Here is a 71,172-nt window from a genome sequence, read left to right as displayed (position 1 = left end):
TTAACCATGAAAATCCCTTGTGAAGTCAATGTGCAAAATTGTAAGTGGACTCATTGAGATTTTGCTCCTGTTGTTTACCATTAGACAAATCAGCCTTTGACTAATTGAAGTCCAGGATGTACTGTAGATCACCACTTGTACTTATATTTGAGTATATAAAAATACAGCTCCCTGTAAGTAAACCCCAGCTTGGTCAGAGCATTTAGATCGCCTTTTTTACACTCATTGTTTCCACTCATCTCTCCAAATAAAACAAAATTTTAAAAGTAAAAGCCATATTATCACAGCATAAATTAGAATACTTAACATTTCTAACAGAGAAACATGCAAATAAAACAAACATCATGATAGTTATCTACAGCATTAAACTATGACATCCAAATTTAGGCTTCTAAATAAAATTGCTTGATTATTCACAGGCAGTGCCCAACTGGAAACTCTGACTTCAGCAGAGAATTATGAGTACAGGGTCCACAGCCATGCATAATTAGGAAACTTAATATCAGTTTAGGACTAAATTTTAATCCTAGGTATTTGAAAATTTTAGCCAATGCATGTGAATACACTAGCTGTATGTGTAAGATTTTGCTTCAATATGCCCAGATACAAATCTTTAACAGCTCTACAAAAATGTAAATTTAGCCAAGTTTCCCCAGTGGCTTACCATGTTTCTCTTGTTAATAGTGAACAGTTTTTAGAGTTACCCATATGTTTTTTGTCAGTCTCCAGCTTTCTAGGATTACCTGTGTGCTGTGTCTTGAATGACACAAATCATAATCTCATAATTTTTACATTGTTGAGTCATTATGTATTGTGCCCATGTGAATGAAGCACCTTAAAAACTGATATTTATGTATTAAATCAAAGCAGATCTAGCTTGTGCCTTTCTCCAGCTGCAGGGATCTGAAGGGTGATGGCAGTATTAGTACAGCTGTATGTCAAAACAGCGAGGATGCTGGGCAGAGAAAGTCACAATTGTACCTCCTAGACAGAGCTACTGCCTGGTCACTCTGAGAACACTGGGTCTCTGATCATTCAGAATGGACTTTCCATGCCTGTTTTCTTAGCAACTGCTGGTTCTTAAATTTATGCATTCAGTAAAACAATAAAAGCAGCAGAGATAGTTTTGTGATAAGAATTTTTCTTTTCCTGTTAATTCAGTTGTTGACTTCCAAATGAATAATATGTAGTCATAAATGTGAAATTAATGTGACTTTCAGGACTCATGTAAGCTCACAGCTCCATATTTAAAAGTCACAGGGGTGCTCTCTCTTTCACCCATTATGCTCTGAACTAAATATCTCCATAGTTTCCAAAAGGACCTCAGTTCTCTGATGTACACTGATGGGGAATGTTCAGTATCAAAGAATAGTGGCATTGTTGAGGATATAAAGGTGCTGCAAATGTCATTTTTGCCAGCACAATATTTCTGCAGAGGTATCTAAATTCATACAAAGAGCTGTATGTATGTCCCATTCTGTCGGTATCTGTGGTAAGCTTAGGCCAAAATTTTCAAAAATTACTAATGCTTATGAGTGGTTTTGTACCAACAGAGAGGGCTCGAAATGTGCCTGTTCCTAAATTCATTCAATCAATATTAACTTGGTCACCTCAGATCTTCAAGATCCCAAAACTAGCCCCTTCTTTGCAGTTTTGGGAGAAGTGGCATGGTTGCATCTCTGGCTTTTTGAAGCATTCACTCATGGTACCACAAGCAGCAGTGATAGGAGGTGGGGCACGAGGGATGTGGAGCCCACACAGAGGTTTGCAGTGGGATTAGAGCCCACACTGAGGGTTTGCAGTGGGATTAGAGCCCACACTGAGGGTTTGCAGTGGATGTGGAGCCCACACAGAGGGTTTGCAGTGGGATTGGAGCCCACACAGAGGGTTTGCAGTGGGATTAGAGCCCACACTGAGGGTTTGCAGTGGATGTGGAGCCCACACTGAGGGTTTGCAGTGGTCATCTGCACTGTCAGCTTTCTGTGAGGAGAGTTCTAATTCCAACAGCAGCATCTCTACCCCACCACTGACTGGCTAAAACCTTTCTGAAGGAGAGGAGATCAGTTGATCTCCACTATGATCAGTTGATCATAGTGAGTAATGATATTAAAATTTTTATATGTATTTTCTAAGACCACCAAAACCATTTTTGAAACTTTTGGATTTGACATAAGTCTTACAGACATTTACTGAACCTGTAAATATCAAGACAGAATTATTAAAATCACTCCCCAGTTCTATTAGGCCAGTCCAGCATTTTTGGTGATCAAATTCAGCTTTGTTTTGAAAATCTTTACACTCTATATCATTAAAAATAATTGTTACTCTTCTAAATTGCAGTTGGGATCAAGGTTTCATTGTGCTAAGTGCTAAATATTCAGAAGAGACAGTCCCTGTTCCAAGGAGGCTGCTAGTTTAAGAGACAAAAAAACAGAATCCAGATGGGGAAATGTGATATAGCATACAAGCACAGTGGTTAAGGTGATGATAGCTTCACATCTTAGCCAAGAGCCTGCAAACTGCACAGAACTGGTTAATATCCACACCCATACAGTAACCCATTGATTCCAGTGGGGCTCTGACAGGCAGCCAGAGCTTCCTTGAAAGTGCTAATGCTGAAACAGAGGTGTATTAATTCCTTCTCTAGGGCTTTTTCCCCTTCTATTTTATTAATTCTATTTGTTTGGGGTTTTGGGGTATTTTTACTTTTTGCTACTTTCAGTTTTATCCTCTATGCAGACTTTTAAATCAGCCTAGACTGTCTCTGTTTTCATATGTAATTAGAAGTGTCTAATGTAACATTTACTTTTTTAATTAAAAAAACCAATACCACTGTTTTCAATTTTAATTTTCAAACCTTTCTTTTATTTTTCAATTAATTACATCGCAGCTAGTGATACCTTGTGAAGTCTTCTTCTCTAACTGTTTAATGCCATCCTCCTCAAATCTTGGACATACTTAAAACTTTCAAGTTCTTGTTCCCTCCCCCTTGTCAAATTCTCAGAGAATCAAATTACTTCTACAGTCAGCACAATGTCCTGATTATCATTACATTGTCTAATTTAATCTTTACTAACCCATTCAGCGATATGAATTCCAAAATAATGTACTATATGAAAAATAGTGTGAAAATAAACTATCTAGTAATGATTAGAACTCCTGCTGATTGCCTGGCTTTATGCGAAATGATGGCAATCACATGTTCAAAGCATGCCAACTCAAGTGTGGCTACCATACTTAGCAGTTTAGCTTCTCATGTGACAGAAGTATGAAATACAGCACGGAGCCTTTCTGTGGCTGCACAGTCGTCTGTGGTGCTTAATGAGAAAGCTGTGTCAGAGCTTACAGAGAGGATGGATCTTTCATGTAGTGACAGGTAAGCAGAGAAACCTGAGAGGACAAGGTTTTCTGGAGGAAAGAGAGCAAGGTGTTTGCTTCTATGAGAAAGTTGGTTGTTGAATAAGGACTGGTTAAACTAAGCTGATCCAGGGTTGCCATGTATCAGCCCCAGCCTAGAAGGGTCAGACACCTTTTCATGGATGTATTAACACAATATAAGTTGGAAAAATTAGATTACTTTGTTCTTAAGATGTGCACACATCTGTATCAGTTTCACCACAGATGCCTCAAAGAGAAAAGTTATTATTTTTCTGAGTGTCTATGGCATTATCTTAGGTCCTCTGTACTAATCTTGCTGTACCCATCTTGCACCATTCATGGAGCTTTGCGTGGTGCAGACTGAAAGATGATTCATGGCAGCTCCATAAATTTCCTTCATAAGGAAGGAGCTCTCTGCAGGGTGGGCTTTGGGGTTTCAGGTGTTTGCTTTTCTCTGGGACTAAAATGGCAAATATGCAGTGTCAAGTGCAAACACCAGCAAAGACTGCACAAGAGATGTGGTTTGTTTTTGGAAGATAAGTTTTGATATGTTTCTTACTTCCAGTAGAAACTCAAAGTTGACTTTTTAGTTGCTCTATCTCTGTCAGACAGGAGTGGTAATTTTGGTGAGATTATAAGGTCAAAGAATCCTTTTATCAATTAATGTCCTTTTGCCAGGAGTTTTCCTACTTGGGGAATAGGCAGAAGATGTGCTGACAAAATACACTTTTGCCAATATACAACAAATATACTTGAAGAAGGTCTGCTAAGAAAACACTGTACAGGTAGACAATTTCCTTGAGCTAAGTCTCAAGAAATTTCTGTCTTTGTAAAGAGGAGTTTATTTTGCTTGTAGATGCTCCTGTTGCTCTCAGGAGTTGCTCTAGGTACAGCTTCTCTCCCAGGGATTAAAGTGAGTATAAGTGAACTCTGCAGCTGGACTGGTGACTAAAGATCCTCTGAGAGAACTTTTCTGTAGAACAGTCAGGGCTCAAGAGGCAGAAAAGAAGCCTCATATACATAGGTGATTGCAAGGTGTTTCCATATTGATCATAAAGTACCGTATACTGGGTTAGTACAAAGCACAGTCTATTCCACATGTCTGGTAAGCCTCAGAAGCTGCCATTTTTGTACAGAGAAAGGCCCACTGAAATTCTCCAGGAACAACTTTTCCAGCAATTGACCATGCAATGAACTGCCGAACCACAGCCCACAAGTAACAGGAGAAATGTGTATTTATACAATGTGTTTTATAGCTACTACTAGGTAATTCAGTTTACCTGTTTGTGAAACAGGTATAAATATCATGGTATAGACAGGAAAATAAGAGGCAAGTGTTATATGATACATTTGATATACATCACACTGCAAGATTATTCAGACCTCCTACAATTTGAGTTTATCTTATTGGTGTAGTTATGCATTATTGACCACTGGCTCTACACCATTTTATAGCTTTCATATTAGAGCGCTGCATCTTGCTTATGGACTGAGAAAGACACAATATTTACCTAACCAACTCCAATTTGCAACGTTCTGAGCCAATTCTCTTGAACAATTCTTGGTTCTGCATAGAGATCTTCAAGAGCAGACAAAGCTTTAGCCATGCAACTCGCATTAAAAGCAGCTGGGACAATAAGTCCTCATGTGACTAAAATTCAGGGATAGGAGTTTGCTAGCTATGTGCCTCAGTCTTTGTGACTAATCAGCCTCATCTGGGACAGCACAATACAGGTCACTATGGGGGACACATTCTCATTAAGGTGTAAATCAGTCACCTTTTTGGAAAGTGACACTGTCACATTGGTATAAAATGGTGCAACCTCAGATGCCTCCAAGCAGTCATACTATTCTGCTCAGTGTGTGTGGAGGTAACTCCCTCTCCTCATAGATAACCCTGTCCATCCCAAGGCTCTTCCTACACTCAGAGAATTATTGTAATTATTGGCAATTACAAAAAAATGGCAATTATTGTAAGATATTACTCAAGCCAAAATTCCCTAAAACTTTCCCAAGAACATCCGTCTTTGCATTACTAAGTGAGGTTTAGCCTGAGTCCTTCAGTAAATAGCGCAAATGACCATATTTTAAAGGTATTTGGATTATTTGATTTAATAAGTGAGTTAGGAATCTAAGTATGCTTTAAAATCCTCCTTATATTCTAGTACATCACCATGTGTGGGTTCATTCATTAACTTGAAATGCGCTCACAGCCTGCATTTCTACAGGGCAGGATTTGGGATTTACTACAACAGGGGTTACATGTTTGAATATTCTGAAAGTGGTATCCAGGTTTTCATGTCATAAGTTTTGTTAAGATTACTGTACCTTTATATTTTCTCAAAAGTAATATTCCTACCATTGGACAGTCATATCATTTTCTGTGTCCTCTGTTGGCCCTTTTTCCCAAGGTGTACATTTATAACCTAAGGTTATAAACAATTAGTACAATCTAATTTTCAATACTAAGGAAAAGGATATGCTTGATTTGTCTCTAAAGTAGGTTACAACAAAATGAACATGTGAGCTTTGACTGAACAGAAGGTTGGGATAACCTGTGATATTTTCCAAATGTCAAAAAGAAATTGTTGGCTAGTAAGTGTTGTATAGTGGAGCTTTTAATTTCAGTGGGATTATGCCACAATAGAATCCCCTCAGCAATTTTGAATATGTTTTCACAAAATGATCCTGGCAGCAAAAAGAATGAATCCTATTTTGTCCCTACAAAACCTTTGTCCAAAATTAAATTCTGTGCATAATTTGCTGTACTTATCAAAATTCTGAATTCAATTTACCTATAAATATTCAAACATATACTTCCATTTTCAATTTCTACTGTATTATTGAAAAATGACATAAATTCAAATATTCAGAACCATGACTGATATAATTGGGGAAGTTCTGTCAAGATCAATAGTTATGCTGATTAACCCCAGCTGAGGATCTGGCCCAATAAATAGCTAACTACATAATGCACAAAGTAATTCACTCTGCTATTAATTAGAACAAGAGCTAACGAATACTTACTCCAAATGCTGGCTTTGCAGAGGGCGTTCCAAAGCACGTACACAGTTGTGGGCAATTTGGGAGAGGATCAATGTGTCAAGTTGTGGAGTTCCCACATTTCTCTGTTCTCGGCTGTAAACCCTTTGCATATTTGGGGAGTAAAGGAGGAGTCTACATTTTTTTCAGATGCTGGAAACATGCCAGATCCTCCTATTACAAATATTTCTACATACTGCCAAATGCTCCCATTGGGAATACTCCTTGTATCCCCATAACTACTGGTTTTGCTCAGTCCATTACTCAATAAAACTAGCCCCTGCTCCAGCTGGAATAGTCTGGTCTGAGAAAAAGGGCACCAGAAATTCAAACTCATCTAGCTGGAGAAACTGGGCTGTTAATAGATCCAGCAAGCTGAGATTTGTTACACAATATTTTCATTAAAAGGAAATATAAAGCACTGCCTCACAGGTGCAAATACGTTTTACTAGTGTAAAAAAAATCCTTTACTGAGGATCATGTCATTACATAACTTGAAATTATAATAGTATTTAAAAGTATGATGTGAGAGAAATGGTCTAGTGATAATAGTTTAAAATTTCTTTTAGATCTGTATTTTCATCTATCACTGACTTTAGTGGGGCCAAGAGTTCAGCTCTGATGTCCTATTGATTTGGGAAAAATTGGAAGTATCTCAGCTTTAAATTTTTTTATTTTCTACCTGTAAGCAGTACTTGAGATCAAGGATGTTTTCCCTGGTGAGTCTGAAAGAAAGGGAATGTATTTGCTACCTTCCACTTTCTACATGCAATTTTTCTATTTTCTTATCATTCTGTAACAATGAAAGATGCCACATTAGTGCATAGAGCCTTAATCTTAACCTGTCAGATGCATTCATTCCTTTCACTATAAAAATTGCATTTCACATTTTCTTTCCCTACACCCCAAATTTGCAAACACTTAAGCATGTGCTTAATATTAAGTCTCATTTGGTACAGAACAGGAAAGCAATGAACTGCACTTAAGAGACACCAGTGCTCTACAAAAATATTTTATAGCCGTTTTTCTAGAATATATTTGATTATTTTAATACCAAATTGAACTGTTTCATCTCATCCCCAATATACCAGAGAAATCTTGAAGCTGCTCTTTAGGCTTCTTTTGATCTGATTAATATTTTCTGGTTTTGAGAATTTCTTCGAACAACCCAATGATTTAATGGCAGCTCTTTTTCCTCTAGCCTAGCATCTAAGCCTGTGCCATCCCACATTAAAGGCAATGAAAATAGACTGGGCTGATTTACAACAAAAATATTTATATTCAATATTAGTGTTTCTGTAGTAGGTCACTAAAGGAATAATAAAAATGGTAGGCTGTTGTTACTGCCTTAAAAAACGGGATTTTTATTTAAGCAAATCATGTCAGTGTCTGAAGCCTACTGGATTATCTTCTAACATATGGTAAGTATTGGTTATGTGGTGTGCTGGCTTGCATTTCATTGTTGGAAAAGCATAGAAAACTGATTTTAGTATGCCTTTGCTCTTAGCAGCAGGGTATAATCATTTTTAAAAGAAATTATGGAATCAAGCATTAGCATACTGTGTAAATTTAGGATTTATGGAAGGATGTCATATATCACACACATATATTGCTTTGGGATGCTTAGGAAATCTTCACTACCACATGTCACTGTTTTGTAGTTGTTTAAAATGGTAACTAAGCACATGCAAAAAGATAGCAAGGCTAGGATAGTCTTTAAAAAAATTACATTGTTAAGTATTTAATAAACATACCGAAACATTAATATATTATCCATTTTTACAACCACTGAACTTTAAAGAATTTCTTTCTGTGAATGCGTCAGTTATCATTATCCCTGAGGGTTTTAGCTAAGCCCCACGCATTCAGCCCCTTGCAACCTTGCCATTCTTACAGGATTTGCTTCAGGTGCCTGGAGGTGGGAGGATGTGTGGGTGGAAGTCGGGGCTTTTTGAACCCACTGGAGAGAAAACCAGCACTTCTCATCCCCTCATGTCCCCTGTGTCCCTCCACCGTGGGTTGTCCCTCCACTTTCCTCCATGGGAGGGGAGTGAGAGCTGCACCAGCAGGTGATGCCATGCCCACACACCTCTGATGGTGCAGGATGAACCCACGGGCTTTTACCTGCAAAGCACTGGGAGATGTGCCCTGCTCTGGCACCAGCACCTGCCTGCTGGCTCTCCTGAAGGAACAGCCTGCTCATCCTCACTATAAACAGGAAGCCCAAATTGCAATTGAAAGGTGGGAGAAAAGTACCCATTACACACTTGCCAGCCCATGCTCACTGCTGAGGGTAGGCTTGACTGTACCCTTCACTTTAGATTTCAGCAGCTTAATTAATCTACTAACATCAAAAGGAAAATAATCTGTTCCAAGCAGTCCTCCTAAAGGCTTGGTGCTTTGAACCTTCATTTCAAAATCGATCTCGCCTCTGTCAAAATGAATGTAAAACCCAGAGACGAGAAGATCCCCTTCCTGTGGCCCTCCACCACTGCCACTTTTGTTCCACCAGACCTCTGCCAGGTGCCCATTTGATCACTGCTATTTATTCTGTACTTTTGTCCAAATATGGCCACAAAGCACCAAAGCTGAGGGGGTTGAAGCGTTTGGGCTGTCACAGGCTGCTCTGCCAGATTGTGGCTGTACAGGAGGTGGTTGTGAGGTCACTGTGGTGGCAGGAGCTGGCAGACAAACTATGAAGAGAGGGCAGGAAGTCAGGGTGGCCCCTTTTTATATTTCCCTGTGGCCCATGCTGTGCCAATGACACCAGGCTGCCTGTGCAGGACACTGGGCAGTGACCTGGCCAAAGTCCTCTGAGCTCACCTCTTGGTGGTCAAGTGCCAGGCAGAAGAAGGCCCTGTGGAATAATGAATAATGGAATAATGGAGACAGATTACAGGCACAGAGGAGAAGGGAGGAGAGAGCAGAGGATCTGGGCTGCCTAAGGTTCCTCCATTTAGAGACCACTGGAGCTGCTGTTGATGCAAATGATGGTGAACAGCCATTTAGGAGAGACCATGTGTTCTGTGACAACTGTGCAAAGGTGATTGCCTAAGAATAATCATCCCTGGATTCCTGCTCTCAGCTAGGTACTTGCTTGATGGGAGGCAGAAAGGTAAAGCAAGAAACAAAATGCTGGTACACTGAAGCTCTTAAAATTTAAACTGCTAACTGCTCATGAAAGGAAAGGCAGAGCCAGAACCAGTATCAATTATTTTAAATTACACCATACAATGCCAGAGTCAGCAATCACATCAGCCACTCGTACAAGCTGCTTCAAAGTGCAGCTTGAAGCACAAGGCTCCCATCCCACATGACTAGCTCAGTGCATTGACAAGGACTATAACTCATATTGGCAAATATTCAGCAAACCTAACATAGCCTGTGACCTGTTGCTTAAAAGTGTTCCTGCAAAAACCTTGTTAATCTGTAATAACATAGAGAAATCCCAACTTCTGTGTTGCTCTACAGCCCAGATTCTCCAAGGTCTGCCATGCATAAGATGTTTTGTTTCTTCTTGTTCCCCTGATCTGGCCCCTGGTTCCCCACTGGTGTTTTGCAAAGCCTGGGGACCTTGAAGGGGGAGCTGACTGCCTCTGCCCAGGTGTCCACTAGGGCAGTGCCAGGGAATGGCTCTCTGACCCATTAAATCATTTTGAAAATGCAGTTATATCTAATTAGTGTTTAGCCTTGGCTGTCTTCAGTGTTTGCATTGGTTTATTTCCATGAAGGGAAATTTCTGGGTTATTTATTACTGCTAATATGTTCCTCCATGCTTTGACAGTCACCTTATGTTCTGCCAGTTTGGGGTTTTTTGTGAATTACCCTGATTTCATGTATGCCTCTGACCTTTATCTACAAATACTTCTCACTTCATCCTCTCCAGACAGGAACTTGTCCTTGTTTTCCACATGGATTGTAAGGGCTGGACTGTAGAATAACTGCACAAGAAATAAGGGATTTGTTTACAAACAGCTTGGCAGGGTTAGTTTACCCAAACACACAAGCTATCCAAATTCCACGTAAAAGAGACCTCTTGTACTGAAGGAGAGCAAAGAAAAGCTGAGGCTCATGATCAGGTTTATATTTGCATTTTCCATCAAGGGGTTATTTGATCGCCTCTGCAGGGAGCATTTACTTGAAAGATGGGTCTCAGCCACAAAGTTTAAATTCTATTTCTCTCTCTCTAAAAGTCTGGTGTTATTCAGAATGTCCAAGTTTTGGTCCTCCTCTGTGCCAAACTTAGTGGAACCAGAGCTACCTTCCTCCAGACTTCAGCTATAACACACGCTCTGCTCCTTCACTGTTGATCTTGTCTCAGCCTCTTGCTCACATGTGAATATGTCAGCTCAAGCATGCACAATGAACTCATAATTCAAAATTACTTGGCTCTACAACGCAAGATAATCTTAAGAAAACTGCAAATAAATACTGTAATACAATATTCACATATATGTTATCTGATAATGTACACTGTGGTTTAAATTCTACTACTGTCAAATTCTTTGAGTCATTAAACAAGTGATATTCATTGGGCATTTTATTCATTCTAGACATATTTTGACATTTTGTATCAAAATATTTTTTTTAGTACAATTAGCTAACTGTCTTATAAATTGTTTTCTTGTGTGTAGCATAAGAAAACTTTATCAGCTATGGCAAATTATCCTTTCTAACTCAGAATTACACAAGTATGTGAAATTTGCATATTCAACAATTCTGTAGAATTTCTCTAGAAAATAACAACATTTATGATTCATTAAGAACTTAAAGATGTTGTGTCTTGACATTATGAAGGGCTGGGATATTATGAACACAGATTTCCACCAAAAAAAAATTACATTAGAATTAAGCTTAAAAAAATTTCGATTTGGCTGAAGCCACCGAGGTTGCCAACAAGGCAGTGCTATGAGAGAATTGTGCATCTGTATTACATCAATTAGTTCCAAAAGTGAACATTAATTAAGCTTTTACTAATATTAGTTCATACAATTGCATTCTGTTACAAAAGCAATATTTTAAGGATGAACAGCAACACATTTTCAATTTCCTTGTAGACATGAAGACAGTCAGAACCCGGAGTGCAATGCATTTAATAGTGTAATCAGTTCATTGTTCTTATGTTCCTGAAGCTCTAGTAACAGTTTATTTTTACTTTTTTATATCCTTATCTAATAATGTTTTTTCAACTGCTGTTATATCATCTACAGTGAACAATTCAAAGAGATGAGGGGAGAAGAATAGGAGTGCAAGGAAAAAAGCAGTTATATCACAGTCATGTAGGTAACAACTGTTATCAAATATTATTTACTTTTTCCTTTTTTATTGGAGCTTGCAAATGGTTCAAACGTGCACTCAGCCATAACTGAAGTGTTGATAAGCACCTCCCAACAAAGCTGGTTTTGTGTGAACGTAAACTTTTGGGGTTTATGTTCATACAAAAACTGGGGACCTGAGTCCCAAACTCCATTCTTGCCCACTGTGGAACAGGACCCAGCTCAGTGAGCCGTGCTTTGCTTTCCCTGGAGACAAATGAGAGCTACCCCAGAGACTGCAGGAGCAAGACTGGCTTCTCTGGTACAGCCCAGGAAAGACCTGGGGGTGCTGCATGGAAGGAGCTGATATCTACACTGTGGGGAGAGACAGGGACATGGTGGTTCAGAAAGACAGACCCTGATTTCCACCTTATCCTCCAAAAAGTTTTCCGTCTCAGCTAACCTCCTTCTCTACAGGGACATATTTTTCTACATTATAATACCAAAGCTTTTAATCTTAAATATTCTTTTGCAGAAAAAAAATATAAGTCAACACTGATGATGTTTTCCAGGATCTCATTTTCCCATGTATATTAATATCATGCCTCACATTTCAGTGACTTTTATTCAAACTTACTACAGTTGAGTTGCAAAATGTAGTCTTTGTCCTTAAGACCATGACAGAGAACTTTATCTGCATTCAGAAGCCTACTGGTTTGTGGTATTTCAATAATAAAACAGCAGGATTGAAGGCTCATGATGAGAAATCTGACTAATTACCTGTTAGATGATAGATGGTTGTAACTCGGCAGTGCCAGTCACTGAAAACAAAACACTTCTAGATATCAATCAGCCTCCTGACAAATTCAATTTCCATCACATTCAGTGGACAATAAATGTGAATTTTACCTCAGCAGCTACATAGCTTTGACTTTTAACTTTCCAATATGCATAATGATGTTTTAATAAAGTAGAGATTTCTTTTAAGTAAATTAGTATTTAAATACCTGACATATTTGTATTTCAGGCTCAAAGCTGGTGGAAATAATTAATGTTGCAAATTTGTTTTGTGTTCTACTGCAGACAGGAAAAGCAGTATTTTTTTTTCTCCATATATTCTTGTTTAAGACCAATTATTTCCACTGCTTTTAATGGAGGTATTTACCCTCTTTTTCCAGCGCCTTATCCATCTCTGTATCAGTGAGTTGGGTGCAGATTCTCCATATGACTCAAAAAACAAAATATCCAACTATCGCCATTACATACCAGCATGTGGGCCAAGTTAAAACAAGGAGGGATTGGAGAGTGGAAATTGAATATTGGCTTGGAGAAACACCTCTCTTTCTTTCCACATAGGGACTAATTGCATTGTCAACATCTGGAAGTTGTGGATAAGCTTGTCCACTTCAGAATGAATCTGAGTCCGCTTACTCTGTTATAAATCAGAAGAGGTCAATTACAGCATGTTTAATATCTCTGCTAAAAGTATGATATGAAAATTAGGCTCTAGAGGTCATCAGTCCTTTGGGCACAGTAAACTGAAAGCAAAGAAAGAACATTAGCATTGTCCCAAAGTTATAGGGGATGTGCATCCTGGTATCACCGCAGCTAATCACCCTGCCCTGTGCATGGTTTGTGCACACAGCAGACAAGAGCAGGCTCTCTCTCAAACTTCTGAAATCTTCGTGTCTCATGGGATACAAATTCCAACCAAATTATTTATCTCTGCCTTTTGGCAACTGGCATCCACACAACAAAAAGAAGGGCAGCAAAATTACATTTATACTTGCTTTAGAGCACTGTGCTTGTCCTATTTTATTTCACCTAATAAAGAATGGAAAAAATAAAAATAAGATCAAGCCTTAATGCAATTGTCCTTCTTGGAGGAGCCACGTCAATGTGCTCCGTCAGCTGTCGGGGCAAGCGAAGCTCTGAGGACCCACCACAGGTGTCCAGCCAGCCCTCGGTGCAGGAGCTGCAGGGAGCTTTGTCCTTGGGAAACGGGAACATTATTAAGCAGGTAACATCTGGGACCTGCTTCTCTGAGGCAACATCAGGGAGAGATAACTCTGTTAGTGTAAGTGATGGCCGAGGGCTCCGGGCCGGCCGCTGCTCCGAGCTCACTTTGATTGATTGGCAGCTGCTGGGACGAGCTTTGGCTGCTCCTTTCTCCCCACCAGGAGCAGCCTCTGCCTCCATCAGAGCTCCCCACGGCAGCCCCTGCCCAGCAGGGCCTGTGCAGGAGCAGGGGTGGGCAGGGGGTGACCCTGGGGACCCCCCTGCCCCAGGGCTGGCAGGGACACAGGGAGGGCTGGGTGTGAGCTGGGTGTGGGGAGCTCCGTGCCCAAGCTCTGTGCAGAATGAGAGCTATGAAAAAAACTCAAGAGTGAAAAGGATGAGAGTTTTCCACTGGAGTCAGTTTACCCAGGAAACACCCTAAAGCGCCATTTCTCCTCAACCCGAGTTCCTCTCCCAGGTGCTGCCTCAGCCCCGCAGCAGAGCGCTGGCCGTGGTGTGCAGGCTGCCCAGGGCAGTGCAGGTCACACACATGTGCCTCAGATCTGGCTTTCTGGCATTACATTGGGCTTACATGGTTTTATGCTGGAAGCTGAAGCAAATTTGCCCTCCAAACCACATCCCTCTCTGCAGCCTGGCATTTTGCAAGTAACTGTTATTTTCCAATTTGCAGAAATGCACGCTCTTTTTTCTGAATTTGAAGGACCTATTTCTACTTTGTTTTAAGAAATATTCTTGATAGTACTGCCAGAGTTTGTCTCTGATTTTGTGCAGTCAGGCTATCACTGTAAAAGGTGCCAATATATCTGTGAATAAGAGGTTTAGCGCATCAGTGAAAAATTGCATTCTTAAACACAGGTTATTAAAGATTATGTCACCAATCTGCATGCATGTACATACATATCCGTATATTAAAAAAATCTGCCAGTAATCAATTTAGAATAGCTTGTTTTATTATTTCTTGTGGAAACAATAATGGTTGTATCAACAAATTCTTCTGTTTCTGATTCTGATAATGAATTACCAGGCTCACATTTATACACTACTTTTCATTAGAGATGTACTGAAGACGCTGTAATGGTTTTTTTCTTAATCAAACCACTGTACAGAAGAGATCTACTTATGCTTTTCTTAAAGCAGCCTGACATCAAAAGATTTCAAAAGGACAAAGGCTGCTTTTAAAAGCTAACATACTATTTATGATTTCAAATGGCAGAGGTATGATTTAGCCTGCTTTATTACAGATGTTATAAATGATGTTTCACATAAGAATATTATTTTCTTATTGCTTTCCAGGTAGAGTTTCCACTGGCTTCATTAAAGGCCTGAATGTAAAACAGCTGCAGAACCATGAATTGGGTCCTGGTAAGTGAAATTGTCCCTTTTTTTTTTTTTTTTTATCATTTGACATGGCAACATGGCAGCTATTTAATTACACTCATGCAAGAACAATAAATAAAAGTCCTATGACCTTTTGTTTCAATAAAATAAAATCTACTTATTCTTTTTAACTAAAATGTCATTTCCCATTTATTTTCCCCCAATGTGGTTGCCAGTGTCCAATTTTTAGGCTCAGTGCACAACAGTGATAAGGTCAAAACCTGAGACAGGGTGATGTGATTAGCCCTGTCCTGGGCTACCTCATAAAAATGTCTGCCACACAGCACATGCTCTGTCATGCAAGAAAAATTGTTTACAAGAGGGTTCACCCAAACAGAGTTGTATGAACATGCAAAGGACTTTTTACAGTCTTCTCTCAACTGATTTTTACAAGTGAGATCAGTGAGAGGGGGAGGGGAATTTAAAAATGGGTAAATAGAAGATAAAAGTGGATGATGTGGAAAATCAAAAGCTGAGGTGGGTGGTCTGGCAGCTCGAATAACTGTTGCAGATGACCTTGTGAAGCCAAGGTGTGATTCGTCAATCCCAGAAGATTTGCAATATGTGATATTTTCCCTGCTTCAGAATAGGCAGTAACCCAAACAAAACCTGACCTGATGAGGTTTGGTTCACAGAGGTCTCATCTCTCCATGAGAATAAGTGGAATTACAAGCACAAGTACCAAACACTAATATGGCACCATAGCCAGGGACTTTATTTATCATGCAGAGAGTGAAAACAAAGCTTTCTACTAGATTTATTGGTAAAAGGGAACAGAAGAATCTGGTATGGACAAACTGCATGTTCCCCACATCTCAACTGCCAGGACTTCCTGCCCTCAGGCATAGATATATTTATCTGGTTATAATTCAGTAAAGTTGTGTGATTTCAAGCCATTCAAAACAAACAAAATATCTAGGATAACATTCAAGGATGTCCTGACAATGCAATATTTCCCCTTTCAAATTAAAATAAAAAATAGAGATGCTAATTAAATGCTCTCACAAAGAGGAGTTCTTCTTCTCAGAAATTGTTTTTATTAATTTTATTTTTTAAACAGCTTAAGGACTGTAAAAATTAAAATGATGACAGTTTTATCTGGATGAAATTATTATAACATGTACATCACTGGGGGAGAGAGAAAAGCATATGGAATATATATATATATATTCAGAGCTTGATTGTGCTGTTTCTTTGTATTCAAAGGCCTCTTTGACTTCACTGGAAATTTTACATATGTGACAGTCACAGAAATGAGTCCTCAAATTGTACAGAAATCAAATTTCCATGTTAAAGAGACCCTGTTTCTAATTTCACTTGGAAAAATCACAGTTTTTCATATGAACCCCATCTCGTTATTTTTCCAGCCTTTCTAAACATTGGTGCTGTTTATAAGTGAGGGTCACTGGGGAGAAAAAAAAGAGATAGAAAAGAAAAGAAGACTTTATGTGTACCGGGGATAAATATGTTACTGGAACAAGTGTTTGGTGTTGAGTGTACTGTCAGGAGTAAAGAGAAACATGGATAATACCATTAGCGCCCCAGTGCTCAAAATAAAATATTAATGGCAGCATTTCCTGAGAAATTAAATTACTAGAGAAAAAAAGTCTTAAAAATATGCATTCCACTGCCTTGTTGAAAGCCCTCACACAAATTATGGTCAAATTAATATCCTTTTGTCTTTAGCACACATAGTTTATGACCTTGAGAGATGTTCTCATGTAAATGTCTGAGGTTTTCTTATTCAGAGATGGTCATATTTCACACACACTCACTGGCCAAGGGAAAGAGCATAACCATGAGCTACGTTGGAATGGATGAAATTCAGGTGTCTGTTTGCAGGAGTCATAAAATCATCTAAGGTCTGTTTAGCCTCTACTTAAACCTCCAAAATTGTTCAACTTTAGTCGTTCTTGACATGAGGGCATTGGTGCTGACCAGTCTGGTTTGTCCCAGCTACACTGATGGGCAGTCAGACTCAGCACGTGGAAAGAGTGCTCTTTTTGTTGCAATGCTTTACAATTTCTTTAAGGTTCTTATTCAACCATTGGCAGTGACTCACTGGTTGTTAGATAACTGCAGTTCTCTCTAAACTGAAAATAAAAAAATCGAGATCCATTCTCACAGAGGTCCTCCATATGTGATAAATACTGGCTGCTATGCTTCTAAGAAGACTATAATTAGCTAAAATATAATTCATTATGTCAAGCCTCCAATGCACACTATATTATCAACAGGAGTAAAAAAAATTATTTCTAGATCATGACTATTTCAAAAAGGTTATTCCTTGAAGCAAAGAAGGGAAATATTATGACTCATGCCTATCAATTTTCTATTGCCTATATTCATTTTTTATCTGAAAAAAAGAGAAAAAAGAAAAAATTCAATGTCCTGCCAATAAGTTGAAATTTTTAGCATGTTTTATACACATTAAAATCATGCGTCAAGTAGGTTAATAATACCCCACCACCTCAGAAGCACTGGAGAACACAACCTCCCTTTGCCCTGACTGTGATACAGGAAAAGGCTTGCTCCTGCTGAGACTATGAGGGGCCTGAAACTTTCCTTTCTCTAATAAGGTCACCAAGAAACACAGATATTTGGGGCATAAAGCTGCATTCAGTTGAATACTGTCAAATGAGAAAAATCTGTGCACTTCACACAGTGCCTGTCCAACGCTGCTGTACTGACTTCAGGTCAGGCCAAGTGCATGTCTCCTACCCCAGTCTTTCCAAGAAGACTATCCCTAACATTGTTCTTAACTAAAATTATATAATTAACTATTTTCCACAGTCATAAATAATTTTTGCAGCAAGGTTTTTCACACTTCTTCCCCATTTTCTGATAGAATCCACTCCGCTGAATTTTTGCAGAATTGAGGGAAAGATGGTTAAACCTAAGATCCCACAGCAGTATAATAAATATTCATCAGTACTACATTTGTCTTTATGTACTTCCCAAGCTTAGCTAAATGACACAAATTTGTTACAGTGGTAACAGCAACACAATTATGGTTAGTGGCCTGTCGCTGCTACCATCCAAATTTCAGCTTACAATAATACAAAACTCTTGACAGGCCATTCATGGATCAAACTTAAAATATAAGGAAAAAAGAGAAATTGTTTTAACAACAGAGAGTTTATGGAACTGCCAGATGACAAGCTAGTATATGGAAGAGAAAAGTAAATGTACAGAGGAAAAACACAAAACCAGCCACGCACATTGCAGATAGGATTTATACATGCACAAAATATTTACTTAGACACTTTTAAAAATCAGTACTTTTCTTAAAGGAATGGCAAGAAATTAAGACCCTGAGGGGATGTTTTTCTCCATGGCAGAGGCCCAAAGTAGCTCAGGAGAAACAGAAGTTCATCCTGAGATATGGAAGGAGTGGTTTCTGCCCAGGTGGGCAGCAGGCAGCTGCTGGTGCTGGAGGTGAACATCTCGAGGGGGAACCCAGGAGTAAATCCTCCTTGAAGGCTACAGGCTCCTAACAGAGAAGTTTCCACTCCCTGATCCATCACTAGATTTTACACCATAAACAAGGGGTGAAACATACAATTTGGTGTTCCTCATGGTCTGGGCCTGATGTGTGGAGCAGGAAAGGAGGAGGAAGGAGTGGAATAAAGGAGCAGGAGAGAGAGGTTTCTTCCAGTGAGTGGCCAAGGACACTCCAGTCAGGCTTCTGCTCTACCCTGCCCAATGTGAGTTTCTCTCTCTTCCTCAGCTCTTTGAAAGCCAGAAGAGGACAGCAACAAGCCCATCTGCAGTGACCTTCCCAAGGTGACAGCCAGTCCTGCCCAGCCTCTCCACCAGGATGGATCAGGCTGGCCCTGAGAACTCACGGCCCTCTTAGGGATCATCCCTGAAACAAGGTTCCTTACTCAAGGAAAAGGTCCTCACCCATCCTCTCACAAAATATTGTGTATCAGAGTGCTACAACAGGGGCTTTGGATGTTCAAATACAATTTTTAGAGGAAACATATCTATAGCTCCATGTTCTAGCATCCAGTGAATTGCTAACGCAAATAATTAAAACTAATATATGGTTGTAAAACTAAATGAATAAAGTATATTTCATTATGCAGTATCCTTGATTTTTATGGTGTTTGATTACTCACTAATTTGCAAAATGTGGTAATCTGCAGTATGCATCCAAGTCATTAGTGAAATCATACTGTACTTTAGTCAACAGGCTGATGATCTGACATGTCCCAACAGCACCCCTTTACAGAAGGGTAAAATAAATTAAAGGCTCTGATTCTTGTTCTTATAAAAGCCAGTTTACAACACCCAGGCAATGTAAAGGAACCATCGAGTTTCTGCAGAGAGTGGTATAAATATACAGTGGTATAAATGAACGTTAAAATAAGTAATAATGTGGCCAAAGGCACTTATGCCATTTGGGGTTTCTTTTCACATATTTTATCTTTTAGTGTCTCTGATTAAATTTGGTGAGAATATGTAGGTGACACCTAGAAGACAAATATAACTTGGTATGGATCAACAGTGTTAATTCCAACACCCAATTTTGAGAAACATATGTTCTCTTGAACAGATATATGGGTGTTATCATTGGCACAGCTATAAATAAATATTAAATCCTCATCAGTCAAAATAAGGAGTACTCTGAGGTTTCACTTTCATCACATAACAATAACACCTCTAGAAAAACATTCGCTCTAAATGATAGCATATTTATTATTTGACAAAAACTATCTCACAAAATATTTTGGTTTAATTCCCAGATGATTTACATAATAGATTATAGCAGCTGCTATAACAATTCCAAAGTTGTTTTTTTTCTGACTAGTCTTTGAATCCTCTAACACTACAAGTGTTTTTCCAGATCTTATTTTTTTAAATTAGCATGCCTTGAGAAAATACCTACATGTATTTTCCTAGAACGACGCTAGCTATTGATCTCAGCTTGACAAAAGCGGAAGAATTCATAGGTCATTTCAAAGTCACCTGTTGAAGCAAAAGAGAAGAAATATTTCTCCTTCACCAGCCTGGAATCTTTAGAGAGCAGTGGATGGTGCAGAGGCCTCTCAGGGGCACATACAGTGGTGGTGCACAGCCAGAGCAGAGCGTCCTGGCAGATTTTCACAGCATTGCAGCTTCTCCATTTGAGCCCTGAAACAACTGCTTCTGTCCCGAGCTCCTTCTCAGGAAAAACTCCTCAAGCAGTGGCAGGCCTTTTGTTTAATTGTAGCCACGTGCAAATTTATTTTGGGATGAGCATATAATTAATCTATTAAAAGGTTCCATGGGACATTCCAAAAGTCGCCGTGAAAAATTATTGTCAGTGCACAGCTGAGATGCCGCTTTATAGAATTAGCTCATAAAGTGGTACCGTGTGTAATTGCATTCGTGTTGTCACTGTCTCTTTGTAAATCTCCAGAGGTTTACAGCATCACACGCTGGAGCAAGACCATATAATATTTATAATGTTTCGTTATTTTCATCTACTTGGAACAAAACTTGTAGACTTATAGAAAATCTGACAAGATGTATCAGAAATAGCAGGGTCCACTTGCAGTATGCATAGCAGTACACAGAACACAGGCAGACACGACACCACAGGAATTGCAAGTGACCAAACAGCTGCATGACATTTACTCAAAATACTTTCTGCATTTAACACACTTATTGAGCAGAACTTGAAAATAGGGTCATTGTTTATTTGGGCATGGTAGAGGGGAAACTTGAGTTTTTTTACTCGACCTACAGAGTATAAACAGATCTGGACTGTAAAGCCCTTTCATTTTACTTTCACAGGTAGAAATAATATATTAGCTTTGGCTGGGCAAAAGTTAAAAGGCTACAGAACTTATCCTATAGTTTAACTCAAAGTCCTTCTTGGAAGAGGATGGACAGATTGTTTCTGCACAGATTCATATCAGAAGTGAGTTGTTTACAGCTTTTTGAAACATTTAGGATTTCATTTTAACACTTCCTCGTTTATGACAAAAAAAACTAGGAGCATGCAGTTTTCTGATTGCTACCAGCCAGCAGGAAAATGCTTAAGCAAGAGTAAAACAATTTTCTTTATTACTGGTGGGGTCTTGAAGTATATACCCAAGCTTCATAAAAAACATAGCACCAATCAGAAATTTTGCCAGAATAAGAAAACAAGAATTTGGCCCTTTCTCTGCAACTACTGACAACACTCCACAATTTCATGCTGTTAGGATTTTTTAATTAAATGAGCTATTCTTCAGTACACAATAGAACTAAAAAGGAGAGAGTATCTAAGTATGAGGCTAAGTTAGTAAAAGGGTCTCTAAGTCCTTTGCAAATATGTGCAGAAAATTAAAAATTCCTTGATACCAAGATTACCAAGATTTTCTAGATAAGAAAGCCCATATATTTTTTAAGGGACAGGGTTTTTTAAATAGCTGTGCTTTTTGCTAGAGTCAATAAGTATCATGAGAAGGAGAAATATGATATTAAGCAGGATCTGATCCTAAACTTATGGCTCCGTTGGGACCCGACTAAACACCATTTATAGCATATCCCAACAGAAACACTCCATTTGCTGTAGCAGTGTTTACTGCATTCAATTCTCCTAGCAGAAAACAGCTTTTTCACAGTCAAGTTCCAATATTAGCAGTGAATTAATTATTATGTTATATTTGCAGGACCATGCTAAGGCTGAGAGAGCAGCGGGAGAGAGGAGGGGTCCCTCGTTGGCAAAGAATATAGCTATGGTAATCTGGGCAATCTTCAACTTTCAGTCATGTGGTTGGGAAAAAAAAATACTGGAAAGGACCTGACCAAATCTTTTCTATAGTTACTACATTCCTACAAAAACACATTTGGCTAAAAAACAATATTTTAAGAAATATCCTAAAATCAACCTTTGCTTGGATAAGGTGATTTGCATGTCATTTCCATCAGCTCTGCAATACCAGTCCAGGTTTCTTATCTGCACTTGCATCCAAACACAGACCTTTTTATGCCAGACATTAATCAATAAATTTCAATCCAGAATGTTACCTGTAAATAATTTTAACCTAGAATGTTACCTGTGAACAACACACTATAAACCAAACCAGAGCTGGAAAGAGACGAGAAGCGCCGTACCTGTACAGTGATTTACACTGAGTCTGTTCCAACTCAGTGGAGTCTCCCATTGATTTCAGTGTGGTTTGCTTCAGTCCCTTATCTCAGCCCTCATGTTTTGCCAATTTAATGTAGTCACCCTTCCTGGTAGCCTTTGTCCACTGCTCCTTATGGGAACATTCAACAATTTGCTGTCTGATTAAAATTGTCTATGGAAGTATGAACCACATTGTATATTGACCAAAAGTACCTAGAGGCTAGACAACTCCTACAAATGTCACAACAAAAAACTAATAGAGCATTAAAAGTATTTTCATTTTAGTTTTTAAAAAATATCCTGAGTATTTCAAACAAACTAACAAGACGATTATAAATGCACGTATTAGGGATATTCATCTCAGTGAAAGCCCTGCAGCAAGCATAAATGGTAAATAAAAATAAATAACAAAATATAAATGGATCAAAAAATGTGACTGACACAAAAATTGCTGTAAGCATGTATAACCTGCTTCACTCACCTATGTGAAAGATAATGGTTTTGGTTCAAACATAGACACTCACATTAGACTTGTAACTGCCTATATTATAACCCCACTTCCTAAACCTAACATGCCAATAAAGCATGAAGATACAACAAGGAAAATCTGAACCTGAATAATTAAACACTTACTTTTTATAAATAGGAAAAAAATCCCTCGAGTGCTGTATGCTGGCATTGTATTTACAAATTCTTGATTTTTCAATCCTACAATATTTCTTGATTTGTATCGCAGAGCTAGTGGAAATACGTTTCTATTCAGTACTCTGTGTTATCCAGCAGATTAACGTTTTCAGGGTGTTTCCTAGATTACAGATCTTTTAGGTGTCAGGCACAAACTACACTTGCTCTGCTGGGATTTTTTTTTTTATGTGCAATACCTTAAAACCTAAAATTCCACTGCAAACCACAGTCTGTTAGAGTGTTTCATGCTGACCTGGGTGTAAACTTTCACCATTCGAGAAAGTCAAAGGAGGGTGAAATTTTAAGTGCGAAAATATATCTATTTGCATGGGGGACAGGGGGAAAAGAAAGGAGGGGAAGAAGGGGGAAGGGGGATTTTTTTTTTCAGAATATTACACCTAGTCCAACTTAAAATCTAACGTGAGTTTTTTGAGCTTGCTTGGCCTACAGCCTGCAAAGGTATCCTCTTAGGTTGGCTGTCCATTTTCTTTTCATATGAATTGTTAGTAAAATCTACTTGAAATAAAACAGAGCAAAATATATACTATAACATCTGCATGAGTCTTTTATCAACTTCTGAGGGGACCATTTTACATTCAGACTGTAAAATACGCACAGAAAATAGGCCTGAGAAAGAATTCTGAACCTCACAGCATTTGGTTTATATTTTTTTGACTAGAAGTGAAGTGTCTGGCACATCATTCATTTCTTCCTGGAAGGTGCAGATTTGAGGACATGTTCAACCCTGCTCTGAGTTTGGACAGTTTCAGAATAAAAGGGAACTATTCCCAAAGTCCCTGCCCTCTAGGTCTGCCTTTTAGATAATGAAGTTTCTGAAGGCGTTGCTCAACACAAACCGACTAAAGAGGAAAGGGGAAAAAAAAAAAAAAAAGGAGGGGGGGAGGAGTAATATGACAGAAAAGTACATGTTTTTGCATTTCTTCTGAGTTTATTCTGAATCATATCCATCTGTGTGGAACAGCCAGCTCCCTAGCAAATTAATGGTCTGATGATTCAGGGAAATGTAGAGCTAGGTTCTTAGTAGTAAAGTGCGTGTAGATGAAGAAAGGGGTGCACAGAGGTGAATCCAGTTTTGTAGGATAGCCGTTTTCATACATCAAGGATTAATTTGGAAACAATAGGCTCCTAATAAAATGCCAACGTTATAATAGTTTTATTAAAACACGTCTTGGAATATAGGATAAAATTGTCTCAGACTCAGCTGCAACCCGCTGAGGAACCTGAGTAAAGTCACCATTTATTAGCAGAGGCGACTCATTAGAGAGGAGGGAAGCGCTCGGTCCCGCTTGGGCTGGAAGTTTTGCCCGAGGAGCTCAGGACCGGCCCCTGCCGTGCCCCTGCCCGTGCCGCCCGCTGCAGCGGCGCTCACCTCTTCCCGCGGGGAAAGGACAGCAGTCCGCGCCACCAGAACGCTCCGCTGCCTCTCAAACAGCGATCCCCTGCCCAGCCAGCCCGAGCGGAGCAGCAGAGCCGGCAGATGCTCAACAAATGATCGCCTAAAATACGAAACCCTGATTCCTTCTCTTCTTTCCGCCTTTTTTTGTTTGTTTTTTTTTTCCTTTTTGTGACAGCAACTTCTGGAGATTAATCCCTCTCCAGAGTTTGCCTTGTCACGTCAGTACCGTCCTGCACAACTTATCGAGATAAACCCTGACGAGCTGATCGGCCCTGGCGGGGGCTGGCCCCGCTCCGCGCCCCCGCGGCCGCCTGCGCGCCCCTCGATCCCGCCGCGCATCGCTGCCCGCGCCGGCGGAGCGGCCGCACCGGGCCGGCCCCGAGGGCAGCGGCGGCGCCGGGCGGAGCCCCCCGTGGGCGCGGAGCGGGGCGGCGGCAGCGCCGAGCCCCGGGCCCGGCCGCGATCCTTCCACTCGTGCGCGCCCGCGGCCTCTGCGCGGCTGCGGATGGCGGAGCCGCGTGGGGAGCCAGAGCGGGCGGCACCGGCTCCGGGCCCGGCGGCGCGCAGGGAGCCAGCCCTGAGCTTGGCCGTGCCCGCGGCTCCCCGCGCCCCTCCGCCGGCACCGCGCTCCGGCCGCCGGCCCGGGGCTCCCGAGCCCGGCTCCCTGCGCCCCGAGCCGGGCGCTGAGTATCGCTTTACCCGGAGAATTAGAGCGTCTAATTTATCCAGGCCTCATTTGCGACCGGTCTCCTGCTACATTATGTCAGCAAAAGGTCAGCTGGACTCAGCGGTTCTCTTCATTTTCTTAATTTTTAAAACAAACAAACAAAAAAAAAAAAAAAAAAGAGAGAGAGAGGGAAAAAAAAGAGGAGGGGGGTGTGTGATGGGGGAGGGCGGGGGAGACAAACCAGCAAGTTATTCAAATTCAACCTCATCTGAATAATCGTGAATTTGATCCAGTCAGAGCTGCAGACTGTACATTAAAAATAAACGTCCAGGAGGCATTTACTGAAGTTGATTTATTAAAAAAAAAAAAAAAAAAAAAAAAAAGAGAGAGAGAGATTTTAAAAATGCAACGTCTGTCTAGCCCTTGTCCCAAAGATGGAGTGAGTTTTCAGGTACTGCACGAACCTTGCAGAGTGGTATCAGTGTGTCTGCAATACTTAAGTTGAATGCTTGGACCCCCCAATCATAATTGTATGTTCACAAAGCACATATGGCAGCTGCATTCTTTGTATAGTTTGTTATGATCTGGTGTGTAATGTAAATATGTAAGTTCTGACCGAAAACACAGGCTCGTTTTCCCCATAACAAAAAAAAAAAAAAAAAAAAAAAAAAAAAAAAAAAAAAAAGAAGAAAAAGAAAAAGAAAAGTTGCTTTTCAAACTTAAAAAGAATTACATTAGTGCCGTGCTACTGTCGGAGCCAGCAGTGATTATTTGGTCTGTTTGCTCCCATTCAGAGTTAATACACGACAATAGTTTTACTCTGTGCTGCTTGACGTGAAACCACTGGGGTTGGGCAATTCTGCTCCAAACAAATACAACTTCTACACCCATCCCTGGGACAGCTAGCCGAGAGCTGAGCGAGTTTTGCAATGGAGAAAAGCATCACTTACCACGACGGGGATCTAGATCTCGGCAAATGCTGCCAGTAGGTCTGAGAAGTGAAAAAACTGGAAGGGAAGCGCAAAAAGCAGAAAGTTGGAAAAGGGGATTTGTGTGTGTGCGTGTGTGTGCGTGTGTAAAAGCCAGAGGGAAATGCGAGCACAGCGCTCCCTGCTCTCCCTGGTCGCCACCAAAACAAAGATCCAGGAGTTAAGGGAGCAAAGCTGTGCCAGATCTACACACACGGCTCCTCAGGGCCAAAGCTCAGCTTCTCGCTCACTCCAGTTAGCGACAAGGGTTAATGCTCCGGAGGGACAGGCTAGCCGGCCCCTGACACCATTGGCTGGGGGAAAAAAAGCAGGTTTAAGGTATATTTAGAGGCTCTTTGCAAGTTGCAAAGGGACAGTTTTCAAATTAATATAATAGTAACAACAACAATAACAATAACAATAATATTACTAACAGAAAAAGCAACAACAACAACAACCACAATAATAACAGAGCCCATTCTTGTCCAGCCAGCTGAGAAGCGAGGGCGCGTCCCCCTCCTGTGGCCCCGCAGCGATCCCGTCCTGGCGCAGCCGCCCGCGCCCCGCGCCTGCCCCGGCCCACCCGGGGGACCTGGACACCCCTGGAAGCCCAACACGGGCACGGAGCCGGGGGAAAGGGCTGGGGAGGGAGGAAACGAAGCAGCCGTGAGCACTAAATGCAAAGGTTCGGGCTCACACTTAGAGATCAACAGTTTTCTTGGGAGCTGAACGGTGGGAGCGGGTTCCCACGCGAAGGCGTGGGCGTGTGGCTCAGGTGTGTGCCCGGGTGCCACGGTCCCCCTGAACGCCGCTCTCCTGCCCCTGCAATTATCGGGGAGCTTCCCCTTCGGCTGAGGGGGAAAATGGAAGAAAGAAAAAAAGCCTGGATGGAAAATAAGGGGGAAACATGTACGAATAGGCATCTGTTTAAATGTTGGAGCAAATGGTGACAACAGCGAGTGTCCAAGACAAGCTTCCACTTGGGGAACCGAGGTCAGGATCTGCCCTTTCCGAAATGAAAGGCGGCATGATGGACATCGGCTTTATTGTTGCCCCTTGTAGTCGGCTGGGGCGTGCAGGGAAGCTCAGCCCTGCGGGGAGGGGGACACGGGCACTCAGGTGTTGGCCGGAGAGGGTTCCACAGCCCAGCCCAGGAGCACACACCCATGGGCGCGTTCGTCGGCAGCGCCGGGCAGGGAGGGGAGAGGGGCGATGGAGAGAGGTGGGCTATGGCGGAGGGGGAAGAGGGAGACAGAGGATATGGAGAGGGAGTTGTCGCTGGGCGATTTCCAGCCCGGCTCCATCATGAAGGGCCTTTCTGGGAACTTCTTCGTGGGTGCCGGGCCGGGCCGTGCGGACGCGGCCGTGCCCGGGCCGGGGCAAGTGCCCAGGTGTGCCCGGGTGCCCGCGCGGGTTCCGAGGGCTCCTGCCTCCATCCTGCCCGCTCCCACCGGGCTCGCGGGAAAGAAAAATCCACGTCATTACCAAGATACAGAAGTATATTTCTGATACTATGGGATGTTATTTTGCCACCCTACAAAAGGCTTTAAAATCACTTTCTGCCGCCGAACAATGAGTACTGGGAATTGCTACTATTTGTTTAAAAAAAAAAATTAAAAACCTACAGCCTACAAAGGAATAAATGCCTAGAGACTGTGTTTCTTCCTCGGCTCTATCACGCTATGTCGATATATCAGCAATAAAATATGATGGGCCATACAGTATGACGAGGTTTTCTTAAGAGGAGCGAGACAGAAAGGAATCCATTTCAAGAACCTTTCTCCTTTCCCCAGAGACGGTTCCCTTCTGGTGACTGTTTTGACACATCAGCCCACGAAAAGCCACTCGGCCGGCGACCCCCGGCGCTGAGGGCGGCTGTGGGGAGGCGGCCGGGGGTGGCTGGAGAGCCCGGTAAAGGAGGGAGGGAGGCCGCGTTTGCCCGGCGTGCAGGGGAGCTGAGGGGGTCCGCCCGGGCTGCGGGGCAGGGTTCGGCGCGCCGGGGGCAGCCGGGCCGGGCGGTGCGGGCCGGGCGGTGCGGGGCGGGCGGGGCGGGCGGGCAGCACGTGCGGCGGCGGCGGCGCTGCGGTGCGCGGGCGCGGGGCGGGCGCGGGGCGGGCGCGGGGCGGGCGCGGGGCGGGCGCGGGGCGGGCGCGGGCACCTTCCGCGGGCGGCGGGGCCGCGTCATAAATATTCAACAGCACGTGCAGCCGCGCCGCGGGCGCGCATGCGCTGCCGGGGCTGCCGCCGGGGCGCTTGGCGGGCGCTCGCACACGGACAGACAGACACACACACAGACAGACGGACAGACAGACAGACACAGCCAGACACTCGCACCGCTCACACGGGACTCGTACGGAGCGCTCACACGCTCGCGCAGCTCTCACACACGCATCACACGCGTGCAGATGCACACACGCATCCACATCGCTCACTCACACAGAGTGCTCGCACAAACACACACATACACCAGTGACACACACACCCCACTGATAGGCGCAGAGCACTCACACTCACAGAGCGCTCACACTCACTGGCAGAGCACTCACACACAAGGCACTCACACACAGAGCACTCACACAAACACACACACGCCAGTGACACGCACAGAGCATTCACACTCACACACACGACACTCACACACAGAGCGCTCACACAAACACACACATACACCAGTGACACGCACAGAGCACTCACAGACACGGCACTCACACACAAAGCACTCACACAAACACATACCCCCAGTGACACGCACAGAGCACTCACGCTCACAGAGCGCTCACACAAACACACACACACCCCACAAACACACACACACACCCCACAAACACACACACGCACACCCCTGTGACCCGCACCGCCCCCACGCACAGCCGCGGTTTCCCTGAACCGTCCCCAGGTGGTCAGTCCTGAACGTCCCGGCTGCCCCCCGGCCCCCGAAAGAGGCAACATCAAGCACAAAACACATGGCCTGGCGGGGGGAAGCTTGCTGATGTGGGGGTATTTTCCCGGGCTTATTGTATCTTCACTCTTTGGTCATATTTCCTCACGGGATTTTTGGAAGTGAAAAGGGTACTAAGGGATCTTACAGTTCTGCCCCGTGCCAAAACACAACTTTCTTTTTTGCTAAGCAAAGCCGTGCCCAGGTCTCGACAAGCAGAATGTGAGGACTCGGACTTGAGTGAGCCCCATTGATCCTGCACCCTCTCTGCAGCTACCCCAGACAGCTAGTTCTGTGTTTGGGTCCCCAGATGTAAACACATGCACAATCACAGATGCACACATCGAGCATTTTTTTTAATAGCAGTTTCATAGAGAGGTAGTATGATTGTATATATCTAAAAGGTAATTAATTTGATTTATTATACTTGAAAAATCCTGTCTGCAGTACGGGCGTCATCTGGAAACTTCATGCTATTTTATACTATCGTTCTAAAGCCGAAATAAATGTTACGAATTGATGACAGCTTCCAGCTGCATGATAAAAATAGCCCCTTCTCTTCACAGGATCGTGTTTCATGTTATCGAAGATGAACCAAATCTGACCCATAGACGTCCGCAGCACGGAAAAAAAATGATGCAAAATAAAAACCTTGGCCATTTTTAATAAACAATGCTCCCTAAAACGCAGCCCCTTTGCGGGGAAATGGAACCCACCTTCATACGTTCAGCAGGTTCAGGAAATCAGACCTGCCCCTCATTCAAAATAGAAATCTCAATTATTAATCTTTCCGGGTGAATTTGGAAATTGCACCCATTCTGTTACAAATGCCACCCACTGTACATAACATTTGCACTGAGGTTCTGTGAGCCTTCGAAAATGTACTTCCGTGTAAACACATGAACGGGTGTCCTTCTAGAAACGCCGTTCTTCCTTTACGTACAAATGTAGATAGAGAGAGAGGTAATGCACAGATACGGACATATTTGTAACACAATCAGCAGCGCGAACGCTGATTTCGGTGAGCTGGTGTGCATCCGCGGCGGTGACCGCGTGTCCCGTGAGCTGCAGCCACAGCACAGGCGGTGTCCGTGCCCGCCACGGGACCCCCGCGCCCGCGGAGCCGCTCCGCAGCCGGGCTGGGCGGCCGCGCTGGGCCCGGCCGGGCCTCCCCGCCTTCCCGGCCTCTCCCCGGCAGCGCAGCCCCGCTCAGCAGGCAACGGCCGGGCACCTTTTGAGGGAAATGTGCTGATTCCTGCGGGAACGCCGCGCTGACCGCGGGACCGAGCCCTCCTCTCGAGGTGCCCGGCGCGCACGTGTGCGTGGGGCGGCCACGGGCGGGCACAACCCAGGGCAGGCACAGCCCCGGGCGGGCACAGCCAGAGCGGGCACAGGGCACAGCCACGGCGGGCACAGCCACGGAGGGCACAGCCACGGGCGGGCGCAGGGCACAGCCAGAGCGGGCACAGCCAAAGCGGGCACAGCCAGAGCTGGCACAGCCAGAGCGGGCACAGCCGCGACCAGGCACAGCCACGACCAGGCACAGCCACGACCAGGCACAGCTCCCGGCGGGCACAGCCAGGACGGGCGCAGCCACGGGCGGGCACAGCCAGGGCGGCTTGGCGGGCGTACTGCGAGTGCAAACGCAGATGGAAACTTTGCGATGGTGATGCTCGGTGTGCCTGGTACCTGCGCGGCCTCCTTCGTGGGCGTACCGCTCACGAATTCCTTTCCCTCTGAGCTGCAGCGGCAAAACGCACGCGGGTTCTTTTAGCGACAGGTCACTGGACACACTCTGCCCTTTCCCCTTCTCCTGGCCCGTCCTGCCTGCTGGAAGCGGCTTTGCTGCGGGCTGTGGCTCCGCGCCGGCCGCGCCGGGGCTCCTGCGGCCCCGGGAGTGCAGCGCGGCTCCTGCGCGCCCCGGCCCGGCCCGCGGCCCGGCTCGCTGCTCGCTCCCTTTGAAAGTTGCTGCGAGAGGAGCGAGGCTTCTGGACACAGAAAAACTTATAAAGTCAGAGCCGTTTACTAGCGTGGCCAGAAAAGCAGTAAATAAAAGCGTCCATGCTCCGCGCATCAGTCCGGGGGCTGCTGCTTCCTCGCGGCTAAAAGAAGGGCGATAACCAGACGAGGCCAGCGCGGAGCGGGTGTCCCCATTTCAAACAGTGCCTGGACTAAAGAAGCTAACTTTGCCTTATGAATGCCGGACTTGCCTCTTAATATAATTCAAGCGATCACTCACAAACCATTAAAGCGACCTGAAAGGCGAGGCTTTCTCGGGGGAAGTGGAAGCGCCTGATTATTGTTTTGCATTTAACTTTCTGCGCACAAACCGCGCAAGCACGGCCGGGGGTTGCCACCCGAGAGGGGCCAGCACACACAGCCCTCCACACACCCAGCCGAGCAGCCTCCTGCGCTCTCCCCGCCGGCACTGCCGTCCAGCTTTGGGCATCTCCAAACACTCCCCTACAGCGGCGGGAGGCTCCGCGGGCGCGGGAGGCTGCGGACGGCAGACAGGGGACCTAAGCGTTCTGCCTAGCCCGGAGCAGACAGCGCGGAGCGGCGCGGGGCTGTCGGCACGGCCTGCCGGGGACTGCGAAATCTACTTTCCCCACGCAGGAAAAGTACCGCGACACCATCTCCAGAGCCAGACATCGGAAAAAGAGTGATGGCCCCCGTTGAGGCTGGAGAGCTGGGGTCGGTGCTTCTCCTCGCAAGCCTTCGTGAATAAATCCGCAAAGGGAGCCTTGCTAGAGGAAAGTTGACTTTAGGGACTAAAACAGTGCAGAAACCCCCGAGAGAAACCTCACAACCTCTCTGCCTGAAAAACATCTCTCTCTCTGCCGGGGATTTCAGAGCGCTGCTCCCCTCTCCAGAGCCAAGCGAACAGCGCAAGCACCAGCATGGCGTGGACTTGAATTCAGCATTAACAATTCCAGCCCCAGTGATCGTCGCTAATTCAGAACATACACGGGATGGAGATCAACCAGTATCGCACAGTTCCCCCTCAGTCCAGATAAAAAACCTACAGCAGCAGCAACAACAACATTAGAATCATTCTTTCTGCTGTAGGACGCTCAAACAAACCTCAGACTGAAAGTTTAAAAGAATACTCATTAGCCAAGTGTTCCAACACACACAAGTAACAGATCTGTGTTAAGCGACCACTAGGGACTTTACACAAGTTCAAAGAAAGTTGCAATACGCATCTTTAAAATATCTCACCCTCACCACGTTTCTCCGGGTTTACTTTACAGATGGGTGGCTCAGACGAGCTCAACGATTCCTTTTTTCTTAGATACTCCCAGGTTACATTTTTTATAAACGATGCCCGGTAAAATCGCCGAGACAGTTAGCCTGAAAGATTCGCAACAAAGCAACATTTTCGGCGCATGAAACACTTTTCCCCCCGGCTCTTTTGCCCGGTGGGCTACATTTCCTCAAGCCCCAACACTTTCTGCCCCGGTCCCACCGGGCTCCAACTTTTCCTATCTCGCCAAACCCTGCAAGGTGGCGCTCTTTTCATTGAAAACTGGTATTAGCCTTACAATAATAACATTTTGTAGAAAGTAAAGTTAAAGCGAAGCCTTCCCACGGGTGCTGCAGGGAGCAGGCGGCGATGCCGAACTGGCAGGAGCAGGGATTGGGATGAGCAAGACAAACTCTCTTTTTCTTATTTCCTTTTTTTTTTTTTTTTTTTTTTTTTTTCTGGAGGGGTGGGGGTGAGGCTCAGGCTCTCGGGCAGGGGAAAGTCTCTCCGAGGGAGATCCCCAAATGTTGGGGACAAAGGAATATCCTCGCGGAGGGCTGCTGAGAGGCAGGGCTGTGCTCTGGGCGGGTTAGCGCCGGGGCTGCTTGCGGAGTGCCCGCACTGATGGAGGGGAGCGCGGCTTCCCCCGCACCCCCGCCCCCCGAGCGGTTAATATGGCCATTGACTCGCCGTACACATAATATTTCTTTAAAGAAGCTGTTAAAGTGTCATCTTGGTCTACTGGAAGGTCAGTTTGTGCAATTCACTCTATGACATATCACAAGCCCTCGCAGCTTTAGCCAACCTCATGATTTGTGTTGTCTGTTGATATGTTGTCTGCTTAATGGGGCGATCATGCAAGCTACAACCAGGAACAAAGCCCAACAGTTCCAACAACCGTAGCTAAGTTAGTGGAAGCAGTACAGCTTGCAAATCTATCAAACTAAACTGCAAGGAAGACAATCTGATTTAGAGAAAAGGCGTTCTGCTACAGTCATTAAGCACAAGTAATTTAGATTTTTTATATTGTCTTCTCATTTACAAATTTACTGTATCAACGCCAGCCAATGGAACGAATTTCTTAAGTAAATGAGAAATAAATAAAAGAGATAGAAAGATAATCAAATTACATAAAATAATTCTTATGCCCTACATTTATTTTTTTAGAAAGCTATTAACACTAGCAAAATTATAGTAATAATAATAACATAGCATAAGAAGTAATTGATTTAAATTAACATCACGTTTTAAGGAATATCAGCAAAGAAAAAAAAAAAAGAAGAAAAAAATCAAATAGAAATACACACAACAACAACAACGGCCTTCGTGAAACAGTGCTGTACTTCTTGGAGTAAAAGGCCCAAGAAAAGTCAGGAATCCACTGCCTAAGAATTAGTTATGGTCATAAATGCCTTAAATTAAAATAGCAACCGAAATCTCCTCTGTTTTAAATCTCCTAATATATGTTATCCGAATTAATTTAATTTAGGGACCCAGTCTATGCAGATTCATGGACAGTGTTGGACTGGAATGCAGCCCTTCTCGTGTAACAATTCCCCACATTAATATTTATGTAGCATATGCAATCTATTTCTGTTATTTTTATGGTTGTTATTCTATGTCTGCAAAGGTCATTTAAATTATACTGCGGCCGAAAATTTGTTTCATAAATTTTGATATAAATACTAATTACACACTATAGTAATGCCAGCAGGGATCCTTTCATTTATCACATTTATATCACCTTCGCTGCTTTAGTGATGACATAATGGAAAGCAGTGAAAAACTGGGACAGTTTTATTCTAATATCCTAAAGCTAGTAGGAGTTGCAGCAGGTTGACTTAGTGAATAAGAATTCCTACCACAATTCTTGGGATTTAAGAATCTTTAATAAGGTACGAAATGTTACCAAACAGTTCTGTAAACTAAATTTTACATACCAATTCTTCTAGCCATAAATATTGAATATCTTGTAACAGGTATAACCGGACCTTTACATGCGGATAAATATGGAAATTAGGATTTATATACATTATGTTCTTGTATTTGCCAAAAGCAACGGACAGATATAGTTTATATCTTTTTTTTTTTTTAATATCACTTTACATAAACAAATGTAACAGTTTGACACGCAGATCCAGGCTTTCACTATACGAATTTCTTGACAGGACGTGTAACAACATTTTACTGCACTACTTAGACTGGACTTTGGGACGAAATGTTGCACTTTATACAAAAAAGCACATTAATACCAATAATATTCTGTTAGATCGACGTTTAGACTGTAATAATACAAAGTAATTCACATTTTGATACACATTTACTAGAACATTCTTGCCATTCAGTACAAATAGTTGAATTTCTACCTCTTCCCTCTGCCCCCCCACCACCTCCGCCCCCCCGCCGCCGCTCCCGCCCGCCCGCCCCTCCCCCCACATATATGCAAAGACCACAAATCCACATATCCCCTTATTCAACTTGCGATATAACTATTTACAAAATCAAACAGTACACTTTTTTTGTCGTTTTGTTTTTGATGCTAATAATTCTGTATTTACAAGAGGGGATGGGGGGGGAAGGCCGCTGCCCGAGCAGACATGCAGTTGGCGATCTCTAATCAGTGGTTTCCAGTGAAGCCCTACACAGTTGGCATTTGCCCTGGTAACCTTGTCTTCTTATGCTTTCTACTAACCCCTTCGCCTACCAAGCCTTGGAACAGAGCAGAACAGTCAGGAAAAAAAAATTTAAAAAAAAATAAAGGAAAACTTAAAAAAAAAAAAGAGAGAGAGAGACAGAGAGAGAAATAATGGAGGACAAAAAAAAAGAAAAATATTTTTAAAAATTAAGTCTTCATTTTACTCAGTCCTGGGTCTACTGGCAGCATTTTATTTTTGTTTGCTCATTTAAATTTTGATTTCAGAGTGTCCATTATTTTGGAGTCTTTAAATAGAGTATTTGTTTGCTCGCTTGGGGCTTTTTTTTTTTTGTTTCGGTTTGTGTTTTGTTGTTGTTGTTGTTTTGTTTTAGCGTTTTAGACGTACCATTCGTTAAAATTTGATGTAAGCGTGCTGTGGCTGGACGTGTGATGGACTGCGGAGGAGGAAGGGGATAAGGAGCTGGCAGTCTGGTTTTCTGTGGATGGAGACACGATGGTTGGAGGGGTGGAGGACTCGTAGCCTGAGCTGGCGGCGGGAGAAGGCTGGGACCCCTGCGAGGATGATTCATGGACCTGCAAGAGAAAACCCGGGCAGAGATAGAAGCGGCGGCGGACGGAGGCCTCGGCCTGGGGACGCGCCGGCCGCGGGGAGCCAGCGGCGGGCCCCGGGCTCGGGCTCTCCTGCGGGGCTCCCCGGCTGCAGCCCCGGCCCTGCCCGCCGGGCCAGGCCCCCCGGCCGCTGCTGCCGCCGCCTCCCTGCCCTCCCGGCCCCGAGCGCAGGCCCCGCGGCGGGGCCGGGCCCGGCGCTGAGCGCGGCCCGGCGGGCCCGAGCCGGGGCCCCGCTGCCGGCCGGCCCCGGGCCGCGCTCCGCCCGCAGGCTCGGCCCCGCCGCCCTCCGCCCGGGCAGGCCAGGCGCCTCCATTTACCTTCATGTGCTTTCGGAGGGAGCTGGGGTGCGTGTAGGACTTGTCGCACATTTTGCAGAGATAGGGCTTGTCGGAAGTGTGCACATGCATGTGCTTTTTGCGGTCGCTGCTGTTTGCAAAGCGCCTGTCACAGCCCTCGAACTCACACTTAAATGGTTTTTCACCTATTGCAGAGGGAAGGGGGAGGGGGGGGGGAAAGGGATCTGATTAAGCAGGGCCGGCTGGATCGCTCATTGTCACCGCACCGCCGGACGGAGCCCAGGGCTCCATTTCAAACACTCGCAACTTTCTAACTTCAGCGCGGCTCGAATCCCAAAACCTTGCTTCTAGTCTCTATCCTTTCCGGACCTCCGGCTCCCGCAAAGCGCTCGTTTCGGAGAGCAGGGCAGCTAAATAACTTTTTTTTTTTCGCCCTTTTCCTTTGGAGGGGCGAATTTCCTTTCAACCCCAGTCCCGGGCACCTCTCCCTCTTCACAACGCTCCGAGCGAGAGAGCAGGCGTGGTGGGATATTACACACGATCCTCAGCGGCTGGTTTCCGATTTTACAGCTCGTTCTCGTAATATTTTACTCTCTCACCCCCCTCATCCCCCTCCCCCATAATTTTTTGCATTATTGAAATTTATCCTGTCCGGGAAATCAGCGAGAGGGCAGCCACAAACCCTCGGCAAAAGCGCTGGGAAAGCGGCTCTGCCTTTCAGCGTTCGGGGGTGGGAGCGAGGGGAGATCGCTCTCCCGGCCAGAGGCTGCTGCATTCCCACCTCCCACGAAGGAAAAAGTTCTCAGGAATACCGGCGCCTCCCCTCCGCACAACAATAACACAGTAACGCGCCGGGCTCGGTTTGTTTAATATCGCTCAACGGAATTAAATATTTACCAAGCCCTGAATTGCAGAGAGGAGACGAATGAGCTGCCTACAACATTTAGCACAATTTCTCATCGTGCCACAGCCAAAACTGCCGAACAATAATTAATTAAAACCTATAAATTTAAACAGGACAGGTTGCTGCGATTCCCCCACCCCACCCCCTCCGCCCTAACAATCCCAGCAGCAAACCCTGCCGTCCTCCCCCTCTGCCTCGGCAGGGATCATTTTCTTTTTGTTGCCGCTGCTGGCGTGGCTGTGACCGAGCTCGTTTTGCAGCGGAGCTCCGAGCCGGCCTCTCCCGGATAAAAAGCAGCGGTCCCTGGACCGAACCCCCTCTTTCCCGTGCGAGGCTCGGCCGAGCCGGCCCCCAACCCCTCCGGCACGGCCCCGCGTCCCGCTCCGGCCCCGGCGCTCGGCGCTTCCACTCGCACAGAGAAAAGCGACAGAGAAGGTTACCGTACCTGTATGAGTTCTTTTGTGTATTTTGAGATTCTCTGATCTGGCAAACACTTTGCCACAGCCTGGGAAAGGGCAGGGGAAAGGTTTTTCACCTGTGTGGACTCTGATGTGATTTACAAGTTTATATTTGGCCTTGAAAGGTTTCCCTTCTCTCGGACACTCTTCCCAGAAACATATGTGATTGGACTGCTCGGGTCCTCCAACGTGCTCCACCGTGACATGAGTCACCAGCTCGTGCATCGTGCTGAAAGTTTTGTTGCAGGACTTTTTGGGGTTTGACAATTGCTCGGGCTCAATCCACTTACAGATGAGTTCCTGTTTGATGGGCTGCCTCATGTAACGAAAGAAGGCCCCTGCCCCGTGGTGGGCTGCCATGTTCATGTTCATGTGGCCGTAGCCGTGCAGCTGGGTCGAGGCGTAGTGCTCGGAGCGGGGGCTGGTGACCTGGCCGTACTGGTCGGGTCTGCCGTACATGTCTCCGGAGAAGCCCAGGCGCATCTGCCCGTTCACCACGTTGGGCGAAGCGTGGCTGGTGGCTTGTTCGTGCAGCCCCGGGAAAAGTATATGTCCCGCGGCATCTGTGTGTCCGTGGGGTCCGGCGAAGCTGCCGGCGGCGGAGGCGAAGAGGCTGTGCTGGGCGCTGGCGGCCGCCGCCTCCCCGAAGCCGCGGTTGCGGAACAGAAAGTCCCGGGTGGAGTTGAAGGCGGCGCTGGAATAGGAGCTGACATGGGTCGGGTGGTGGTGGTGCCCCAGGGCCGCCGCCGCGTAGCCGGGCGCCTGCGAGGTGAAGGCGGTCTGGCCGGCCGAGGCCAGCTCGTGGGTGCTGGGGTTGATTTTGAAGGCGCCCATGCCGTCGGCGAAGGGGTTGATCCCCAGCCCCACTTCTCTGTCCGTGACATCGGCCGTGGAGTGGTGGCGAGAGGATCCGAAGGTAGTGACTCCTATGGCGGGATACTGCGGTCCAGCATCCAGAAGCATCTTCCCAGCGTCGATGCAGCAACCAAAAAAAAAGCACGCGCGCACACACACAACGCGGAGAGAAGCAGCAGCAGCAGCGGCGGCGGCGAAAACACCCTCTTTGGAAAGTCAGCGACGATCACCACCAAAGCAACCACATCAAAAACACCCCCTTCGGCATCAGCGCAGGGGGAAGGAAAAAAAAAAAAGGAAAAAAAAAAAAAAAGGCTGGTGCGGAAGGGGGGAAGAGATCTTCGCAGTTGCAAATAATAATAATAATAAAAACGTGCCCCAAAAATATTCACTGTCTCTCTGCTTTGACTTTTCAGGGAGGTTTAAGTGGGGAGGGGGGGGTTGGGTGAGCTCAAAAATAAACTGGCTGCAAATAACAATAACGGCGAGAGTTCAACACAGGCAGCAAAAAAAAAAAAAATTAAAAAAAAAACCAAAACAAAAAAGAAACTTCCTTCAGTGATTTTTTTGGCTATAGGAATGTTGCAAAGTGGCAGAGAGATTGTTTCTCTCTCCTCTTCGAGCTTCCCCACACTCACCCGATTTTTTTTTTTCGGGGGGCCTTTTTTTTTTTTTTTTTTTCGCTCCGCAAAAAAAAGGCGCAAATCATGCACAATATTGTCTTTTGCGGTTTATCTTCCTGGGGAGAAACTTTCACCTCCTCAGCCGGGCGGTGAACGCGAGACTGATAGCGGCAATCATTCCTGCAGATAAATGAATTGAAAAGACGACACCGTCCCCCCCCTTGATGAATGGGAGCCGGGGGCGGAGCGCCGTGCGGGCGGACGTGGGCGCGCATTGGCCGGGCCCGGCTCCCCCTTCCCCGCGTCGCTGCCCCCGGCCCCGCCGCCCGCGCCCGCTGATTGGCCGCGCCGCCCCATCCATCGCAGGTATTGTGGCGCCCTGACACCGCTCTGACAAACGGGGCTGCGGCAGCCCCAACTTTTTTTTTTTTTTTTTTTTTTTTTTTTTTAATATATATAAACCTCTTTTTTTTTTTTTTTTTTTTTTGCTTTTGCTTTTTTTTTTTTTTTTTTTTTTTTTTTGCCCCCACGAAAATATTTCCAGCGCATCTTTGTGTGTGTGTGTGTACGCTAAGGGGGAAAAAAAAAATCTATTATTAGGGTTATTTTGTCCCCCGCTCTCCCTCTCTCTGTCCCTCTGTCTCCAGCACTCTGATAATGATGGTTATGATGATTTCGTGGTGATCCTGAATTTTTAAGATCACTGAGCAACTTTTTAGGCTTTGGAAAGAGAAGCCCTATAGGGATTCGCGTATTTTGAAAGTGCTTTCTTCTTATTTAAAACTGAAGCTCTCCGAGAGTAGGTGCTGGGTGCTCTTGATCTAATTTTTAAACACCAGGCGTGATTTCTCTGTGTAGCTGACTCTATCCCTCCATCAGGTTTCTGAAATAAATCTTGTTTTCTGCACCCATCAAAACGCAGGTGGGTGAGCACTCTTAACTTTCTAATTTTGTTGTTGTTGTTTCGCCTCCTTTTTTTTGTTACTTTCCTTCTCTTTTCTCTCTCGCTCTCATTTTCTCTCGCTGTCGCTTGCTCTCTCTTTTACGGAGTCTCTCTCATTCAGGTAAAACTGTAAATTTTCCAAACCTACATTATTTCTCCTCCTACTGCATGTAACTCACGGTTACTTTTCTCTCTCTCTCTCTTTCTTTTTTTTTTTTTTTTTTTTTTTTGGGGGGGGGGGGAAGGAAATTTATTTTAAGTCCTCGATAGGAGCAATGTAAATTTTCTGACATTCAAACCTTTTCTAGTTCACAAATCAGTCACCCTTGTCACAGTTATTGAAATTCCTCAACTTGCCACACCAGGACGGTGGAAAAAGCAGGCGGTGTCTTTGTTGCTGACCAGGCTTTTGATCGCCAGAGAAAATTTACTTACCTTCAGATGAGTGAGCAGAAAAAGAAATAACACTCCCTTTGATTTAGTTAGAAAAATGCAGACATTTGGATTCAGTGCAAACATACAACACTTGGTTGTTTTCTAGATGCAACCCTCGATTAACCTGTCTTTCCCCAGCTCAAAGTCTATTGAAAAACTGTGGATAGTTCTTTTTTGTTCTCGCTACAAAGAGCCATTGACTATATATTAAAATGATTGTTGAAATGTATAAGTATGGTATTTAAAAGCAGAAAACCTTAGTGGCTTCATCAATTAAGCTAGGCAACATTTGTACCATATTTTAAACGATGCTTCGGCTCTTTAAAAAAATATCTCAAGAAACTTTAAAATATAGACGTCTTTGTGTGTGTATGTATAGATACACTTACGTATGTGCCCATGTGCGTACAGATATAAAACTGGCAAATTATTTATTTACTCGCTCGCCTGCATATTCATTAGCTCTAATTATTTTCTAGTAACGAAAACACCAAAAGCTCGCTAAGAGTCAGACTCCATACATTTCGCCTTTGTTCAGCCCTTCACTTGCCTCCTTCGCAGCTCAATCCGAGCCCCTCCAATTCCTAGTTCCAAACAAAGAAACTTTAAACTCATCCTCTCTAATTATAGCCGCTGGTAAGCAATCCGCAGCGCAGGTACTGGGGAGTCGGACCGGCAGCGCTGCTGCGAGAACCCTTCTCGGGCGAGAACTGCCTCCTTTTGAGAGGTATAAAATGGCCATTGCGGCTAGAAAACAAACAAACAAACATCAACGACAATAAATAAACTTTGATACGCCTTGATGGAATGTTTCGCCGCAGTTTATCTGCAGACGCAATGTGCCTGTGCTCGGTGCAGGAGATAGCTTTCAAAGCAGATCTATTATGTAATTTTCCTTGGATCTCGGGAGGCTTTACAGGGTTTGGTGGGTTTGGGGGTTTTTTATTTTAGAATAATGGTGAGCTGAATCTACACGTTTGCATTTATTCTGCGGAATCTATTTGATGGAATTGCAGTAGCTCAGAGCAACAGGTATACCCGCTCTAGGGAGCGCCTGGGTGTGGACACAGTCTTAAGGCGGGTGTTGCTCTACTTTCTGTATTTGGTGCTAAAATTAAGCGAAGGACAGAGTTCTCAGCCTTATTGTGAAGTGCGCTGGGCGATGGCATTCGGAGAGCTACAAAGTTGGGTAGTTCAGTGCTAGCCTGCCTCCCAGTGCAAGGGGAAACCAGTGATCATTCCAGGTCGGTGCAAAATGTACGAGAAGGCAGACGAGAAGGTATTTTTAGGAAGCGTATCTAAATATACAGTGTAAGAGTGAATGTAAAAAAAAAAATGTTGTGGGTTGTAGAAGTTATCAAGTGGGATTTGCGGTGCGCTCTCTGCAGGAAACGAAAGCTGCTCCAGTTCAAAGCCACATGCACCAACGTGACATATAAGCCATTAAAATATCATCCTGACGGCTCATTTCTGCTTCATCATACATTCCCTAACTGCTTCCAGAAAGCAAGAAAAGAAGAAATGAAGGATGACCGCCTCGATGCAAGCGCCAAAGAGGTGGTGGGTTCTTAGGGGGGGGTTATTGTTTTCTTCTTTCATTCTTTCTTTCTTTTCCCTTCCCCTCCACCCCCACTTTTATTTTCGCCAGTTCAGAAATGAGGAGAAACCTTCAACAGGTCGCAGGGGTAAGTGCCTGGGTGTAGGGGGTGCCTGTGCAGCCCGGGCTGCTGGCTAGCCCCCACCGCCTGCCCCAAGGGCTGGACGAGATCTCCCTGTCGTCGGGAGGGGTCGTCGGGAGGAGGCTCGGCCCCCCCGGGAGGAAGGGCTGGAACCGTGCGGTGCGGGGGTGGGCAGAGCCTCGGCCGCCCCTCGCCCATGTGGGGCAGGGTCCCGGCGGCAGCGGGGGCGGGCGGAGGGCCGAGAGCCCGGGAAGCACCGAAGGGGGCTCCGGCACCTTCTGTCGGGCGTCGGGAGCCGCGCCCGCCCCCCTAAAAGCCAAGGGAGGCTCGGCCTGGAGGTCCGCACAGCGGCGGAGCCCGCCGGAACAGGGCAGCGGGGTGCGCAGAGCGGGGCTGGGGCGCTCCCCGCCCCGACTGCGGCCGGGCTCGCTTCGGACGGGCGCCAGGCAGGGCCGGGAACCCGGGGCGGCGTGCGGAGGGGGCCGAGCACTGACAATGGCGAGCCCCGTGGGGAGGCGTCCCGGGGGACGCGCTCCCCGCCCAGAGCCTCGCCCACGGCCGCGCCCGGTGCCGCGGGGCCCTCGGGGGAGCCGGCGCCCCGGCACCTCAAGCCCGGCTTTATAGGCGGCTGCGGGAGGGACGGAGCCCGGAGCTCGGCCGGCCCCCTCGGGCTCTCCCCGCCCCCCCGCAGGCACGGCCGGGGGGGCTGCCGGGGGAGCCCTGGGTGCTGCTCCGGCACGGCCCGGGGAGGGGCTGCCACCCTGCCCCGGCCCCCAGGGACCGAACCGCCTCTGGAACCGGCCGGGGAAGGGGGAGAGCTCCCAGATCCCTGCCCAGGGCGATACACCCGGGTGACCTCTGACCCGAGCCCAACTCAGTGCGCCAGCCCCGGGCACCGGCACAGCGCCGACCGACGGGGACTGGCGTGGGCTTCTCGCCGACCCCCTTCCTGCCACTCCTTTGTCACGCACGATCCCTCAGCCCCGCGGAGTCCAGCCCGTTGGCCGGGCTGCTCTCGGGGCTCTCTCCACCCGGAGACGAGAAACTTTATTTCTGCCCCGAGCCCTTCCCGGGGACGCTCCCTCCGCCCTGCGCGGCCGCGGGCAGCGCAGGTTGCGTGACAAGCGGGGCACACGCCGGGGCTGCCGCCGCCCACTCGCTCCGGCCGCAGCCCCGCCCGGGACCCGCTCGGCGGCGGCTCCGGCCCCGCTCGGCCGCACCTCCGGCCCGGGGCGGGAGCGAGCGCTCGGGGAAGGGAACGGGCGGGGAGGGTCCCATGCAGCCCCAGCGACACCGGCGGGAACTGGTGCCCCACACCAGCGCCCCACATCCCAACGCTCTGAGCAAGGGGACATCCTCACCCTCCTGCTCCGCCGACGGCGCAGTGCAGATGAGAAAAGCGTGCCAGAGTTTTAGCCAATATTTACTCTGAAAAGCAGAACTGTTTTGCCTTCCTTTTTGTCATCTGGTAACCATTTGAAATATTAAATGCAGCGAGATCTTTTTTTTTTTTTTTTTTTTTGTCCAGTTTCAACAAGTTTTGGCGAACACTTGGGAACTGAGCACTCCTCCAGCCTCCCACCCTAACCATAAAGCACAGCTCCTGCAAACCTCTCACTAGCGGGGCATGTTGGCCGCTCTGACTTGGGAAAAGTGCGAGAATGAATGGAAGTTGACTAGAAATTTAAATTCCTAAGGGATTACTAAAGTTTTGGCAGTAATTTTCATCACAGCAGTGAAAATATGGAGGACAACAAATTATTTATGAAAGATTATGACTGTGATAGGATGATGAAGTTTCATAATTAATATAATCAAGTGTTTGTCTTAGCACAGATTTTTGTTTACAAGCTCTGGAGTGCCTATAATAATAGTAGTGAGAGTAATAACAATAATATAGCGAAAGTAAAATAATAATAATAATAATAATAATAATAATAATAATAATAATGTCATGTAAGTAACTGATTCCAGATTCTCGTGTGCTTTTCTGTATTAAAAGCCAAACAAACAAAATCCTGAGCATTTCGAAGATATCTGCAAAAATTCAGACTCAGACACTGCATCCAGCCCCAGATCTGCTCTCAAAGCTATTGCTGCCGCTCAAAGCAAGCTGTGCAAAGTTCTGCCTGTAGCAGTGGCAGTGCTCTGCCTTGCAGAGAGCAAAGAGCAAGCTGAAAATTATAGGCAGGGAGAAGTGCCAGGGTGGTACTATACTAATCCTTGCTGAGACAACAACTTGTGTTGGAGGCTCGCAGAGAGTCCAGAATTTAATTTCGGGACGGAAGGATCTGTAAACAATATAGCCGAGTGGGTAAAAACTTGCCTTACAATAGCCTGCCAGAAGGTGAATGTCAGATCAAAGGAGAACTGAAAAGATGTCCTTTCATATTTTTTTCCCCCCCCTAAATCAGCCATGGAAACTTCATGACTCCATAAAACATGTGCTGCTTTGCTGGGGAGGCAGCCTCCAGTTTCCCCTCAGAGAAAGCTTCTCTTCCCCTCTCATTGCCTAACTTGTGTATTGGTTTGGTTTTATGGGTTGGTTTTGGGGGGGGTTGGGGTTTTTTTCCTTTTCTATTTGAATCCATGATGACCAACGTATAAGGTGCCTTACTCATTTCACATCACACACAAATGGTTTTGCTCTTAACTTTCTACCTCTCTCCCCAAACAGGAACAAAGTCAGGAAATGAGGCACAAGACTCCCCTTGTAATGAGGAAAAGAAAACGACTTTACAGAAACATCCTGGAAAAGTCAAGTAAGTTAAAATATGTCCTTTTTACAGTTCAAAGGAGACTGTATTTTTTTCAGCTTAGTGTTTAACGTACTTGCATAAACACAAATCAGCGACAGAACACCCCACCAGCAGCTGCCTAATCCTGCTCAATGCCTATTCATTTGGAGGTTCTAGAATTAATATTTGACGACTCTCTCATTGAAACAACAACCCCTGACCCCATGTGATTGCACTGTCACATTATTCTATGACATATTCATCTTGAATTCATTTACGGACGATTTGATTGGAATGAGGTTTGACATGTATTGGATCCTATTAAAGAAGAAGACTTTGATCTTGTTGATGGGGTTTACATGATATGTATCATCTTTACCAGGGATACCAGGCTTCCACAATGTGGTGTCTAAGTAGTCAGTGACTGACAGCTTATCTGACAGGAATACCTTAATCTTGAGGTCCTGAATGAAATATTCTATTTAAAATAAGCATATGATTTGCTTGTCCTAGGGTAGCTCTAGGTCACAAAATGTGAGAGGCAAACCTAGGCACAAACCGTTGCTTGTCTGGTGGCTGACTTCCCATTGTTCGGGAGGCCTGAAATAAAGAAGTCCCCATAAGTGGATATGGGGCGAGGGAATAAAAACAAAGGCAGAGTGTGCTCTCGAGCTACTCGGTACCCTCTCCTCCTCGAGGTGAAACTGGGATTGCTGAAAGGCTTTCTCGAACGACCTCTTCCTAACCAGCAGTGCCTTCTGCCGGGGCAGACAGGGACTCGGGCTCAGGTCCTGAGTCTGCTTCCCGCATCCCTCTCTGCCAAAGCGAGTTTAAGGGATAAGGAACCGCGCAGGGTGACTTTCTTGGTCCTCTCTGTTTCCACTCCTCGCGTTTTTTCTCTTTCTCACTGTAAAGATAAGGGTTTTCAGACTGATCTCTCCCCCTCCTCTCGTTTGGGATTTGAAGCCCAAAAACGCAACCTCCGGAGCCTGTCTGAAGCGTTCAGAGCATCCCGGCCCTGCCCAGGCCTCTGGCACCGGCCGGATATTTTGTAGCTGGCTGGTCGGGAAGTTTCCACAGAGGTGGAAGCGGGAGAACATGGAATGGATGACGGTCAAATTTGGCTTTCTTGTGCTCCCCGAGGGCAGGAGCTGTGCCTTGAGCTGAGGTTATAAAGGGGGCTGCCTCTTCGAAGCAATGCTAGAGATAGCGACAAGGATCTTGATGTTTAGGTAGATTACTGCCGAAAAAACAAGGCTAAGGTAAAGCTGATGAGCAGCTGGGGCCGTTCCCGCCCCGCAAAGGGATGTGCAGCCGGTTCCATGCCGCAGGCCTCGGCGGCCCGGCGGGGCGGGGGTGCGGGCAGGGCCGGACGGTCGGGGCTGCCCCGCGGGCCGCACCCCCGAACCGTGACAGGCGGAGCGGAAAGCGGGGGCACAGCTCAGCCCTCAGCCAGGGGACAGCTCAGCCCTCACCCAGGGGACAGCTCAGCCCTCAGCCAGGGGACAGCTCAGCCCCTCAGCCAGGGCACAGCTCAGCCCTCAGCCAGGGGACAGCTCAGCCCTCAGCCAGGGCAGAGCTCAGCCCTCAGCCAGGGGACAGCTCAGCCCCTCAGCCAGGGGACAGCTCAGCCCTCAACCAGGGGACAGCTCAGCCCCTCAGCCAGGGGACAGCTCAGCCCTCAACCAGGGGACAGCTCAGCCCTCAGCCAGGGCAGAGCTCAGCCCTCAGCCAGGGGACAAATCAGCCCTCAGCCAGGGCAGAGCTCAGCCCTCAGCCAGGGGACAGCTCAGCCCCTCAGCCAGGGGACAGCTCAGCCCCTCAGCCAGGGGACAGCTCAGCCCTCAGCCAGGGCACAGCTCAGCCCTCACCCAGGGGACAGCTCAGCCCTCAGCCAGGGCACAGCCCCGACGTTCTGCCACGAGAGCCAGGTCGGGGCCAGAGAAATGCTGGTGACTCGTCTTTACAACGTGTCACCTCTTTAGAACAACCCTCCAGCTCGGGCCAGCTTTGGGGCCAGGGGCTGAGGACGGGGTGGCGGACACACAGCAGCCATAGGGAAATTCGAGCTCAGGATCAAGCAGCCAGTTTGCTGGCCCTGCAGAAGCTGGTGTTGACACATTTGAGAGTTTGCCGAGAGCCCGGCGTGTCTGGTCAACGGGGGCTCAGGAAGCAGGAGACCTCGGTCAGCTCTCGAGTGGCAGCAGTTTGAGCTCGAGCTGCCAAAGGGCTGCGCAGACAGGCGTTCGAATTTTCAAAACATTGTGGGAGCCGAGCGGAGCCGTCCGGGCCTGGGCCCGCTTCCCTCCTCTTGCCCGTTTCTCCGCCTCCCCGCAGTCATGTGGCGGCCCCCGCCCGCCTCCCCCCGCACACAACCGGGCTCACATCAGCCTCACCTAACAGTGAGGGACACCGAGGGCCAGGTTCTCCTCCGCTGCCTGGAAAAGGGTGTGAGAGACAGCCCTGAGTGGGGGGCAACTGAGAGCCATGAGTGTCTGGCAAGAAATCATCACAACATTTGAAATGAACTTAGGGCAAAATGGTTATGACTTTTTTTTCAATTGGCAAACTCTTCCAGATGTTTTCTCCCTTGACTGAGAAGTGTCAGAATTGATGGATAACAAGTATGTAGAGATGCAGTGTTTTAAGGAGGTATGAGGAAAGCAGCTTTATTTGGGATTCACAGTCTCAGTACATTTGTAAGTAACAGATTCATACTTCCTAACGTTTGTCTCTTCTGTGCACTCCTATTGAGACGGTCATGAATAGGACTGTCAAATCCATTTCGTAGAGCAAGTAGACTTGAAAGTTGAGATATTGTGAGGATGGTGTGTGGTTTAAAATGCCTGCGTAAACATGTTATGTAAGGTTTGGGAGCTAATTGCATAATTTGTCACTTTTCATCATCTCCACTCAGAAAGATGTGTGCAAGGATGTATCTATAGCTAGCTACCTGAATATCAGCCTAGTTTTACAGTGCAAGTATGGTAAATGCAAGCAGAGACAAAATGCAATTGCAGCCAACCCAGAATGTGTGAAGCTGTGTCAAAGATGTCTCCTATGTGGTTATGTATGTACTAAACTTTAATCTTATGGTTTCCAGTCTTTGCCTTGCAGCTTCAGTTATGAAGGTAGCTGGGTTGACATTGCCAAGTAGTTTCTTGTTTTACTGCTTCACATAAAGCCTATTGATCGCCAACACTTAAATTCTTATGGAAATGCAAAATTCTATGCTGGGAGCTTTACCTGATGTGCATCTGGTAAAGAACCCACTGGCAAGTTAACAGCGAGTCAATATATTAAAATGATGAGAGTTTGAAGGGATGGGTAGAGAATTAAGCATTGCTATATTTCATAAGACTGTGAGGTTATGGTGGAGCCGTTGTTGTGTCAGGATCCAAGTATTGTGGTAATACAGTGGGTAGATATTTAAAGATGTGTTTTTCCTTCTTGGAGCAGAAGAATCTTTTTCCATGTTTCATTAACTTTTTTAAGTTCACAATCCCCTTCTTAAAAACTTAAGCAGATGCTTCCTCCTGTGCTGAAGCCCTAAGCTTTTCTAAACCTGTAAGGCCTCAGTGTGTCCAGCTAAAACCCAAACCTACACTTCCACTACTAGCACGCAAACCCTGCAGACCATGTCATTTCCTTCAGGTGATAACCATCAGAACCGAGTCCGCTATGAATGTTTGGCAATGCTTTTCCTTCACGCCAAGGACGGGGATTTTACGTGGAACTGCCCTGTAAGTGTGCGTGAGAGAAAGTGAGAGAGGGAAAGGGAGAGACTCCCTCTTCTGGGTTAAACATTCAGATTCAGCCTGAACATCACGATTGCTCCGGCGGCCAGTAACCAGATAACTGCTAAAACTTGTCAGAGGAAGGGAAAGGGGATGGGATCTCTCAGGGATCCTTTGTCCGGGCTCAGGCACCGGGGCAGTAGCCCGAGTCCCGGGCCGATAGCCCGAGTGAGTCCCGGGCCGAGCCCGCCTGGCCAGCGAGGGGCCGGTGCGGCTCGGCCGCAGCTTCCGCCGGGCAAGGACGCTCTCCCCGCGCTGGCAACAAGTGCCGAGCACCCGCCGGCCGGACGGCACCGGGACCGCTCCGGCTGCCGCTGCTCTGGCGGGGGACCGGCGGGGCTGCCCGTGCTCTGCCGGGGGCGAACCCCGCGGTCGCCCCTTGTCTCAGGGCAGGGCAGCGGGAACGGACAGAGGCGAGGGGGAGGCCGGGCGATGCCCTCCACTCCCGCCGAGGCTTTTTCCCCGGCCGCATGCGGAAGCCCGGCAGTGCCCGGCCCCGGGCAGAGTCCCCCCGGCGGAGTCCCCCGGGCAGAGCCCCCGGGCCGAGACCCCAGGCAGAGCCCCCCGGGCCGGGCCGGGCTGCGGATGGGGGCGCCGGGGGAAGGGCTGGCGCGGCCGCGCATGCGCAGCCCGTCCCCGCGCGCGCCCCCGGCGGCACCGGCGAACTCCCTCTCCGGCGGCGGCGGGACCTGTCACGGTGACGTCACCGCGGCGGCAGCCAATGGGCGGGCGCGGCGATTGTGTGGCCGGCGGGGCAGCGGCGCGGCCGGAGCGCGGCCCGGCCGGTCCCGCCGCGCCGTGAGGGCCGCCCCGGCCCCGGGCAGGACGGGTCGCGCCGCGGGACCTCCCCGGCCGCCGCCAAAGCCTCCCGCCGGCCCCCCGAGCCCACCCGCTGGCACAGCCGCCCGTGCGTCCCTCGCCGGGGTGGCGGGACCGGGAAACTTTTTTATTTTGGGAGAAAGGAGAGAAAAAAAAAAAAAAAGAAAAAAACTAGAAAGTTGTTTCCCCCGCTCCCCCCCTTCCCCCCTGCTGCCCTGTGTATCTCTCCTCCCGCTGTCAGGTGACTTTTTAGCATTAGAAGCTAATGAGCGTGGATGCTCTGGGGATCCCGGTGATGGACCCTGCTGCTCTCTCCAGGCGGAACACGGCGCTCAGATTAGTAGACTTGGCGGGGGCTCCTCGCCACCAGCAGCACCCCCCTCAGAGCATGACAGGCTTCCCGGGCGTCGCCGGGCACCCCCACTCCACGGCGCCCAGGCCGCCGGGGGAACACGCCGCCGAGTCCCGCCTCGGGCCGCAGCAGCTCCGGCCAGAACACATGGGGCACCGCCACCATCCTCCTCCTCATCCTCCTCCTCAGCATCACCCCGCGGCCCTTAAGATCAGCCCTGCCCCTCATCCCCACCACCAGCTCCTCCACCACCACCACCACCATCATCATCATCATCATCATCAGGCAGGCCAAGCCGAGGTGGTCTCTAGTCACACGGCAGCGTTTGGCCCGGCGCAGTCACCAGCAGCCCCTTACCCCGTGTCTCACCCAGCCCAGGCTCTGGCAGCAGGTAGGGACTTCTTCCTCCGCAGAGACCTGCCGGCCCCACTCATGCCAGGGCTGACCGAGCAGCACCCCGCTGCAAGTTCTCACCACGGACTGTTTGTCTCAACAACAGGTAGCTACCCCGGACACCATGGTCACCAGCACCACCACTCAGAAGCTGGGAATCCCTCTCTGTTCACTGGACTCCATGAGCAGCCTCCCCATGCAGCTCCAGGTGGCCATCTAAACGGACAGCTCAGACTGGGGTTACCTGGAGAAATGTACGCCAGGTCTGAACATTTCACTCAAGTACCAGCCTCCAGGACAGATCATTTTGCTGCTTCTTCGCTTCATAACTACGGTGGTATGAATCTGAACGTGAACCTGGCTCCACACCACGGCCCGGGTGCCTTCTTTCGTTACATGAGGCAGCCCATCAAACAGGAACTCATCTGTAAGTGGATTGAGTTGGACCAGACTCCCAAAAAATTATGCTCGAAAACTTTCAGCACGATGCACGAGCTGGTGACTCATGTCACGGTGGAGCACGTTGGAGGACCCGAGCAGTCCAATCACATATGTTTCTGGGAAGAGTGTCCAAGAGAAGGGAAACCTTTCAAGGCCAAATATAAACTTGTAAATCACATCAGAGTCCACACAGGTGAAAAACCTTTCCCCTGCCCTTTCCCAGGCTGTGGCAAAGTGTTTGCCAGATCAGAGAATCTCAAAATACACAAAAGAACTCATACAGGTCAGTATGTAAAGCTCTCTTTACTCTCTTTCTCTCTGTTATTCTGCGTACTGATTTGCTTTTTTTCCTTTTTTTTTTTTTTTTTTTTTTTTTTAATGTATCCTTTGAGTTGTTATTGAATGCACGCCAAGTACTTCTGGAAAATAAATTCTCAGATTTGTTTGCTTCTTTACCGTTTGGAGAAGGGGGAGGAAAGGGGGGGGAAGGGGAGAGCGAAAGCAAATCTCAGAATTCTCGTCCATATTTTTTTCTGGTTGTGCAGAGAGGTTGCTGTAATGTTTATGTGGGTGGATCTGTGTAAATATCGAACGATATAGCTACTAATTCTGCTAATTCACACAGGCGAGGATTTTTTTTTTTCGATTTAAAGTAGTCGGGGGGAAAAATGAAATCATTGTGCAAGCTCACAAATTAAAAGTGAACAATGGAAGTTACAACTTGTCTAGTCAGTTTTGACTGATGTCGCTGAGATGCTGCTGCTCGAACATTGTGAGAATAACACAGCTGCGACCTTTTCGTTCAACAGTTCTGTATTGGGCAGAGGGAGTTTCAAATGTTTGATCTGAATAACACTGACATTTTTTAATGAGCATTGCCTTCCAACGACTTTCTGCATTCGCAAATATGGGGAGCTGAGATTTCTGATTCTCGTGAGGGAAAAAAAAAAAAAAAAAAAAAAAAAAGGAAAAAGAAAAGAAAGAAAGGAAACCCTTGTGTTGTTTCGGCCTGTACATTCTGAAATGTCATTTGCAGATCTGTTAAGTGAAATTGGGACATGTGTCAGAAACATCTGTTAGTTCTAGTTAACAGAAAATAAAGTAACACGATGGACGATCTTGCAGAACTACGTTTGAACTCTTCCGGCCAGGAAAGCATTTATAATTAATGAAATTGCACGTAGAAAGTTTTCACACTTCCAGGAGCAGCTTGTGAAGTTGTATTAATTAGTTTAGCAGCCGGTGTTTGTAGTCCATAGCGCTGGCTTGTCTTTTTTTTTTTTTTTTTTTTTTTTCCTTTTTTTTTTTTTCCTTTTTTTTTTTTTTTTTTTTTTTTTCCTTCTCTAAAGAAGAAGATAAGAAATAAGCCCTTTTTGGAAAATTTAATCTGTTCCAGTGTAGGGTTTTCCACCTCCCACCCCCTTCTGTACAGCCTTATGCACTGCGAGGGAAACTACATAATCCTATTGTAAGATCTGCTTACAGCCAAACGATTTTTTTCGCCTTCCAGTTCATAAAACTCCCCTTCCCCCATGCTCGGTGCAGGGCTTGACCTTCCAGGAGTTGCATTTTTTATGATAGAGCGCGACGTGATATAATATGCAGAACATACACTAATTTCGTATCGCTATCATCTAAACATAGCACTGAGATTTTACAGCGACCGTCACTCGTCACCTCATTATTTTTCCATCGCTCTATGAGGAGTAAGTCTGTGTGCGGGGCGGGGGGGTGGCGCGGAGGAGGTGGACGGCAGCATAGTTGTGTTCCTCGTTGCTGCCTCCTTGGCCCCCTTTTTCCTCGAAAAAGGGGTATCCCCGGGTCACGGAACTTGTATCCCAGCCAGCTCCTTGTTGGATCAGCACAGGTACAGCCATTAACCGGGAGAGCTCATCTCTTAATGACAGTGTTTTTCTTAAGTAAACAAACTTTTACTGCTCTTTAACGGCCTCACTGTTTGAAGTCTCTGAAGCAGAAAATGGTTAAATTCTTGGGAAAACTGACCTACATCGGAGATGCAGGTTCAGGGCAAACCCGAGAGCGGAGATTTGCGTTTATTAAACACCATTCGGCGCGTCTGTACTTTTGGCTTTAACTTTCTCTGTGATTAATTGCTGTATTGTGCAAACTCCTGCAGGGCCTTTATGGTTCCACCGTTTCTATTAAACACCCAGAAGTTGTCAAAAACGCAATGTTTCTGAAACCCTAATAGAACTCACTACGAATTATTCATGAAGACAGTTCTAAAATTCAACAGGAAAATTATTGCCTCCTTAAATATTAATGACTTCTGATTTCTCCGAGGCTGGGGAGCAGGCAGAGGGATATCTGGCGATGTACGAGTTCCCCAGGTTGGAGGATAAGGCCGTTCAGGCGGCGGCGGCGGCGGGACGAGCAGGACGGGCTGGGATCTCTTCGCCGCCTTCCCTGAGGGCCAGGAACAATGGTGCGGGGCGTGGGACGGAGCCCCGCTCCCTCCCTGCGGCCCCGCCGCCCCCGCGCCTCGCCCGCAGCCCGGGAGCCGCCAGCTCCGGCTTCCCCCCGCCGCCAGTCACCCGGAGAAGTTGGTAAATACCTTAATCCACTCCCGGAGACGGGGGATTATGCCACAAATTCCAGGCTGAGTTTCACTGAACACTTTTGCCCAGCTACAAGTGTGGGGGTAAAATGGCGGTAGAGTCTCCATCGCCCGCGGAACTTTGTGCGTGGCTGCGGCTCCGTGGCCGGGCTGCGGCAGCCGGGACCTGTGCAGTGTCCTCTCCCCGCCGGGCAGGGATTTCCGCCAAAGAAAACCTGCTCTCGCGAAAGGAATACTTGCAAATGGCTCGGATGGCTCCTCTTTATTGAGGCGTTCAGGGAATGCAACCCGGGCAGCTGAGAAAATGCTGCCCTCTTCCCACTTGAAACCCGGCTGCGCGGACGGACCTTTCAGTGGCTCTTTCAGGGGGTTAAGCGAAGTTGAACATTTTTCAACTCGGCAAAGCGCAGTGCGGCGCAGCCCGCTTTTACCTGAATGGAACTCACTTTGCACAAGCAGAGTGCTTATGAGGATGGCTTTCCCTGGGGTCTCCTAACTTACTGCTTGCTTGTACTACACTAATATCCTTGATTTGTTGTCTCAACTTAGATGCTGAAGGTCAAATTATTTCCTTACGTGGAACTCTAATTAGATTATAGGCGGGCGTGTGTCTATGCATATGCACCGCTGTATGTCGGCGGTATTTGGTTACAGAATCCGCATCGTTTTGTGAGGGACCTTATTTTTAACCTCTTCCCTCCCTTCCCTCCAACGCCAGATATTTACCCATCCTCCGTGCAAATGCTAGCGGTGCAGGATGTCAGCGCTCCTCATTGACCATTACAGTGCGGAAAGGGCATACTTTAAACGCGGAGCCATGAGCCTTTCCCACCCACCTTGCATAAAGTGCATTCATGTGAAATATTTGGAATGCCTTCCTTTATTTTCTTCTGCTCTCAGCCGAGCCCGATGTAGACTGAGTCTCTTCTAAATTTAATCATGACGAATTGGGAGGGAAAAAAATGAAAACGACAACCACAAACGTACAACCCAAGAAATTTAAAAAACCAAACCAAAACAAACACACAAAACCAAATATTGGAAGTCCTTTCAGCTACATGCGCCATGATGGGGAACACAGTTGCTTTGTTTGCACTTCACGTTAAGGTTAGGCCATGTATTTTTGTGGAGTCCTCTCCGCCCTGATACTTTTTGACTTTTGAGGGATGAGGAAGATATTTTCATAATCGGTTGGTACAGGACCTGGGTACCCCTTGGTAAGCAGAGTTTTGCAGTTTGCTATTGTCAGCGACAATAATGCCGCCAGCATTTCATCCTGTATCTGGCTGTGGCGTGTTTCCTTGAAAACCTCCTGTGTATCGTCTACCATGGCAGGTCCACACGGTTCGAGGTTACACTTTCACACGACTCCAGCAACACTATTGTGTTACTATTATGCATAACACCACTTATTATATGATCAGACAATTTAATCCCGATTGCAATTCCTTCAGTGGCTGTGTAGGTTGAAATGGAAAGGGAATCCTACCCTGGCGACAGTGCCGTGCGCTGGCCTAGTCATCCTTCTGCTGAATCTTTATCATTTTTCCCGCACAATCAATGTCTTTCTGAAATATTTCGTACTTCAGCACACGGTATCAGCAAGCTGGCGAGCGGGGAAAGGAAGGGGATGTGGATCTTCCATGGCATTGTAATCAGTGCAAGTATGAAGTGGATGAAATACGATCTAGCCAGGTTATGGAAAATATTTCCACGTGCCTGGGGGACTGTGAGAAATGTATTTAACGTTAAAGCCTTCGAAGGGATAAATCACTGACCGCTCTTTCTGCAGGACTTCGGGGTCTGCGGGGACAGCACATGTTTGCTCGGAACGACCAGTTCTCCTCTAAGTTTTCCTTGTTTCGGAGCTTTGTCTTTTGCACAAACCCTTACGATGGCACCCGCACAGGCCAGGGGAAAGGGAAGGAGAAGCTGGCTGGGCAGGGCGCTCCGCCTGCGGAGCCGCATCCGGGTGGGCACGGAGCGCGGCTCCGGGGGATGCTCGGCGGGGCCCGCGGGGAAGGGCAGAGCTAGTGAGAGGAGATTCCGCGGGGAGAGGAGCCGGCAGGGCCGGAGAGAGGGGTCCGGGGAGGCTGTGGGCTGCGGGGGTGAGGGATGCGCTGCTCCCGGCCCCGCCGCCGCCGCTAATGGCTGTGCTCGCCCATTGCCTCCTGCAGGGGAGAAGCCGTTCAAATGTGAATTCGAGGGCTGTGACAGGCGCTTCGCCAACAGCAGCGACAGGAAGAAGCACTCGCATGTCCACACCAGCGACAAGCCCTACAACTGCAAAGTGAGAGGCTGCGACAAGTCCTACACCCACCCCAGCTCCCTGAGAAAACACATGAAAGTGCACTGCAAATCCCCTCCTCCCAGCTCCGGCTACGAGTCCTCCACGCCCTCCTTGGTGTCCCCCTCCTCGGACTCCGGCCGGGAGCCCCCCGCCTCCTGCTCCCACGCTGAGCCCTCCGCGCCCGCGCAGCCCGCCGCCAACCTGAGCGAATGGTACGTGTGTCAAGGCGCGGGGCCCCGCGGCCCCCCCGGGCCCCCCGGCGCCTCCTCGCCGCCGCGCCTCCCCGCCGAGCCCCGGCCCCGCTGCTAGGGCGCGCCGGGGGCGGCGGCGGGCGGCCCGGCCCGGTACGGCCCGGCACGGCCCGGCCGGCACGGGGAGCGCCGGGCACGGGGAAGGCGAGCGGGAGCGGCAGCGAGAGGCGCTTGGCGGAGGGAGAGAGGCTGCGGAGCGGGCGGGTGGGCCCTGCCCGCGCCCCCGGCACCGCGCACACGGGAGGGCTGCGCTCGCCTCGGCCGCGGCGCTGCCGCCTCCTCCCGCCGTGCCACACACCCCCGCTCTGACCGCCTTGCTCCCGTCTGTTTACATGCCAACTGATTTGCATTCCCTTTCCTTATTCCTGTCCTTTTCCCTTTCCTTCCTTCCCCTTCCCCTTCCTCTTCCCGTTTTCCTTTCCCCTTCCCTTCAGTGGTTTCATACAGATTTCCTCTGTACAGATTTTCTCTTGTCAACAGTATTGTGTGCTGCACTGTTCTGTCCGCCCACGATTTTCTGTGAGAGTGTGGTTTTTTTAAGAAATATATATATATATATATAAACTATTATTTGTTACCAATTTGTACAAAATGGATCCATTAAATTTTTTGATTAATTAACCCGTTCGATGGACGTTTCTGTAAAGAATCTCCTCACTTTTCCCTCTTTCTGTACATAAATACATATATATATATTTCCTTCCCCCACCCAGTAGTCGCTAATAAAGAAAAGCCCAGGGGGGTGCGATGATTGACTGTCCATTTTAGCTCCCACTGGTAATGACTTCTAATACCTAAACATGCCCGTCCCCACCCAGAGCGCGGCTCCTGTTGAACCGTGGGCGCTGGAGCTCCCGGGGGGGCGGTTCTGGGGGGGTTTGGGGGGAGCCCGTTCTCCGACGTCACCGCCAGGGCGGGGGCCGGGCAGCCCCCGGCAGCGCGGGGACCGGGGCCGCTGCTCCGCGGCTCTGCCCTCCGAACAGCCCCGAGGAGAAATGAACCGCTCCCACACCGCGCCTTCAGCATCTCCATGCTGCCCCAGAGCCTCAAACCTGCAGGGTTCACTGCACCGGTTCAGGGAAAAAAGGGAGGGGGGGGTAACAAAATAAACAACCCCCAAAATAAATAAACAAAGCTCTCCACTGGGGTAGCTTGAAACTACCGAATGGTGCCGTTTTAATTACTTTAATTATGTTTAAGAATACCAGATAGTATGGGCAAATAAATAGCATGGGCTGCTGGAAAGGGTTTCTGTGGCTTGCGGAGAGCAGACAGAAGGCTGCTGTGACCGCATCCTCTGGGGTCTGACAGATCACCTCCGCACGCAGGTGACTGGGGTTACCGCGAGTGTACAACTGTACACACACACGCACACACACGTGCATGTTGATACCGAGAAATATAAAAACGACAGAAAAATAAATAGCTGCTCAGTGACTAAAAACACCCCAATGCCCAGGGCTTTCCTTACTTATACACCCGTATTTTCCCCCCAAGGCACCAAGTCGGCGTTGCTTTCTTCATTCGCACAAACTCAACAACTTTTGTGTTTAAACACCACGGATAGTGACAACAGCATGTCGTAAAGAGAATACACTTAGGGAATCAGCTAGGTGAGAGCAATGTGTGAAAGAGGAATCTAAACAGGGGAGAGCTGTGCCCCTCTCCAGCCCCCGAAACTTGTGTCATGGAAATCGAGAAGTGCAGAAGCCAAATGCGGGTAGGGAGGATGTTTCCATCATGTCCCGAGATCTGTTTATTTCTTTATTTCTCTATTTACAGAAGTATTTGGATGTGCAGGCTAATCACCTTTAATTTTTCATTTGCTTGTTACAGATGTCTACCCCGTTGCTCTCAAGGTAATCTAGACAGAAGCAGCTGAAAGCCTGAATCTTATGCCTTAGACATCAAAGCAAGCTCGCACAAAGAAGTATTTCTTCACAACGGTGAATCTTCATGGTAAGTTAGGATTTCTATGGCAATAGGCAAGTCATACTTAAATAGTGAAAGGCGAAGTCTGGAGCCCGTCCAGTCTTTTCATTAAGGACATAATATTTACGTCTAACAGGCCCTTTTTCTTGTGTATACAAGTATATATTTTTGTTTGACGCGAACTAAATCATTTTCATTTAATTTCCGGTAAACAAAACCCACGCGAACAGGGCACTTGTTCCAGACCATAATAAAAATGGATAAGACTGTCAGGAAGAAAAGGCCCGCTTGAACCGTCGCCTCAGCTCACTTTTGTTTCTGCTTTCTGCCAGGATCAGAGAATGCATTTGGGATTTGAGGGCGAGTTTCTAAAGGCAAGGAAATGGTTTTTAAGGGGGGAAAGAAAAGGAGAAAGGTCTAATCAAGCTCGGGTTGTTCAAAGGGCCTGATTTTGGGGTTGAAAGTGTGAGTTTTATGGTGCATCAGCATGCCACGTTAGGATCGCTATGGTAATGAGGAGAGCAATAGCAAGCGGCCTTCAAAGGAGGCACACTCCATTTGAGACAGTCTATTAAGATACATTTGCACTGACCTTTGGTTTCATGCTAGCTTAATACACTCAATCTGCTCCCCGCTAGAGATAGACTTCCTCCACCTAATGTACTTCAGCGGAGCTGGGTTTTGCTGGGCTTCGCCCTCCCCCCGAGGCCAGCTCCGTTCCGACGCTGTAGCCCCGGTCTCCTTGTCCCCAAAGTAAGGGACTGCCAGCCCCCCGAGCCCGGCGGGAGCTCCCGCCCGCTGTCCCCAGCCTTTCTGACCAGCTTCTAGCGGCAAGGACTGGCCACAAAGCCTGAGGATTGCTTCTCTTCCTCTCTAGCAAACGTGGCAGAGGAAGATAGGATGGGGACTGGCAGATCCCCCTCCTCGGGCTGCCTCTGTCTCAGGGAGTAGGTTTCCGATGGAAGTGCCCCAGGAGCTGGGAAGCGGGGTGAGCTCCGAGGGGAGATGGCCGTAGCCCCTTCTCACCCTGCCCGGTCCCGCTGTCCCAGCGAGAGGAGGCTCCGTGGTGCGGGGAACTTGACACCCGCATGGCCGGGGCCATGGGCGCTGGGCCATGGGCCCGGGAAAGTTAGAAGTCCATGTTCCAGTAATTGTCTTGTTGTTTATTTTATCCAAGTACCCTAGTGAATAGGGGAAAAATAAACACGGGGAAAAAAAATTCAAACAGTTGAGTCGTCTTTAGTGCCAGCCCTTGTGGTTGAATAAAAAGGATGGTCCAATTTCTATTGAGCTGAGAAATCTTTGAAGTGGGAGTTATTATCTGAGAAATTCCTGCTCGTCGTCCTAACAACGCTGATGAAACGTAAAAGGTTCTTTGTCAGCGATTTGTTCTCCTCTCTGTCAAACTCACCCTGCCCGTTAGCTTTAAACCGTTTCTAAAGAGATAAAATCAAACTTTTAAAGATAACTTTAGGGGCCCAGAGGGTGCAGAAAATACCAAACTATCGAATCCTGTGTATAGACATACATCTGGATATATGTGGCCGCGTCTGCGTGAAACTCTGACTGTGTACAGATGTCCATGGGTGTCTGTATGACCTTACAGTTCGAAAGTTGAAATTATGTCCATTGTTTTTGCATTTCATCCTCCAAACTTGTCCGTCTAATAAATTATTCCTACACACACTCCGCACGGAATGCGATTCTTGGGCGAAGGCAGAAACGTTGGGTTTCATTAACACCACTTTGTGACCAACAAATGTTTTCTCTCCAATAGAGTGAGAGCAAGAGCGTAGACATAGAGTAAATTCTTTGATCATTTAACAGTCCGAGTACCTATCACGCATGTATATACTGCAATGTATCGAAGTTGTTAACGCATTCAAAGTGATGGCTTCCATATGCTCTCATGTTTTATTGTCTGTACGTGTAAGGATAGTCAAACTGCATCCCTTTTGTATCTTCATTTTATAAACATCATGGTGTTGTACTGAAATGATTCCCTGATCAAGTTTTATTTAGTAGTTTCTCATTGGATATCATGCAGTGCCCTGTTCGGAATATGAATTCCTTGAAGCTGTAACTCATCAGTGTACTTCTGTTTTAGTTGTTAAAGAATTATCTGAGCCCAATCCTGCCATTCTAAGCCAAACCATTCATTTAATGGGACCTTTTCTGAGTAAAGACAGAGTCAAATTAGAGTGGAGTGGGTATTACTATTATTCTTGTTATTATTTTTTGTCTTGTCATATTTATGAGAAAATCTAGCACATTCTTTGTGAACTGTACAGAGAAGAAGCCTCTGAAAAATGTAGCTTGCAGAAAAATATTTACAATGTTGGTATACTGTATCTTTTTCCAGACTTCTTATATACCTTATTTTTCTTTATCACATGTTTGGCAATGAAGGAATGTTTTGTTGTGTTCTTGAACATACTATTTATTTTTAATACTTGGATTTTTTTTACAATAAATATTTATATGCATTTCATTTCTATGGCTATTTTTACAAATGTGCACTTTTAAATTATGTGTTTGTACTGATGATACCGAGCCATTCCTAAAACACGATGTAATCAACCTTCTCTTTCTGTTGATTTTTATATTAGTTGAAAAAAATTGCCCAAACCTGTGTACTATTAATGTGGTGTACAATCAAGTATTAATGAGTGTTTTTTGGTTGGTCTTTAACCTTTTTTAATGTTAATCGTTTTAGGTTGGCATTTACATTAAAAGAACAGAACAAAACAAACCCCTGCTTTGGCTTCATTTCTGCGACAGCATTTTTCAGATCGCAGCCTCCAAACCAACCGTACTTTAAGCACTGGCCAAGGTGCAGGGTGCGGGAACAGAGCCGGTGTCACCCAGGGGCAGCCCTGTCCCTCTGGGGGTGAGTGCGTGTCCCGGTTACCCCCGCAGTGGCACTCTGGCTCCTCAGTGCGACACTGGGGACACTGACACTGCGGTGTTGGGCACCAGCACTCGGGGGATTGCCGTGAGTTTTCAGCAGGGGCCACCCCAAGAGGCTGCGGCTCCCCTCCGCCCGAAGGCTTGTTGTTTCGCAGGATGCAACTGCTCTTTTGAACAATTCCCATACACCCCCTCCAGAATGGGTCCCAGTCACAGCGAAATAAAACCTTTTTATTAGGTTCCTAGGCGGATTTAGGGCATTTTATTTCTTTTTTAGGAGAGGGAATTCTTTCGTCAACTACAGTAATCTGAAAGTAAGCCTTCTTTGCCTTGCGCATTCCCCTGATGGATGTTAACGCGTTCCGGGGTTCCGCAGCTCCCGGCCCTGCTCGGAGCTCCCTTGGTAGGACAAACCCCAGCTTTGCTGTTCGCGGGGACTTTGCTGTTCGCAGCAGCCTCGGGCACACCGCGGCCCGAACCGGCCGGCCCCTCGCGCATGCGCTGCCCTGATTGCTTTTAGAAAAGGAAAACTTGAAAGAAGTTGCCTAACACACAGAGATGACAAAAAGTTGGCTTTAGCTGCCAGGAATATTGTCAATAGAGAATACATTTGACTACATGAAGGGGGAGAGAGAAAGAAAGAAAGAAAGAAAATAATTTAAGAAATAATAGAATTCAAGAAAAAGAAATGAAGGAAAACATTTTTGCTGGTCTGTAAAAGACAAAAACTGGCCCATAAAGGAAAGGAGGGCTAACAGTACATGCTAATTAAAGAATACAATTCTATGGTCTATAATGATTGAGCGAAGACATGTACTTATTACACTTGACTGTCAACAAGGGAAGGAATGTCCCCTCAGACAACATGGTGAGAGACGTGTGGGCATTATTAGTGGCCCTTTTATAGACATTGCCTTTTCTTTCTCAATGCTGACAAACCATTTTGGAGGGAACCATCCCCTGTTGCTTCCTATCATCGATCCCCATGCAAGGCCCTGCATTGTGCAAGTGCATTAATTAAAGACCATTCATTTAACAATAGCACATTGTATGTTCAGGAAAGGAAGATTAGAAATATGAATCAGTAACCGAGACCCGTTTCCGCCGCCTTACCGGGAGAAGCGGAGGGGAAGGAGGTGCAGCGTGCGGTTAAACACCCCGCACCACCCGGACCGAGCGGGGCTCAGCTCCGGTTATGCTTTTTGGGAGAGAAATCCTGAAACCGATTACGATTGGAAACAACAACAACAACAGAAAAAGGTTGTCAAGTGTCTCCGTGGGCGCCAGATCGCTCGACCCCGCTCGGCGCCTCGCCAGCCGCCCGCTCCAAGGGGCCGCCCAGCCCGGCACGGCCCGGCTCTGTCCGGAGCCCCAGCCGGGCCCGACCGTGTCCGGGGCTGTGTGCCTGTGCACACACATCCCCTCACACATTTGTTATGTCAACGGGTTTGCTCCGGCTGCGTGTAGAGGCACAGGCACAGGACCTGCTCCATCCCTCCCCATCCTGCGCTGCCCAGATTTTTGCAGTCCAAAGGAAAAAACATCTGGTGCCCCAAAGCCGGTCGTGACACAAACGTGACTTATCGTGAGAAGGTAGAAGGAAAACGCAGGGAGAAGGAGGTTATGAGGGAGCGGGGGAAGGACAGAAGACGGATTCCCAGTATCACCCACATGACTTACTAAGCGGCTCCAGCTCCTCTAAAACCTCTGGGCCATATGTTAGTTTATTTACACCCTTTGTCTTTTCGTGTGTCGCCTGGTGAAATAATATTCCTGGGATATAAATGAAAGTAAGCTACAATAAATAAACAAGGGCAGCGCCCGCTAAAGAGATGCGTAACATTTCTGAGTTTCCAACAGAGTATGTCGCTCCCTTGGTTATAATGGGGCCAGGATAGCAATTGAAGCTTTTAGTTAAAGCCCCTAGATTTTTAATGCTGAATGTCACGTTGACTCCACTTTCTGATAGATGACTTAGTTTTTTGCAGGATTACACTATGGGAGGAGAAGGAGGGGGAAGGACAAAAGTCACCGCAAAAGCAACTCTTTAACAGTTAAAAAGAAATGGCACAACAGACTAAGGTGCTCTTAATGATGGTAACATCTCAGAGAAACCTCTGCAACTTCCCGCGAGGTTGACTTCAGTCTCAACTTCTCCATATGGATCCAGCCCACTCCGACGCCAGGACCACTCTGGCTCCTTTGGATCAGGCGCCGAGACCCCGCGGGGCTGCAGAGGGTGCGGGCAGCAGCTCCCGAGTTTAAAATCCATGCACCAACTTCGTTTTCTTCGTCATGAGGCAGCCAACCTCATGGCAGGGCTGGAGCTCGCCGGTCTACAAGGAAACCTTTTCCCTAAAATAAATAGGACGCTCTAACAGATCGGCATTTTTTTTTCTTACCCCCTAGTCGATGTTACCCAGAGGATCGGCTCTCTACTGCCGCAAAACCCTTCTCCGGGTCACTGCGGGTTGCCTGGGCTGGGGAAGCCACCCCGGGGGTGAGCCCCCGGGACAGCGCTGCCCGCAGCTCCCTCCTGCCTCCCCTGCCTCGCTGCTGGCCCTGGGGGTACCTGCTACAGCACGCCCTGAACATCAGACAAAAGCGCGGGCACCACCACTCCCCCTCATCCCCCCAGCTGTTTCGGGAAGACACACACAAAAAAATTAGTCTTCAACTTTTGACTAGTGTCTGCTGGCTTAAATTATCCTCTGCCCTGGGTGGGGGCATCGGTGAAGCAATGCGAGCTCCCTGCTCCATCCCCCGCTGCCGCGGCCGGCCGGGAATCAGGGTGCGCCTGAACTTGGGCACAGGCGGGCTGCCCTCCCTCCTCCCTCGTCACGGGGAGTCCCGGAGTGGGGAGTCACAGGGAGGTTTCAAGGGGGGAGGTTTTGTTATCCCTACCTGAGGACAGATTAATCCCCGCACATACTTGATAAAGATGAAGATCTTGCTGGGAGGAAGAGGGGGAAAAAACGGGTAGGAAAAGAAAGGAATCACTGGATTGTTATTGTCTAGAAAACAGGCCACCTTAAAAAACCTGTTGTAGAAATACAGAGAGTCCTTTAAGTGTGAAATATCATTTCATTGTAAATAGTCAAAAAAGAGTCGGTAATCCAACTTCCGGAAACTGTTCTGAATTATTTCAGCAGACTCTTTTAAAAGAGGATTAGCAGGGCTTTAGGGGCAAAATCCTTCTGTTTTATTCAATCTCTGATTTTATGTTATAATTACTAGATGTAAAGACTCGCGAATTAGTATGCAGGCGTCGTTCAGACATTATGCAGGTGCTATTCTAATCATTCAGCTTTTTAATTAAGGAACGAGGTAAGAAAACAGAATCATAAAAACACTTTTGTGAGAGCTGAGAAAATCGTGAGCGACTGCATGAATAAAGCCTTTATACCTTATCCTGACAGGTCAGACACCAATTGCCTGACTTACGACCTTTTCTTGCTGAAACAATGGTTAACAGCTTTCTCACCTTGTTCCCATTATAGCCTTTATTCTCGCAGAGAATTTATGGAAATGGCCCTAAAATGCTTACACTAAAGAGGGAGATGCAAAAAGGTATTGCAGTTTTAATTGGTGCGTGTCCCGTACAAAGATACTTTAATTCGGGTCGTGCGGGAATTGAGGCACTCGGCTTGGCACGAGGATTTGGGTAGATCGAAACGGTTTGAAGCATAAAATTCTCCTTCAGGAGAGGAGGGGACACAAACAAACAAAAAAGCCACCCAAAGTTGCCGGGATGCCCGGACAGCCGCCGCGGCTGGGACGGCGCGGGGTCCCCCTTTGTTCAGCGCATCAGAAGGCATCGTGTTCCCTGGTTCCGCGATGCAAACTTAAAGCCTTTGTGGGGCTTTGTTATTATTATTTAATTTCTTTCCCTTGCCTTCCTGCTCTCCCCTCCTCTCCACCCTCCCTACGCCTGGCACGACTGCATCACGTGTATTAACATATGAATGAAACAACCAGAGCCAATGCACTTAAGGTAATACCTATGCTCCGATCTCGCCTGATTATCTTTTTATAGAAAGTTACATTAACTAATGACATTTACATAAATATGAATAATTAGTAAGGTAAGTAATTCTGCTCCGACGGGGGAAGGCGGAGTAGGGAAGAGCCTGAGACCTGAGCCCAATTTTCGTCTCGGTAGACCTGGACGCTGCTTCGCCCTGGCACTGGACAGGAGGCATGGAGTCCTCTGCGGGGAGGAGGAGAACTGTCACGTTTATATTGTTCTCTCTATATTTTTTTTTTCTCCTCCCCCCCACCCCGTTTTTTTTTTCCCTAATGCGAAACTTTTCTCTTGTGCCCCTCTTTTATCTCCCCTCCAGACCTCCAGTTCTGAGCAGAGTTCAGTGGCTGTAAATGATAGGTTCCCAAAAGCATCAATCCGCGCTCCTCTAGTACTTGGCCGAGAACAATGCAAGTATTAGGATATCAGCAGCACTCGAAATGATCACGCGTTAAATTATTTTGCTTTCACGGATGAGGGGGCTTTTTTCCAATGTAAATCAAGCGCTTTAGTTATTAAGTCTGAACACTAATCTCCAACAACCTTTACATAATGTGGCAGAATGTGCCACACCACTTCGCACCTGCACTCTGAATAGAGCCGCCTTTTCAATGTAAGACACGCTTGTTGCCCCTGGGCTCCAAAGGAGTTGTGTGAATAAGTCAAGCTTTTTGAATACCCCTACTCGCTTTCTCTTCCTCCTTTGATCACAGAAAATGTCTTCTAATTTGTCCTTTTTCATTGTAACAACGTTTTCAAGTCTCTTTTTATTTTCCAAACCACATATTTATAAAGAACATAAATCGCCCCAGAAAACAAAAGTTCTCTCCTCGCCAACTGGCCGAGTAGCCTATGACCACTTTGTTATTCACAACGAGAAGGGGAAAACAAAGTTCTCGCAAAGACTGTTGCTTCTCGAGTTTGTCCTAAACAAACGTTTAACTTCGGGACAGGACGCGGGGGGAGAAACATGTTTGTTTCCTTCAAAAACAAGGGCAGGTCCATTTGCCTTGGCGATCTGCTTGCTGCTCGCTCCAGGATGGTGGGCAGCTGCGTTTCAACCTTCTACCGGCGATAAATGGCAAGGAGGAGGGCAGAAGGGACCGCTATCTCTCTTTGACCACTGGAGTGACTGAAGCCTCCGCCAACTTCCTGAGCCCACCAGACAGCTCAGGGCGAAGACAGCTGTAGCGAGCGGGTTTGCACGCATTAATTCTTAGCTGAGCTGCCTACTTTGACGACCTTCGAGGATAATGAACTCTAATTTATAAATCCGAGAAAGGTGTCAAAGTTAACAGGGAGCGGAACCGCTGGGCTCCTTTCCCCCCCACCCTGCCATCTCCCCGGCGCTATTTCTCCGCCGAGGAACGGGGCAGCGGCTGCCCCAGCGCCCAGCGCGCCGTGCCCGGCCCGGTGGCTCCAGGCTGCCCCCGCCGCTCCGCAGCCCCGCATCAGCTGCGGGGGCAGGGGCGAGAGCCCTGCAGGGATTCCACCCCCCGCTTCCACCTCAGCCCTTTCTCAGACATCTCCGAGGTGCTTTGCCCGAGTGTCTGCTCAGGAGCAGTAGGTTAATGGCATTTTAGTGAAGTTGCTCTCTCTGCAGGCTAAGCCCAACCTAGGAGTTTCTCACTCCTCCTTCTCGCAGACGGGTTTCCGGACGACTCTTTAACATCGCTATTCATTAGCACGTTAATCAAGGCTGTAATCCCGGCGAAGAGGTGCCTGTGCATTCCTGCTGCAGCCAAAGCCGCCTCTCGAGCGTGCACCTATGCGCAGCGCCCGCTCCCCCCTCCGACGGGCGCTTCCACCGACAGGCTCCCTCCTTACATTACCGTAGGCTCCGGCTAAGAAAACTAACAAACCCTTCTAATACAGTTTAAAACACTTTGATGTCTTGCCAAGAAACACACTTCCTTCAAGAGACAAGTCAACATTTGTTTTTCACATTAAATGGCATTTAGTTGCCACTGAAAAAATGATGCTGAAGGACCACTTTTTAATTCGATGTATAACAACCGCGGGGGTCTAAGAGAAAATAACGGCGAAAGCTATAGACACAAATAACTAAATTACCAAAACGTTAGTATATCTCCTAGGTTCATTAATATGTAACAGACTCCCCAGTTAATCTCCAAAAGCCAGTGTTCCCCCTCTAAAATAGCACTCTGGGACGAATTGTACAGGAGATCAATCACTGCTAATGCAGTAAGGTTTACTGCAAGGGGGGAAAAAGCTATTTACACCTTCAAATAGAAGCTTTTGAGATTTAAGAGTAAGGGTCATACATCACCAAGAATAAATGATTATGAATTGGTAAACGCGCCCTCCAGCCATTAGCTATGCGACGCGATTTATCATTTCTGGGTGTTTTTCTTTTTAAAATCATCCGGCTGTTTGAAAAGAAAAGCATGACGGAGAAAAAAAACACCGCGGGAAAGTTTGTTTTTGCATATACTATAAGTCATCAAAACATGGCTATTCAGAAATAAACGGGGTCACTTATGAACTGCTTAACGAGAGACAATAAAGCCCTTTCATTGTACGCTTTTATGACTCAGGGATCGGTGGGCTTCTCCCAGCCCAGCCTCCGTCCGTCTCTGCCTTTTTTCCTCCTTTCGTTGTAAGCCACAAGCCCGCGAGTGTTCTAAGAAATCATTCAGGCCCTAAAAAAAATTTTAAAAATTTTTAAAAAGCCAAAACCAAATAAAAAACTGTTGCCAGCGTCTTTCCGTCGCCTGGCACGTATTGAACTTAAACTACACGAGATATTTCGCCAGTTTTGAACAATTGCCAGTCTTTATCCCAGATGGTCAGAAAGAGCCGTGTGAGGACTGGACGGGGAGGACCTGCCCTAGACGTGAGATTGTGGGACAGGAGACCTCTTGCTCCTTGTCTCTATCAGAAAAAAATAAAATATATGAGGGCCAGTTTGGGTGGAAAACCTTGCAGCCCAGGTCCTTAGAAGCCATCTCAGCACGTCGGGCGATATCTAGATATTCGTGTGTGTGCGTAGTTGGCTTTATTTTTTTTAAACGATTATCATTGAAACTCTTTCGCAATGCCAAGCAAACCTTTTTCCACTTAGACTCCGCTCAGGGCGGTGGGAATGTTGTTCATCAAATGAAACAATTTGCAATAAAACACATACTTCAGAGATGGGAAAGAATGACAGCGTGCTGCCGAAGGGCGGGGAGGGGAGAGGAGAGGAGAGGAGAGCTGGCGGCCCCCCTGCCCGGCTGCTGCTGGCCGTGGGAGCGGCTCCCAGGGCCGGGCAGCGCGGCCCGGCCTGGGGCAGGCAGCGGGATCTGCCATCGGGGACACAGCCGGGACATCCAAAGGACAGGGGCAGCCTGACCAACGGGGGTCTGGCGGGGAAGTCACCTGCCACCTCCTCCAAACCTCTCTCGCTCCATAAACAGCTAAGCGCCAGCCCAGGTGCGAGGTGCTGGCTGTGCACAGGGAGGACGTCGAGGGCCACCTCTCTGGAACTCTCTCTGGACGTGGCCCTCGGAGAGCCTGCAGGCCTCTGGCAGAGGTGTGTTAGGACATCCTAACGCTCGGGAGTTCCCTAAACTCTCACATCCCGTTGCCCCGATACGTCGGGTTTCAATTGTGACAAGTGCCTGTTTTCTTAGGGTAAGAGATTTAATATGTCTGGTGAAAGGGTCTGTGGCAGTGAGGCTCGCAGCAGGTAAGCAGCTCTGCCAGGAGGCTTTTTAGTCCCACTTCTAAGACTCCTAACATATTTGCAAGATTTGGGAATAAAGTGACTTGGTTTTAGTCTCGAGGACGAGCTGAGATTTCTGGTTTGTTTTACAAGCTCGTTACAGGCACATTTGGCCAACGGGCACTGTTTTATGTAAAGACAAAGACACAGAGCCCATTCTGAGAAATGCGGGGCTTTTAGAAAACTCTGCTCCGTGTCTTATTGTCTACTGGGTGGCTTTGGGAAAAAAAACTGCTCAAACACAAACCCCAAACTCAAGGCACTTGCACGCGATGGGCTGCTGACCCTCCGAGTGCAAATACCTTGGAGGTACATGGGGACATTTATCGGGGGATGCTGTCCTGGTCACGGTAAGCACCGAAGCGCTCCTGTGCCAGCCTCGGAGAGCCGGGGACATGGGTGGCACAGGACCCCATTCGGGCTGCCGCCCTGTGCCCCTCGCCCACCAAAACAGCGGCCGCCTCGCCCTGGACTTCACAGGGGCATGAGCAAAGTGTGCGCTGTGCAGAGAAGAAGGAGGACCGTGGAAACCTTCCCTGGGAGCCGCCGGTGGGATGCGGAGGGGGCGGGCAGGGGCACTGCCCAGGCCTGCCCGCACCCCCGGCCTTCGCAGCCTCCTCTGCCCACGCCGAACTGCGCCTGCTGCCCTCTCTCCCTCTCTCTCCCCCTCTCTCCCTCTCTCTCCCTCTCTCTCCCCCTCTCTCCCTCTCTCTCCCTCTCTCCCTCTCTCTCCCTCTCTCTGAGAAGACGAGTGATAATAAACTCCAATTCTCTTTGTCACAGGAGAGCAAAGGGAGGCCGGTCCCTGCCTCCCCGGGGTCCCCACTGGAACGTCCACTTCTTGGTCCGCCAAAGAGGACTGGCGGGCAACACGTTTCGCTCAGAAATCCTCTTTTCTTTTAGAAACCCATCTCACAATGCAGAGGAAGGGAAAAAAAATAATAGTCTGAGATGATCTAGTTCTTTTTGAATAGATGAAATTGTTTCCTTGAATATCTAATGCTGCAATTCCAGTTCGAACTACACCCATTTCCTCTTTATTACATCATTCTGCATTTTATTTCTATGATTTTATGTTTTACTGCTGTTCCTGCAGAAGTCTATATTTTCAGCGTTATAGAAAGTCTCTGAAGATCCATAAGATTATTATTTATCTGACTTTCTCTGTCTCCGAGTGCTGTATACATTATATAATTGCCTTAAAATGTTTTCATAAATTACATTCAGAAATGTGTCATAGTAAATTACCTTTGTAATAAAATGTAAAAAATGCAAATGGCTGTTGTCTTTATTACGTTTTAAACCATTGGTTTATCTGCACTATTTCACTTGTCAGTTGCACAATATGTTGTATAAAGGGAAAGCACAGTTTGATAACAGATAGATGGAACCTCGTGTGTAATCTAGCAGGCACGTACAGTTTGGGTCATTTCCTTATCTCCCGCAGAAAAGACATTATCCCCCTCATATTTACATACTTTTCAATATTTGTCAAACAATCATAAATTATAAATTAATGAAATGTTCGACAGTCTTCAGAGATCAGGCTAATGAAGACATTTACCTTTTTGGTGATTTGGATTCTCATCTTTGTAAGTTTAATGACATTTAGACTCTCACGGTTTATTAGGCTTTATTAGATTTGTCCTTCACTCCTGCTGTCATTCAGATGTCTCTGCATAAACATCACCTGCTTCAGGTACAAGAACAAATCGCCTCCTTCCCCTGGAGCAGCAGCGACCCCGCGCCTGGGCGCGGAGCGGGGCCGGGGCCGCGCAGGCCGCTCGCTGCTGTCCTGGCCGGCCCCTCGGGCTCTCGCCACCCGGCCGGGCTGGCATCCCGCTCTGCGGCCATCCCATCCCCGGGGCGGGAGCTGCTGAACGCCCTCCCAAGCCAAGGAACCCATCTGCCTTTGGTTACGGCGGAGCCCGAGCCCAGCCCGCAGACAGGCGCACCCAGCCCGGCCCCTCGGGGCCACCCGGCCCTGTGGGGCTCCCGAGTGACCCCGCATCGTGCCAGTGCCACGCGGCGCTCCCAGCACGCTGTTTGCTCTCTCCCTGTGCTCCGAGGGCAGTGCCTGGGCCGGCCGGGCGGGCAGCCTGGCCCCGCTCGGGACCTCGCTCCAAGGGTGGTATCTGCCCACCTAACGTGGTTGGGCTGCAGAAATTAAATTGTGCCCAGAAAGGTCGGCACTCGTCCTCCTGCACCTTTGCGCGGAGAGGCGCACGCTAACTCCCGCCGGCCAGAGCCTGGCGCCATCTTCACGGGAACAAAGACCCGGGGCTCCCCAGCCTCGCCGCCGCCCGGTAATCGAGTTTCCTAATTTCATTACTCCGCTGGCAAATGTCAGGAGCATGTGTTGGGGCACGGTGCCCCCGCCTCTCCGCACGCCCCGGTCCCCGGGGACCTGCCGAGCGCCTCGACGGCCCCGGCCCCGCGCATCTCCCGGCCCTGGCAGCGGCAGCGGGGCTGGGCACGGCCTCACAGCCCCTGAGCTCCGTCAGAGGCCGGCTCTGAACCTCGCGCCACGAACCTCGAACATTATTTGTCGAGGCTTCCAAATATTTCCAAACAACGCTTTTTAAAAACACAACGGAGAGTTATTAAAGCGCTTGTTGGTAAAGTGAGCATGTGTTCTGCAATCATCAAAAATTGATATGTACCACCAGTAAAGTAATTATGCACCATCCTGAGGATACGAGAACAGTACATTGTTAATCCACTTGCACACCCGTTGACTTGCAGCATCAGGCTGCAAATAGCTTAATTAAGTCATACACGTGGAATATAACCATATTGTTACATTGCATTATGCACACTATATCTCAATTTATTGGGACAATTAATGCCAGTGATAGACCTCGGGCGAAAAATATTAACCACAAAGCACTAAAGTTGCATTCTGGTGACATTTGCAGTACGGCAAGTAAACATTGAAACAAGGCACAGCCTTCGAGAGCTGCGAGGGCTGCGGGGACGCCTCTGTCCCCAGCCCGTCCTTAGCAGGCGGTGGGCAGCCGGAGGGAGCGACCTCCACATTCTCAGTTCCTTGGCTGAGTCCTGACTTGAGAAAGCGCTCGGAGGACCAAAACCGAAAAAGCCCTTATTATTTTTTACTTCAGGGAAGTTTGGGTTGGTTGGGAGCTCCAGGATCGGTCCTCAGGAGGTGTGAAGTGCAGCGCAAGGGGCCTCAGAGCCAGAGCGAGTTTCCTCGCAGAGCAGAGGAGCTGTAACGCAGCGGGGCGGGGATTGAACGCCCGCGTTTCACCGGCAGCCTACAGCCCGGAGGACACCAGCCCGTCTAACATCCTGCACACTGTAAACATGACCGCATGTCCCTATTCCTGCAGGGAAGCGGCGAG

At 47.3% G+C, this 71,172-nt stretch overlaps 2 protein-coding genes across 3 annotated transcripts; one reads left to right on the top strand and one right to left on the bottom strand.

Moving 5' to 3' along the window:
* Window positions 1–34,536: 34,536 nt before the first annotated feature.
* LOC134423685 (zinc finger protein ZIC 1) lies at window positions 34,537–38,679 on the bottom strand. Its single transcript, XM_063166945.1, has 3 exons — window positions 37,011–38,679; window positions 35,683–35,846; window positions 34,537–35,329 (listed from the first exon to the last, which is right to left on the bottom strand). Exons 1-3 carry the CDS (start codon window positions 37,984–37,986, stop codon window positions 35,132–35,134), a joined length of 1,338 nt encoding a protein of 445 aa, XP_063023015.1. The 5' UTR covers window positions 37,987–38,679; the 3' UTR covers window positions 34,537–35,131.
* Window positions 38,680–49,177: 10,498 nt separating this feature from the next.
* On the top strand, window positions 49,178–59,887 carry ZIC4 (Zic family member 4). 2 transcript variants are annotated; one of them, XM_063166944.1, is made up of 3 exons: window positions 49,178–50,381; window positions 54,854–55,178; window positions 57,054–59,887. In XM_063166944.1, coding segments are annotated over exons 1-3 (1,530 nt in total). In that variant the 3' UTR covers window positions 57,055–59,887. The 2 variants fall into 2 exon arrangements, with proteins under 2 accessions (XP_063023014.1, XP_063023012.1); XM_063166942.1 differs by lacking the exon at window positions 57,054–59,887 and having other exon boundaries at window positions 54,854–55,275.
* Window positions 59,888–71,172: the final 11,285 nt, after the last annotated feature.

The sequence above is a fragment of the Melospiza melodia genome, chromosome 12 (genome assembly GCF_035770615.1).
Source record: "Melospiza melodia melodia isolate bMelMel2 chromosome 12, bMelMel2.pri, whole genome shotgun sequence".
NCBI classification, from domain to species: domain Eukaryota; kingdom Metazoa; phylum Chordata; class Aves; order Passeriformes; family Passerellidae; genus Melospiza; species Melospiza melodia.
Note: the sequence above shows the minus strand (reverse complement) of the source record. Positions and strands in the feature narration are given on the sequence as shown.

Excerpts from the sequence above, each read along its gene's own strand:
- LOC134423685 (XM_063166945.1), bottom strand. The coding sequence starts at position 37,986 with ATGCTTCTGGATGCTGGACCGCAGTATCCCGCCATAGGAGTCACTACC. Across the intron at positions 35,847-37,010 it reads ACACAAAAGAACTCATACAG|GTGAAAAACCATTTAAGTGT; the intron begins GTACGGTAACCT and ends CCTCTGCAATAG. Across the intron at positions 35,330-35,682 it reads CCCTCCGAAAGCACATGAAG|GTCCATGAATCATCCTCGCA; the intron begins GTAAATGGAGGC and ends TTTCTCTTGCAG.
- ZIC4 (XM_063166942.1), top strand. The coding sequence starts at position 49,178 with ATGAGCGTGGATGCTCTGGGGATCCCGGTGATGGACCCTGCTGCTCTC. Across the intron at positions 50,382-54,853 it reads ACACAAAAGAACTCATACAG|GGGAGAAGCCGTTCAAATGT; the intron begins GTCAGTATGTAA and ends TGCCTCCTGCAG.